This window comes from Sceloporus occidentalis, unplaced genomic scaffold (genome assembly GCF_023333645.1).
Source record: "Sceloporus occidentalis isolate IW3139 unplaced genomic scaffold, rSceOcc1.0.p SCAF_158, whole genome shotgun sequence".
Taxonomy (NCBI): domain Eukaryota; kingdom Metazoa; phylum Chordata; class Lepidosauria; order Squamata; family Phrynosomatidae; genus Sceloporus; species Sceloporus occidentalis.
In genome coordinates this window covers 1,698,265-1,770,353 of record NW_028317138.1, presented here as the reverse complement: position 1 = coordinate 1,770,353, position 72,089 = coordinate 1,698,265, and the positions used below count along the sequence as shown (strand labels likewise).

Here is a 72,089-nt window from a genome sequence, read left to right as displayed (position 1 = left end):
TGTATAGCGTCTTTATTTAGGACACCGTGACCTTTTGTGTCCTTGCCGGAGAATGTCGTAGGGATTTTCTTGGCGTTCCAGGGTTCCCTGGGGATGGAAAATACTCTTCTGGATTCCTCTTAGGCACGTGATAAAATATTTAGTACGCTAGCTACCCCTATGGAGATCTATGCTTTTAATATACTTTAACCCCACTTGGGAGCTGTAACTGGACTCTGGTGGGAAAAGAAATGCAAGAATGCAGTTGTTTTTTTTTTGTTTTTTTTTTTTTAAAGGCAATAATCAAATTTGTTTATCTGATGAATATTGTATTACGCCCATAAAGCAAAAATTGTGCGCTGGCAAGTGCTACATTGCTGGTTCCATCCCCTAATGTAGGACAACTGGCATTGGGACAAACGTTACAATTCAATTATAAATGCAAATTTTCATTTCATCTTCCCGTCACACTATAATAAAAAAAAAAAAATTGGGCAATTCGTAGCTGGTTCATCTTCTCCATTGTTTTTTTCCCCCCCAAGGCTCTGGTGGTTGAAGCTTTCCTTGTTTTGTGGCTGCTAAACAGAAACTTACGCCATATTTAATATATATTTTTTGTAATGAAAGGAAATATATAATTATACTCGCCTACCCACGGCTGCTGCCGTTTGTGAAGCCGGTCCCTGCAACCTGCAAGCCTTGGAGATCATGTAAATATTGATGCCGCGAATGGCGTCCAGCGTCCCTGCGCAAGCCGTGTATCGTCTAAAACATGCAAAATGCCGCTTTAGTTTTGATAGCACGTGGCTTCGTTTACGGGATGCTGGACGACTCTTTGTAGTAGTGGATCGGGGGATGATCCTCTGCGGTAGCCGACACTGTATGTAGTATTAGTAATTTGAGGCTCCGCGTGTGTTTCTACCTGCTAGGATTCCTGCAAACACGCTAAATATCCCGCAAATGGTAAAAAGAAAACGGGAGTTTCCTTAAAGGATTGCGTTGTGCCAATTTAGGTTGGGGCTTATTAATAATCCTGTAAGCAGGGTCAAGGGTTGCCATTTGTATCAATTTAAAATCTGAATTCCGGGGGCTAAGGAGATCTGGCAAATGCTTGCTTTTATTGACTTGATTCCAAAATGGTAACTTTTCTAATCAGGATTATATGAATGCAATCTCCTTGGCGCGAGTCTAAAACGTTTGAAGCTGAATATTGTGTGTGTTTAATATTTGAAGTGATAGAATAATAGAATATTTTATAAACAAAAGTATCCGGACGTTATGATGTCATCGCCGTAGCTGCGCATGTAGTGATGTACCTTTTGATCTGCGCAGTATTGGGAAGAGACTATAAAGGTTTGCGAAACCCTTTAGCAACCATAAAGGGGCAGCGACATGCGTAAAAAGAGGGGGTGCAAAGGGGGTGATATTACGCCGTGTGGATGGAGTTAACACTGAGCCCCTCCCCTTGACCCAATGCCTTTCACATTGCATATTTGCATGAAATTTTTAATTCCGAGCAGGATCGTTCCTATTACCGTAACTCTACTCGGCTTTTGCTGGTTACATTGTAACATCTCCTTCAGGGTAAGGGATCTCTGGACGCCTATGGAGAGATTCCATTAAAAAAATCAGCCGTTTCCAGCTACAATAGTCACTTACAACATTAACCCCGTCTGCGCTGGATTTCTGATCCATTTCATGTTGTTTTAACGGACAAAATTTTCTTTTCCTCACGAAAGGGAATTTCTTAGTGACCCCAAACTTTTGCACAGTAGCGTAGTTTTAAATATAGTAACTGTTTTTATCATGTGTTATAGGAAAGCGTGTCTTGTTCTTTCTGCCTCGCTAACCTCTCTTCTTTTCTGTTAACAGACAGATCCAGGAACTTTGGTCATTTTGTGGTTTTGCGCCCCGGCGTTTAATTCAGCGCTCTGCGAATCCCAGGCTGATCTCCTCGATAAATGCAGAACATTTCATAACCTGTCCTTTTAATTGTATGATAAAGATAGTATCGATCCCTATACATAACACGGGCCCCTCTAGGCGCGCTTACAGATTTTTACTCTGGGGCCATGGGCTCCCAGAGGACTTATCTCAGGGGTGTCCAGCCTGCGGCCCTCCAGCTGCTGCAGGACTACATCTCCCATAATGCTCTTTCAGCTAAGAAGCTGGCTGAGGGGGATGGTAGATGTAGTCCTGCAACAGCTGGAGGGCCGCAGGTTGGACGCCCCTGACTTAGCTGATCAATGCTGGCTAATGTATCCGGAGTCTCCCGATGGGTCAGTAGCCCGATAACAGCCGTTCGTCGTTTCTCCGATTACAGACCGTACAGAAAACAATACATTCAGTTTAAAGTCCGAGACGACAATCGCTGATTAAATAGCAGCTCTTCAACATTACAACATTTAGAACATTAACCCCGTCTGCACTGCATTTCTGACCCATTTCATGTTAGTTTCATGGACAAGGACGCTTCTAAGTGACCCCAAACCTTTGCACACGCATTCTGATGCGTATCACGCGCACTCGTTATGCACCTGATCTATTCATATGTTTATTTAGTTTATTTACTTGATGTTCGGGGATTTACCTTTCATCATTTCTAAGAAACTCGCCCATAAAACATGAGACTGCCTTCCCAATGAACTATTTTTTTACTGCCGTCTTTTGTAATCTGAAATGTACGAAGAGACAAAAAAAAACCCCCACATTATTATTAATATAAAACAAATGTAGATGTTTAATATTTTAGATGCATGATCCAATCTGATTTCCTTTTGGAGCCGAGAAGGAATTGTAGCTTAATTGTTTTTTTTATTATTATTATTACTATTACTGTTTTTTATTATTTTTTTTGCCTTCTTTTGGATCGAAAGCAGGAAGGATATGTAGAAGGGTTGAACTTGATGGACATTTTTCAACCTAAATTATGTCACTATTGGTTTAAATGGTGTAGATATATAAAAAAATAAAAATAAAATGCTTTGAAAAAAAGAGATAATGATTTTTATTGTTTGATGACAAGCCAGTTGTGTGATCATTAACCCCTTCATGACAGCCCATACACAATGCATTGTTTTTAATGGGTTTAAGGACCCAAGGGGTTAACGTGTTGAAATGGTTACTGCTTTGCCATGTGAAATTGGCAATTAAACAGTAAATCCGTAGTGTGATTACCCTTTTTTTGTCAAATGAAACATTCTTCAAAAACATATAATTTTGTGTGGACGTTTTTTGCATTTAAACCTTTTAGGGACAAAAATAGCTAATTTTACTTAGAATTTCTGGCATATCTTTTTTTTTTTTTTTTTTATTTCCCCATTCTCCTTTTGTTTTGTTCTGATAAAATGTTTTGGATGATTTATTTTGTTCATATTCTAATCCACAGAGGAATTTATTTCGGTATCTCCAATTGGATAATTCCTTTTTTTTATTTTTTTATTTTATTTTCTAAAGAATTTAATTATAGGTTGTTGATTGTGTATGCAAAATTCCTGGGTATATCTTTGAAATAATTTGCAGAAAATCTTCAAAGTGTGTCAATAGCAAATGTCCCCCCCAAAATTGTGTTTGAATAGAATATACAAATAAATGTTAAAAATAAAGACCCAGAAAATATCAGTATATATTTTTTTGCTGATATTTAGGATGCATCGAGGAAATTAAACTTCTTCTTTTTTTTTTTTTTTTTTTAATCTCATTTTGCTCCAATAAACTCCGTTTTATCTGGAGGCCGCCATTGTTATTGGTCATGTGAAATTTTGGGTGACTTTTCCGGCCCAAACACCACACTGAGCTGATCCTTTATGGCAGTGCTAATGAAGTCCGTTCCTCCATACACTTTAATTAGTTAGAGAGTCCGACCGGGCGATTAAGAATTCAACCAGGGTGACGGGAGAAGAAAATAGTAATAATATTCCTGCCATTTGGTCAAGATAGGGATTTCGGATAAAACCAGATTGGCTTCAAGGTTCCACACCTACTTGTTGACCTACAACCATGATGTTGACCTTGGCGATAGAAGAACTGTACAAAAATTGTATACTGAGCAATGATGCTATCAGTGCTACTTTACCAAATCTTGGAGTATTCATTTAGTCTCGGTATCTGTTCTCCAAACCCTTCATTCCTGAGGGCACCTTTCAGTGCTGAGTACTTCCACCGAGATCGCTGGTATAAATCGGCAGTTTGTTTAAACCTAGACTCTTTATTAACTTTTTGGGAATGCTAGCTGCTTGTCTTCCATGTATGGTTGAGTGAGATCTTCTGTCCTGCAGGTGGAGGAAGGAAGCAAGAACATACGACTCGGGTCACTGATTGCACTTTTGGTTGAAGAAGGTCAAGACTGGAAGCAGGCTGAGGTTCCCAAAGTTACAACCCCTGCACCCCCAAGCCCTGCACCTGCCACCACCCCTGCTCAGGTGTCCGAGCTGAAGGCTCACCCGGTGTCATCAAAACTTGGGTATGTCTGGTCATAAAGCAACGCCGAGAGCCACCAGTTGTGTTTGTAAGGTTAATGAAGATGGGGGAATGTGTTGTACTCATTGAACATTTCCAGTTGGTAATGCTGGCTTCCTTGTTTCGGTAAACAAGGTTTATAGATTGATGTATATGTCTCCTGTTTGATCCATACACTGTATAGGACACACAGTTCTAACCGAACTCAAAGATTTCCTGCCTCGTGACAAAGTAACGCTCTCCCTCCTCTTAAACAGACAGATATGCCCTCAATGCGCGTATTGTCATATTCCAGTTCGTGATGGCAGTTAATTACTAGAGGCAGGAAAGTGTAAACTTGTGGCTAATTAACTATTTCGGTCATTTTTAAGCTTGTTGGAAAGCCTGTGGCATTTCAAACAGTTTAACTGATCTTAGCCTACGGAGGTAATTGTAGAAAATATTATGTCAGCTGTTATAGTTTATTAGATGAATAACAAAGTTCGGGCCAGGCACATCACTTACAATAAGGGAGTCTAAAACCCGACTTATAGGATACCGTTATCTAACAATGATCCTTATAAGTATCAGAGGCCGTGGGTTCCAGCAGATGTTGTACCATAATCCTGGGTGAGGGAATGAGAACACAGTTTATTTTAATTAGGACCTTGAGCCAAATGCATCAAATCGAGTCTCTAACGACATACGCAGAGCTGTCTGGTAGTTTGTAGAGAGAGAGATTCATTAATGGTGGCAGGCTAATATAAACAAAGCTGTAAAACATTTTACCGTTTTTATTTTGATATTTTTCTCAAGAAAGGATTCAGAGAGCATCATCCACTTTACACATTTTACACATGTTGACCCAATAGAAGGTATCGGCTTCCGCTGAAGACGTTTACCGTATCGTCCTGATTATAGGCAGCGTCCTTATAGTTTGGTGCCATTATAAAGAAAATGTACACAGTAGAAGGATAAGACCGGTATTTTCTTACTCGCACTCACTCTTGCTCTCACCCTCAGTCACTAACTCTCTCACAATGTCTCCCTATCCTTCTCCACCACCCGCTTCCGTGTCCATGTCTTCTTTTCTACAGCTCTGCTTGTTCTCTCGCCTCTTCTTGTTCTTCTATCTTCTTTCTTTATCTCCTTCTCCTACTCCATTGACCAGGCCTCCCGGAGCGCTTCCTCAAAAGGGGCGGAGCCTCACCGCACGCCCTCTCTCCGATTGGAGGAACATGGGAGAGGCTGTCTCCGTGGTGTGCACAATGTCTCCGGCCTTTTGCGGAAGTTCTCCAAGAGGCCAGACTATTGCAGATAGATTTACAGAGAAAGATGCAGAAATCCTAGGGTTTTTGCGAATGATGAATATCTATTTTCTAGGCAGAGCCGACCCTCTTCTCCATGACACGTTCGAAAGATCTATTGACCGGTCGCTATTGTCTCTGCGTAATCATTTTTGTAAAATATGGCTGTACTTAATGTGATCTTGGAAGAACTCCCATGGTTGTCAGTTGTTATGCTTCCACGTTTTTGGGCCCACAAGGACCTTCTGTGAATTAATTAATCATGCATTTCGTCTTAAATGGTAACTGGGTTGGGGGGGTCTGACTTTGCTTCTTTCTGTTGGTCTCTCCCCAGTCTCCGCGTGAGTCCAGCCGCCAGACACATCCTGGACACTCACGGGCTGGATCCCAAAACTATCGTGCCTTCTGGACCTCGAGGGATCATCACCAAAGAGTAGGTGGCAGCTCTCTCTTTTGGGAGTGTTTTTAAATATTTAAAACTGCTGATGTCCCTCAATAAAAGTAGACCCGATACTGGCTTCAGGAAACCTCATGAGCAAGTTTGCTACTTTATTCTCTTTTTCTTTTTTCTTAGGAGGTTTAATTTTAGACTCCTTATTTCAGTGTCTAGTTATCGTTTCGTGGTGTTAATGAAGTGTCCCCAGGAAGGTAATGAGAGAAGTGATAGATTACAAAACACGACTTGAAATATCTTGCAATTATGCCATTTTTGGATCCATATTACACTTTTTTTTTTCCATTCATGTATTAAATTGAAAAAGTAGCACTTCAGACAGCTGGTCTTCCAGGGTGATAGATCTGCGCTGAGCTCACTCGGTGGATATTCTGAGCCTGGCCTCTTGGGATAACACCGCAAAACACAACGTCCGCACTCATGGAGAGGACTCTGTTTCTAGTCGAGGGAGAGTTCTTTATTAGGTCACTGGGATTGAGTGTAACGAAGAGCGATGGTGCGACGCGGGCCATCTGGTGTAAAGCGTTCTTTGAGAACCCCAGGTGTTTCTTGTTATGTCACAGCGTAATCTGGTAGGTATGAACCCAAGGGAGCGTAGAATGTCTTGATATTCATGTTTTGCTCCCTTATGGCGCTCTACCTCCATTCGGTAAAGATGGAGTTGGCGGCCAAGTTGAGTTGCCGAGGCCCCTCTCAACGGAGTTGGTTAAATGTCCAGGTTTCTATTAGAATTCAACTTCAGAAGAAGGTGGGGGAAAGTCTGAAACGGTCGATTTGGCTTTGAAGTGTGTTGTTGAGAATCTGTCGGCGCAGGACGCTCTAAAACAGTCGAGTTCACTTAACAGCGACTGAGTGCAACTCGACTCAACACGACAAGGAACTCAAAGTTTCAAACTCAACAGCTTGTCGACATGATAAGAATGAAGGACTTCAGATATGTTTCTCGACTCTAATTGAATCGACTCGATCCGACCATAAACAACACGTGGCTGTTAGTAGACGTCCTATGTGTAAAAGCAAACGGCCTCGAACAAGTTGACTTATTGTGTCCTGCGATTGCCCGGGGCTGTCATCCAGACCATCGGATCGCGTGTCAGCGGCATTAAAAGCCATCATTGTTACAGATCACGAAGAACGCTTACTGCTTCCAACTGCAGATTTCACAAGCGGAAGCCCTTTACCCTTCAGTGTTCTTTCCGTGTCATACCTGTCAGGGGCTTGGCGGCTTCATGCTGCTCTAGTATGGCTGCCGAGCTGGAGATGAACGGCCCATTAACCCTTTCAGATGTAATGAATCAATGCGCGGTTATTGGTATAAAGAGAAGAGGCTGCTGCCTTACAATCAGACCTGGGAACTCTAAGTGAGCTGACCCTCAGCATTAACCCTTTAATAGCCCATCATAATGATTCTATGAAACGACTCGCTAAATGGCTCTAATACTGATGTGGAAACACTGACTGAAGAAATGCTTAATCGAGTCACCTGCATTCAAGCAGGGATATCAATCATAACATACCGGGAGCTAAAGCACCAATGGGGAGTCTTAAATATGATCACAGTGGGGAGAACAGGATGGAGTCATCTCCAGACTGAAAATCTGCCCCTTCACCCTAAAACCCCGAGATTGGGGCAAAAACCCAGATTAGTGTACGGTACATCCCTACATAATGTGCATGTTGTAGGTTAGACCGCTACGGAAAGACTTTTTATTTTTTACTACTTAAACCTTTGTAGAACTTGGTTACGCCACGACTGCTTTGTAACCCTCTCAGGAGTCCTTTCCAAAAATGTGGGTGCCGTTCTCCGAGCCAGGGCTTATTGTACCCCTATACTTTATCTGTTATGAAGCCGCGACCCCCTGTTTACCCCCAGTAAATAAATAACAGATTACGTGTGTGTAGAAGCTCTTATCACCGTCTACAGTAACGCGTTTCAGGCTCCCTTAGGGTCCACCACCCTTCCACCTCAACAGCGAGCCGTTAATATGGCGTGACCGACCCGGACGCATCGATTTCATGTCACACTTACAAATCTTTTTGCCTCTCCGGTTTGGCAATTACCCCTAATTCTCTTGTCTCCATACCTTGGAGGTTGTCAGCGCCCTCCGCCTCCCCGTGGAACTTAACGCAAAGTAATTGATGTTTTTTGTTGCCACGGAAACACGCTAACAATTTAATTGGAAATCGGTCTTGTGACAAGAGCGAGCCTTTTACATATTTAACGTTAACGCTCGCTTCCTCCCTCGAAAATTGGCTTCTTCGATCCTCCTTTTCATTTGAAGCGGGGGGGGGGGGATAAATCACTTTATTGAGTTTTATTCATGGCTTATATATAGTAGCTGTCACTTTGTATGTCTCTTTAACCTCTTCTCTTCCAGCTGCTTACTGCAAAAGCTGTAGACTGCTCTGCCTTCCAGCATCGAAACGGTTAATTAGGAGAAAAAAGAAATAAACGGGGCTCTGGAATTTTACGACCCCCAGCAGATTCGCTCGCGTTCCTCAGATGGGTGACGGCTTCTGCCGGTGCAAAAAGCTTTCTAATTTGAGAGTCTCGGGGGAGGCCGGCGTTACTTCCGGGCGAATTGCTAATGAGCAAGAAAATGTATTTTTAGAGCCCATTGAATGCTGATTTTTCCCGTCTTGTTTATTCTGTTGTTCTTTCAGCCAGAAAAGATACAGACGCCGCGCATACAAAGCGCACCCAGCGCCGTCACGCGCAGGGGTTTTATTTAAACGTTCAATCGGAATCCGTCAGAATGGGAACATCTGTTTGAACCTGGCATCTTCTGCTAGTGTATATAATAGTTAACAGAGCATGTCAGATTACAGGGGAGGAATATATATATATATATATATATATATATATATATATATATATAATTAGTGGCGTGTGTCTGTATGTATATATAAAAAAAAACCAAAAACCTATAGATTCTATTCAGGAAGGATTCTCTTCCTTTTAACACCATAAAGCATCTAGTCTTCCCGTTTTTTCCTGCTGTAAAGACTCAAACCTTCAGTCGTTGGTCTTGTCTTAGATTCAGGAGCCCTATGCGGATCTGCCCCTACTATTTCTGCTGGGAGTCTGTTCCACTTATCTACCTCCCTCTCAAGCTTCTTTACATCACATCTAAGCCTCTGTTCATTTACGAGCTTTTAATAGACTGTAATAATAATGAGATTTACGTGATCCTCGCTGCGCAGAAGCTTGCTCCTCTGTACTACACGCCGCACTTCCATCCGAAAGCTGCAGGGGGCAGTCTGAACGTGTTACTGAATCAGCCGCCATTGACAAATTGTTGTTCCTCCGCTCCGAGGGCTGGCGTAAGACAATTCTTTATGAATATCCGCATCAATCGACGGCTTGGGGCTGAGCTTGGATAGGCAGACTGATCTTTCAAAGAAAGAATCCTTTAAATACAGAAATTCGGTGTTTCCACCTCTGAACCAAACACGGCTAATGCTGGGGGCCTGTTGGCCTTAAAGCGATGGTTTAATTTATCCCAGGCATCAAAAAAAGAATTTATTTCAAAATAATGTAATTACCTTGGGGAGAAGCTGCAGCTCCACATCTCATCCTTGGTCCAGTGATTCTTAATACTGATAGGCTGCAAGCAGCCAATCAATGGTGAGAAATGTCCAACTATAGAGGAGACATTGGTCTGCAGCTCTGGAGCTGCAGCTTCCCCTAATTTAAATTAGATTAAGGGTTGACCCGGTATTGGATTCGACCCAGTTCTGTTTTCTGCTCTCTTTTTGTTTTGTCCTAAGCACCCAGTAGCTTTTGTTTTGTTTCTCTAGGGATGCCCTGCGAGTCCTGGCCAACAAGAAGGAGCCCGTCGGCACTCCGGCACAAACGGTTCCACGTTCCCAGCCGGTGAAGACAACGCCAGAGCCACAAGTGGCGCCAACACCATCTGCATTTCAACGTCCAGCCATCCCTCCCATGTCTATCCCTGGGAAGCCCCCTGTCGCGGTAAGGACTTTGGCTAATGAGGTGGGCTTCTTCTCTAGGAAGCCACATTTATACATTTTGGCAATGATATTACCCAGATGTGTGAAATCTCTGAAACTTCATCCATTTAGACGTATGATTTCCCCCCATGCGAGCCTTAGCGAGCCGTTGACATGTTGTGGATGAACTTGACACATTTTCCAAGCAGTTGCCGTTGTGTTGCCATCCAGCTCAGATCTTTAACTTTGCAAGAATCAGAACGGTTGCCCTCGGGTGAAAATATGCCAGTTTCGGGCCGAGACGCGTCGGGAATAAAAACCCTTTGGCGTCTTGTCCGGGTTTTAACATTCATCTGTCGCCTGCGGCGCCTTGTCTTTCCAGGGAGCCTTTTCCGAAATACCAACCAGCAGCATTCGAAAGGTCATCGCCAAGAGGTTAACGGAATCGAAGTCCACCATCCCTCACGCCTACGCCAGCGCGGACTGTGACCTTAGGGCAGTTCTCAAGCTGAGGAAGGAGCTGGCCAAAGGTGGGTGAGCAGATTCTGGATGGGGGTGACCCAGAGGGTTAAAAATCTGGGCAAGGAAACACCAGACTATTCCTAAATCCCACCGCCCTGCCTGGAGACCACGGGCTCTTTCATTTTCACTTTATTTATTTATTTTTAATCATAATTACTCTGAAAGTGGTTAATGCCCTGGGAGAACATCACAGAAACATTCATCTGATGGCAGAGAGAACCCATTTAGCACATATCCCAATCCACGGCTTTGAATCCCTTCCGCGCGACTACCCCCGTATTGTGTCTTGGCTTCTCAAATCTTTTAGTCTATGGGGTTTTTTTCCCCTATTTTTGTAATTTCCCAATTTTTTTTTTTTTTTAAAGAGGAGGCTCCCGGACCTAGACGCAACATCGCAGAGTCGCATTATACTACGAAGGTTTTATAGAACCCTTTTAATGTAAAGCAGCATATTTATCACCATTCTCAGAGTATTCAGTTAAAAAAAACATCAGATTAAGGAAAATAGGTTAGGTTTATTTGTGTTTCTGTGTGTAATCCTGCCTGCCCCGGTCTGTCTGCTAATGGAGGGTTTATCTGCTGATGCGCGGTCCATTTGTCCGTCTTCTGGCCTTCGGAGGATACTTGGCCGCCGCGTATGCTTTTAAAGACGGGTTATTGGTTAAAAACGGCCGAGCCGCCTGCCATGTGGGATACTTTAAGTGGCGGTTGATCCTTAAATAAGAAGCTAGGCTGTGACAAGTGATATTTTTATGGTATTTTTATGGAACCTCTATTACATGGCCTTGACGTCCAGAGATGTACGAGACCCTGCTTACCTGTGTCTGGTCACAGATATACTCCCTAAATCCCGAATAATAATAATGGCACCGACAGCATCACAGTCTAAAAAGCATGCTGTCTTTGCTAGTTTTTGTTTAAATATCAGAGGTAAAATTGCGTAAAGCGTCCTTATTCATTAATTCTTCGTGTAGATCTGGGCATGGAAACCCTTCGCCTCCAAGAACCGGGCATCTAGAGGCATTTTGAAACCCATTGGCAGCAATTGCCCCCCCCCCCTTTTTGGGGGGATAAGGGAGCAGAGGTTAAACAATCGGAGAATTTCACATAAAAGAGAGAAAAAAAAAAAGGAACATTCTACAGTACAAAGTGTCTTTCTGTCTGTCTGTCCCTTTCTCACGAGGAGATAGAGAGGAGATAAAATCAGTGGAAATGGGTTTACGGAATTCACCAAAAAGAAACTTCAGACAATGTGAAGGCTCCATCCCCCCCCCCCCAATAATCCAAAGGAGTCCCGCAGCCCCCCAAGCAGTGGGTTTTAACTTGCTAGAATTACTATGTGCTTTGTGTGCCTTTGCCTAGAATTTAATGAATGTTGTGCTTCTAAAAATAAATAAATCCACCTTATCCACATCCAACGGAACCGTCAACGGGCCGAAAACTTAAAACACTCGTCTGCCACTCATGCAACTGACCTCAGAAATGCTTTAACGGGGCAGCCCCAAGTTTATCACTCCTGGGTTCCAATGGCCCTTTATCACTCCCATCACTCCTTTGTTCCAATGGCCCTTTATCACTCCCATCACTCCTGGGTTCCAATGGCCCTTTATCACTCCCATCACTCCTGTGTTCCAATGGCACGTTGTGTTCGCTGATTTAAGTTTAAAAGGCTAATTGATGGTTAGAAAACCCTTTTGTAATTACGTTACAGCCAGAAATTTCCTTGTTTTCCATTAAAACAGCTGAGTGACCCCAAACTTTTGAACACTAGTGTACATTCTTTTCATTAATTTGTAAAATGTTCTGTAAAGCAATGTTGGGAATGTACCCTCTATGTAGCGTCTCACGGGTGCTCAACTGAAAAGTCGATGAATAGTTTGAAAGGAAAGCTGAATTTTTGACCTTTGCTGGGCTTGAATGTGGGCAGAAAATACCCTCTCCCACCCAAGTCACAGCTTTCTCTGGGTGTCATACGTTATGACATCATGAGTGGTCTGTAAGGTGTACGTCTGGACAGGCAGCGAAACTCCGCCATGTAAACAATATATATATATTTTTTTTGTACTGTGAAATTTTCCCCAGAAATCGCCCCCCCCTCTAACAGTTCATGTTTTATTACTTCTTTATCCGCCTTTCTCTTGATAAACCCTTTTTGATGTTGATGATGTCGTGCTCACCGTATTCATTTAATTTTCTATTTCCAACTCCAGATGATATTAAAGTATCCGTGAATGACTTTATCATCAAAGCCACAGCCGTCACTCTCAAAGTAAGGATTGTCTGTCTCTGATTGAACCGCAACCCGGGGAGTCGTTTCATTTCATCAAAGCGACATTAAAAACCAATATATATGTTCAAAGATTTGTATTTTATGTTTGCCTTTGTTTCACCTTTTTGCAGTATTACCACGAGTCTTTATATGCAGGTAGACCCCCCCCTCCCCCCGGACCGTTTCATTGATTGCATATTAGGCCGGGTGGTGATGTCACAAAGTAAAGCTAACCAATCATTTTATCTCAATAGACCATCGGTGAGGGTATTAAACATGCATGGGATAGGCGAATGGTTCCTGAATCTAAGACGAGACCAACGACTGATTAAGGTTTGACAGCAGGAGAAACGGGCGACTAGACGGGGGCCGAATGGGGGCCGATCTGCCGTCAAATTATATGTTTTTGGCAAATCTCAGATTTAAAGAGAAATTCAGACCCACCGACCGTGCAAATGACTCTGGGGTTAAAATCTCTTCTTTCCGCGCCCTTTAACCCCCAGGTGTAAGAAGAATACTTTATAGAGAGAGAATTAAGCGGCCGCCTCCTCGGCGTTTGCGCGCCGGCGCTCTGCAGCTTCTCCTGTGTAGTCGATAGGAAAGTTAATTTTACTGACACGGTGCTTTTCACAGTCTAGAGGAAACAAATGTATTCCTTCTGCCTTTGTTTTAATTTCTAAAAGTTAATCTTCGGGGAGTTCCAGTTCACTTGGTCCTTTGTTCAGATCGCTGGCTCTATGTAAGCAGGATTCTGCCCCTCGCCTGTAACTCTATAACAGACGGTCTGGTCTGGGATCAACCCATATGCCATCATCGCTGCCGGAGGACATTGCGTATTCTCCCACACGCTGCCGGCCCCTGCTAAATATTTCATTGATTTTTTTTTTCTTATTTGGTCACGTTTTGGTTTGTTTTCAGCTGAAACCAAAAATTACTCTGGAGCAAAGTTTAAAAAGCAATCTTATCACCTTAGCGATCAGCACAAAGATTCCACCCTTTGCTACATAGAATCTGCCATCAGATTGGCCCAGGGCCGGACTGGGACTGGAAAGCAGCCCTGGAAACATTTGGATACCAGCCCCATAACGTTTATCTTGCGGTCGAGCTCTCATACCCACACGCACCCCTTATACATACCCGCGTCACACTATTTGCCATACAAATAGCTTTAAAACATTATTTGTATCATATTATTAGTATTAAAATGCCAGAAAGCAAAAGTGTTAAAAGGCCCTAATAAATGAAATACATTACACATAATGAAATCCAAACATTTGCTACTGATGAAAAAGTTCCATTTTATTCAGTGAAACAAAACACGATATTTGTTTTGTTCCACTGAATAATATATTTTCATGATATTCTTGTAAGAAACTTTTGGCTATTAATACCACCACAACTGTTCCAGCGCTGCATCATCCAAAGAATACCTCATCCCAGATACATTATTATTATTATTATTATTTTTTAATGCCAACAGTTCATGGTGCAAAGTGGTCTGATAGTATATTTAAGTAAAAGGTCCTCTCTTAAGGGGGAAGGACTGTGAAACCAAAGGGAATAACAAACTAAATTGGGTTTCACTCTGAAGATCCCAACCACCATTCAAGTTTCTGCGATTGATCCTTTGTGATGAAATATGCAGATTAAAATAAGAGTAATTAACACAATGCCTTTACTTTTCCTCTCACTCATTTCTGGGCCTAGAAAGTTTTGTCCTCTGAAGTGACTACGAATTCAGAAGGGCGTTTTATCCCTGGATAAGTAAACATTAAATAAATCAATTTATTAGTACAGTAAGTACAGTGGAAACCGACACCCAGACATACACACACCAGGACAGCCTCTGCCATACTGAAGCATAAAACACTATGTTCTACACTGCTTTGTCATTAACTCCCCCTGTCATTAATCCCCTTGTGTATTGATGCCCCAGCCAGCTCCCCCTTTAGTATTGATTACTGTCTTCCCCTAAAAACACAACCTTGGGTATTGCCCCCCCCAGCATTGATTTATGTGATTCCCCAGCTAACCCACTCCCTTGATGCCCCTAACACTTTTGTGAAGAACAGTTGTCTATTATTGATGCCCCCCCACTGCCATGTGTATTACCCCCAGCCACCCCCTCCTTTTGTATTATTTAATTTTAAAATTTAATGAAGGCAAACCCCCCCTCCCTTGAATATGGGTCTGCTTTCCCCTTTAACCCCATTACTATATTTTGGTAATACAAATACCAGTACTTACATTTTTGTGTTTTTGTTTTTTTTGTCCTGTTCTCCTCGACGACGTGACAATCCTTTCCCTGTCGCAAGGAACACTTCTGTGAGGCTGAGCCCGCCCCCTTGAGTGTCACCGCGCCGCCCAATGGCCGTGCCGCAGCTCTTCGTCCCACCCCTCAACATGTTCCACACAGCCGCCGTGAGGCTGCAGCGTAAGGCAGCCACTGAGCGGCTGCGAGCAAAATTCAAAGCGGCCACTGCGCGGCCGTCACGCAACGCGCTGCCCAATGGCCTTCGTCCCACCCCTTTTGTGGGGGTGGGATGAAGAGCAGCGGCAAGGCCATTGGGCGTCGCATTGTGTGCACACCAGCCGCTTTAATTTCATTAATGGCCGGTGGAGGCACACTGCCGGCCGCGCAATGGCCGCTTTGAACTTTCCTCGAAGCCGCACAGCGGCTGTGTTGAATGTGTTGCGAGGTGGGACGAAGAGCTGCTGCACCGTCAGCCCGTCCTCCACCGGCCGCTTTGAATGTTGGCCGACCGGGTGGAGCGGCCCACGGACCGGCCGGCCTACCGGGAAATTTCCCGGTATCCCGGTGGGCCAGTCCGGCCCTGGATTGGCCCCATTCGGCCCCCGTCTAGTCGCCTGTTTCTCCTGCTGTAAAGACTCAAACCTTAATCAGTCGTTGGCCTCGTCTTTGATTCAGGAGCCGTGTGTCTATCCCATGCATGTTTAATTTACCTCACTGTATTACCATCTACTACTTCTACTGGGAGGCTATTCCACTTATCTACTACCCTCTCAGTGAAGTAAAATGTCCTAAGATCGAAGCCTCTGACTCTCCTAGTTTTATATCGACTTTTTTTTTTTCTTTACATAACCCGGAACGTTCTGATCAGTGCTCGCTTGTATTACCAAAAGTTTTTAAAATGTGGCTCCGGTTTCCGATGGCGACCATCGTTTAAAAAACTATTTCATGTGTCTGTATACCGGTGCTTCACCCCAGCTGCGCGCGCATGTGCATGATTTATTTTATATGAAGGTGCCCGTTACCGTATATTACATCATGGCGAAAGGTTACTGTGACATGGACCTGCCAGCCTACATCGTACTGTCCGGGATAATCAAACTCAGATGCTTAATTACCGATTAAAATAACAAAGATATGGAATTTAAATCCCCTCCTCCTTACATCACTGAACCCCAACATTCAAACGTGAATCCCTAAAACAAATCAACGACCGGTTAAACACCCCCTGCAAGCTGTAGGTGTTTCTTAATTCATTATTCCCCCCCCCCCGAAATAGTAATATATTTCTTAATTCATATTTTTTTTTCCTCTTAGCAAATGCCCGAAGTGAACGTCGCTTGGAACGGCGAAGGTCCGAGGCTGCTGGACTCTATCGATATCTCCATCGCTGTGGCCACCGAGCGCGGCCTTATAACGCCCATCATAAAACAGGCGGCCGGCAAAGGGATCGCGCAAATCGCCGAGTCTGCAAAGGTGAGCGCAACTTGGCCCGAGAAGCGAGGGGCTTTCTTACAGGGTCGGCGTCCTGAGCCGTCATTAGTCACGGTGTCAGGTTGTCCGCTCGCGACCCAACCGTCCCCGGTTGTTTAGGTGACAGTTCCTTGCAAAATCACTACAATGAACCTTTAACGTGCAACTTTGTTTCACCGTCAACGGTTCATCTGGGCTGGAAGAAATGACGTAACAAAAAATATTAAATGCTATTGAGTATTTAATCAATATTTCCAACATAAATGGAATTAACCCTCTGAAAATAATGTATGCATGGGCTGTGTAGATACAGATGGCTCCGGTAATAAAGTAGAATTTGCTTGTTACGGTCGCCAAGTATAAGGGGGGGGTTAACGGATCTCAGCCCCGGTGCCAGAAAATTCCATGTATCACTCTGGACCCGTCCCTGTTATTATCACACCCTGTTATTATGTCATCGGTGTTAATGATACTCTAAATACCGGAAAGCGGAATCTTTTAGTACATTTTAAGGACTCGTCTGTTCTGGAGTGGAACTGGCGGCTCCTTAAACACCGAGAGGCCGCAGCACAATTGGTTAAACTGATTGGTTTAGGAAAATGTATTGATCTTAGTACTTTGGGGGGGGGGGGGGTCCTCAGGGTTCATTTTGTTAGAGATATGTCGGTTCACACGGTCTGCAGTCTGGATCACCAATGCAGGAGTAGACGGACGCCTCTCGGTCACTACTGATTGTAAGAAGGCGGCAGAACGTGGTACCGAAGGGGAAGACAGAAGGGTGGTCAGATGGTCCAATGTCAGGGCACACAGCTTCACATTTCCAATCGGCAGGCAGGCTTAGGTCAGGGCAGGTGGCAAGAGTCCTAATCCAGGGGCAGTCCAAGGTCACTAATAAGACAAAGGCAAGGGGCCAGGAATACAGCGGTGTGCCCTGGGGATAACCAGGCACCCATGACCCTGTCTTTTATAGAACGTCATCCATAAGTGATAAAGGAGCTAAGATATGATGGTGCTTGTTACAGCGGGCAGTCACAGGAACGGGCGAGCGAGCCCCTTCCCATTCATTGAGTGTGCGTGCAGGAGCTTTTGATAAATAAATAATAATAGATATCCGTGTGCATTTACAATAGAGAGACAATAGATGATGCCGATGGAGATTTGTTTCAATAACTGTAATTGTGTTTTTACAACGGTAATTTTTTATGGCGTCCTGTATGACTCCCCAGTTATGGGAGCAAAACACGCAAACCTTCTCCCATAACACACTGCGTGTTGGTCTCGGGGTAAGTAAATACTCCTCGCTGCGTGTTGGTCTCGGGGTAAGTAAATACTCCTCGCTGCGTGTTGGTCTCGGGGTAAGCAGGATGTTACGGTTCATACGTGAAGGATGCATTCCTGGGATCTGTGTGAAGAATCCCGGCTTTCACCGGATCAAATCAGTCATTCCGTTTTATAGATGACGCGGTTGGGCATCAATCGGTTACCATTCAGCAGAGCAGAGTATTGCTGCTCCCATCTGGGGGTAAATACACAGCAGCCTATGGCAAGGAATTGCACAGCCAAAGCGATATTCCCCATGTGGCATCTTGTTTTATGCATTGAGTGGTGGGTGCGTGCCGCATGCTTCCAGTAGAGGTGAAAGACTAACTCATAATTTGAATATTGGATGAAGTTAGGAGAAGGCTTTTTTTCTTCGTCTTTCTTTTTTCTCTCTCCATCCTTCTTCGCCAGCTATGCTGTGAGGATCCTCAGGTCAGGTCGGGGTAGTGGCATTTGACTCCACCCACAACCTACCATGAATAGCCCCACCCAAAGCAAGCCCCACCCCCTCTATATAAAAGGGGAGCTGCAGAGCTCCAGGCCATCATACCCGGATGTTCTCTGAACAGAGGTTGCCCCTAATGAATGCAGAATGCCATTAAATTTATCTCAACCGACCCGCAACTCGCTATTTAGTGAATATGTCTCGATGGCCGCCTGCTTGGTTATTATATAACGGCAGTTTGTTTTCAGGATGTTATTTTGAATGTTTATCTGTGCCGGGTGATGCGTCGTGGATCTGCGCAGGTCTCCGTGGGACTCTTTCCTCTTCCATTAGTGATTAAGGATGTTTGTTTAATGCGATCAAAGAGCTTCATTATTTCTATTATATTTCCTTTGCGTGGAAGACATGGGCCAAAAGGCATTTAAAGGGAATTAACCCGTTTACTAATTATAATGGCAAAAACATACACCAAGCTTATCATAAACAAACAAAAATGATCATTTTCAGCCCTGGGTCAGTGTCTTTTTATTCAGAGGCTGAGATAGAATGGAAGGACGTTTTACTTTACTGAGAGGGTGGTAGATAGGGGGCACAGCCTCACAGCAAAGGTGGTAGAAGCTAATACAGTGAGGGAATTTAAACATGCATGGGATGTGTTTCCATGATAAACACAGTCTGCATCTCTATGGGAACTGAAGCTCTTATTTAGCGCACAAAGCCCTCATTATATGTAATTTAGATCTCTTTGGATCAAACATGATCTGAAACCTGGGGATTTATAATTCTAATGTCTGTTCTTATGGAAGGTAATCCTGGTTATTAACCGGTGATATACAATGAGCCGTAAAAGTGACCCGAAGGCTTACGCTTTTCTTGTGGGGTGGCTAAACCAACGGAAGCGTGTGTCTTAATCTGACAATGTAAATAAGTATTGGTGCACCAGAAGAATGGAGAAAGAATCTAGATTGTAAGCTTGCGAGCCGAGTCTCTCCACCTAATGTATCGGTTTGTCTTAGTCTGTCAATTCTCGTCTTGTCAGACCCCTTGAATTTATGTATTGTAAGAAGCGCTGAGTAAACTGTTGGCGCTATATAAATAAAAGCTAATAGTAATACCTCTGGAAATCTGTTGCATAGTGTTTTGGCATCTAACGGGTTAACCATACCACGGCCACTCCACCCAAACCGTGTGTCTGATCCGTGAACGTGTTTTTGGGCTCTTTTTAAGGTTCTGCCGCTTGAAATGGGCGTTTTCTCCGAGAAGCCACCACGCAGGGACATGTACAGACAGAATATGCTCATTTACGCGGTTGACGCCCCAAAAACCCTCGCCCTTTTACCTTTCATGTTTTTATTTTACTTTCCCCCCCCCCCCCCCCCCCTTGATTTAGAAAATACATCTTCACCTATCGCAGTATCGGTAATATTTAGCCACGGCTGTGAAACGGTGGCAGTAAATCTTAATTGCATCGGGATTTGCGGAACAGGTGGCACATGTCTTCTAAGCAGTGTTACACCACAATGTTCACACTGGCTCAAAGTATGAAGGCTGTTACCATCCGCAGACTGATATATTCAACCTAAAGGACAAATAATTAAATTTTGGGAGAAAAAAAATAATTTTTGCTTTTTTTTAATTTATTTTTTTATTTTAGACAAAAAGGGAAAAAGTTTTAAAGAATGAAGAATTATACCTTTTTTTAAAAGCGTTATAGATGAGTTGATGTAGGAGTACATGGTTATATTTTTGCCCACATAATGCGGGCACCGTTCTCTTGTGATAAGATTGTTTCTAAAATAATGTAAGACGGGAGAGATCTTATCGTTCTGCTTCTTAGTGCTCCGGAACCAGATACGGAGTCTCGGTATAGATTATTATCTGCGGCTGAACAAAGACTGCTCATGATGGATTAATAAATGCAGGTTATCTAACGACACTCGGACTCGGCTTCTATTCGTTTTCTGAGCGGTGAGTGGCCGTCTCCATTCTTGAACCCCGTTGCTCTTAGTAAATGCATTAGGAGTTCATGAATGTTCTTTGCCGCTGCAAATTTACTGTACACCCTGGTTAAAATACTGCTAGGGTTTGCATTACTGACTGTGGGGGGCATCGTTGACCCTCTGATATGGTCTTCTCCATCTTGGACCTTAAAGAAGATACACGGTTCTTTTTATTAAGACCATCTACAGCAGTCACGGAATAATTAGTTTATTTATTGGTATACACTATTGTTCAAAAGTTTGGGGTCACTGAGCTGGTTTCATGGAAAACAAGGACATCAGTTAGCCTTTTAAACTTGGATCAGCAAACACAAAGTGCCATTGGAACACAGGAGTGATGGGAGTGATAAAGGGCCATTGGAACACAGGAGTGATGGGAGTGATAAAGGGCCATTGGAACACAGGAGTGATGGAAGTGATAAAGGGCCATTGGAACACAGGAGTGATGGGAGTGATAAAGGGCCATTGGAACACAGGAGTGATGGGAGTGATAAAGGGCCATTGGAACACAGGAGTGATGGGAGTGATTAAGGGCCATTGGAACCCAGGAGTGATGGGAGTGATTAAGGGCCATTGGAACACAGGAGTGATGGGAGTGATAAAGGGCCATTGGAACACAGGAGTGATGGGAGTGATAAAGGGCCATTGGAACACAGGAGTGATGGGAGTGATAAAGGGCCATTGGAACACAGGAGTGATGGGAGTGATAAAGGGCCATTGGAACACAGGAGTGATGGGAGTGATAAAGGGCCATTGGAACACAGGAGTGATGGGAGTGATTAAGGGCCATTGGCACACAGGAGTGATGGGAGTGATAAAGGGCCTCTGTACGCCCTTGAAGAGATTCCATTAGAAATCAGCTGTTTCCAGCTACAATAGTCATTTACAACATTAACCCCATCTGTGCTGGATTTCTGATACATTTCATGTTATTTTAATGGACCAAATTTGCTTTCCTTTCAAAAAAAGACTTTTGAACAGTATTGTTAATTGGTTTATTTCCACTCACGCTCTAAGCCGTTGTCTGCTCGACGGCTGCGTCTTATCTGCCTACTTTTACTTGCTTTATTTAAGAGTAATATTTTGTGATGACTCACGGCAAAGACGGTAAATGCACTCCTCAAAAAAAATAGGTGCTGGCAGAGACTCTGTGGATTTCGTAAAAAAATAAATAAATAATGTCTAACTTTTTCTTGGGACATAATTTCTTTTTAATGACCCTGAAGGGTTTGCCTGTCCAGCCCTATACCATAGGGTTGGGTGGAGATGACTGCAAGAATGTGCCTATAAATTATCTGTCGGGTTATTCACGTACAAGTTTGAAGCAAGAGAAAGTAGTTGCTTCTGTGCCGGCCTACCAGCTGCAGAGGGAGCTCTGGAGGCCTCTGGTTCCCCTACCTGCGCATGCAGTAAAAGGCAGCTCTTATAACTGCTGTCTCTTACTGGGATATATTGGAAATAGAGCGGGTCCAGAGAAGGGCCACAAAAATTATTAAAGGAATGTGAAGAAAGGCTGCGCAAATTGGGATTGTCTTCTCTGGAGCGAAGACGTGTTCGTGGGCATTTGATAAGTACGTTCAAGGTCAATGCAGAGATCTTTTTGGGCATCTCTTTTATAAATCGTACCTTCTAGACAACATGGGCGGTCACTTAAGATTGGAAGAAAGGATCTTTCCTCCTAAACCTAGAGAAGGCGGGTAATTTTACTGTTAGGAGGTTAAATTGAGGAATAGAAGCCTTCTGAGGTTGTTTTGGCCGATTGAGAAAAATAATTTTTTTCTTTTTATTTCCTTTTATTATGCACATCTGCCCACAGTTATGCCTTATACCCCTATATGCCACTGCCCCCCCCCCCCCCGACTTACCAATGCATCCCCAGACTTGTCCCCCGTGCTTCAGACTCTTTGGTGTCTAGTGGGGGCAGCCGGTGGACGTCTGCGCGATGCACGTAGACAACCTGCGCTTCTACCTGCTGCTTCTGGCTGGGGCTCCATCATAGAAGCCCTGGCGGAAGTGCCGGCAGCAGCGGAGGTTGTGTACGCGCATCGCACAGAGGTCCACCGGCTGCCAGACTGGAGGATCCGGGTCCCCTGCAGCGCTGCGGAGGATCTGGATCTTGGTCTTATTGTCAGACCTCTGAGGCCTGATTATGAGACAACCTTTGCGCTGAAAAAACCTCATCTTATATTCAAGCAAATACGGTAATTAACTATGTAAATTGGAGGTGTTGAGCTAAATACCCGGGAGCTGTCTGGGACTAACCCTTGTCTTTCCTCCTTGCTACTTTTACAGCGACCTCTAAAGACTGTATTACTTTCCATGCTAGCCAGGGATGGCCGCATCCGGTTTGTTTAATACATTGTCGTGCCGTGAAGAAGGTGCTTGTGAGACATTGTAACAAAAGCACCAACAACACGACACTGAGAGCGATTGTAACTGTGCGGTGCATAAGAGCCTAGTACTATTCTTGAGTCCTCGTTACCGTTCTACCTGCCGTACAGAACCTTCTACCTTTTTTACATACAGCGTTGGAAATCGTTGCATTACAATTTTTTTTTAAAAAACAGCCCACTAACAGTTATTTCATCATGATGAGATACGTTGTGTGATGCAAGCAGAAGGGAAATGACATATTAAAATACTCTGTTGCTATAGCAGCAGAGCTGTGCCTTCATTTTTTCTTTTTTTGTGTTTTTTATTTTTTGCATTTTTTATTTATTTTTTGGCATGTTTAACCCAAAAAGAAAAGTATTCATGGGTTTTCAGTTACTTGTATAACCGGCTATATCACTTAAACTTTGGTGAGCAGGCACTTCAAGAGCATCTTTGTAAATCGGATTTTATTGTGCATGATGTGCGTGAGTCTTGCGAGACGGAGATGTTTATGGATACGTTATTCAGCAGCTTGCCATCACATATGTTAACTTGTTTGGTTAGCGAGCTGACATTTACCTGCTGTTAATCAGACGTCCCGGTTTAACACACACTGCCCTCTGTTCGGCTTCGCAGGTCCTGGCACAGAAGGCTCGAGCTGGAAAACTTTTACCTGAGGAGTATCAAGGAGGATCGTTCAGGTAAATTCAGGAAGCTGAGATACATACTGGTGGCTGAAATGGTATTTAGAGGAAGCTCCAGCTCCCCGCTTGCTCTGGCATGCTAAGCGAGTAATTCTAGGCATCTGCTTTCTCCTGTTTCTTAATGGGGCATCATAAGAATATCAGCCGTAAAGACACTTTGTCAGCACTGAATGGTCTATCTACCTACCAAGCCCCAAAGTAAATTTGACCTTGAGATGGTAAATATGACCCTTAAGGGCCAGAAAACGTTGGTTTTCCCCCTTGGCTAGTAATGCCGAGCTGACCTTTTTAAGTATTTATCTGCTCAGCCCTACGCTTAAAGTGGCAGTCCAGTGACGAGGTTCTTTATGACCGCCATCGTTTCCTTTTCTTGCTCTCCAGTTATACTCGCTTAAAGGTGACAGCAGGTATATATATATATATATATTGATCGTAAAGCAGCTTTGACAGAGGATTTACCTCTAAAAGCTCACTTATCTCTGAAAGTCTGAAGATGTAGGATTAGTGCTTGTATAAGAGAACGTTTCCAGTCGTTTTTCCCTGTAAGACGGCCAGTCCACCATAGAGGCGGGTAAATTGAAGGCTCCATACGAACAGTCTGCAGCATTAATGTAGGTTATAACAAGGCGTCTTGGCAGTCCCATCGCTGTGCATGGTTCTGTCTACAAAGGGTGTGTGTAAATTGTCAAATAATTCATTTTTGCCCCTCTCTCCGAACCCTACCCTTTGTCGTTGTCTTCTTCTCCTCGCTTCCAGTATCTCCAACCTTGGCATGTTTGGCATCACCGGGTTCAGCGCGGTAATAAACCCGCCGCAGTCCTGTATCCTGGCGGTGGGAACATCCCGAGCCGAGCTCGCCCTGGGCGAAGACGAAGAAGGGAATCCTCAGATTGTCCAGAAGCAGCTCTTGAACGTCACTTTGTCCAGCGACGGCCGGCTGGTGAACGATGAACTGGCGTCCAAGTTCCTGGAAAAATTCCGAAGCAACTTGGAAAACCCGATGAATTTGGCTCTGGTTTGAGCTCGAGGAAAGAGGGTTAATATTAATAATGTATAAATATTTAGTGCAAGCGAACAAAGATTGCTCACGGTGGATTAATAAAAGCAGATTAACTTATTACAACCCAGCAGTCTGCATGGAGTTCTTTTTCATTGTAACTCAGGGGTGTAGAATGCATAGCGTTGGATCTCTGGGGACCACAGATGTCCTTCATCAGGCCTAGTTTAGGAATAAACTTTTAAGGAACTGATTGGGGTTCTAGACTCAGACCTAAGTGCTTTATAGGTAGCTTTCAAATAGAAACCCTAAAAATAGCTTTCTGTAGCGGTGAGTAATGCAGCGTTAGTCTCGACTTCTGATACCGAAAGGGTAAATATTCCAATGGTGGCGATCGGTGATCATGTTGCATAGAATTAACTACAGAGCCCACAGACTAATCAATGCCTTTGGTAGAACCTTCCATGAGAGACGGATACATTTGTTGTTACAATGCATATCGGCATCTTTTATTCTGTTTGCTGGAAAGAAACCAGTCCCTCTGGCACGGTTAACTTGGTACACATATGATGGGGGTTTTTTGGGCTCAACTTTCTATGACCTAATTTTACTTACTTTTTGTCCAAAATGTGGCCAGCTGTGGTCTCTGGCAGAGATAGAAGCCATAAATAAGTCTCTTGATGCGATGTAATGTGCAGCCGCGAGAACGGGCCGGTTATTCCCTGAAAGAGGCCGGTCTGTACAGTAGCGCCGCTTCCTTCAGCTACTCGGTATTCAAAGCACCCTGAATCTGCATCCAGACCCGGTCTCTGCCGGGATCAATGGGTCTCTTGTATCGCGCTCAGCTACGCACCATCCACGGCTCCCGGCCAAAGCTTCCCTGTTTTGTCTGTGTGGTATCTTTGTTTATTTAGAAGTATCTTTTGTATCTACTTCGCCAGTTCACCACGTATTTACTGCCTTCCACAGACACTCTCGCTTCCACCACAAGCAAGACATGGATGGATTCTTTGTTAGCCCAGTGAATGCATTGTGTAAAATAAATAAATAAAATATATTTTATACATGAAATATATGTCTGGTTAATTAAATCGTTGAATTGCTTGTTGCTTGCTATGGAAAAAAAAAAAAAGTCTTGGTCACCAAAAGTGACATTGCTAAATCAATAGCTGAACTGTTTTTTTTTTTTCTAACTCCACTTCTGTCTGTCAACTTGACGCCCGTACCCCACAGATTCGTACTAAGCTGTAAATGCTGCTTTCAGTGCTGACCACAGGCACAGAACGCTTTGGGCAGTCTGGTTCGGGCCTACAACGTATTTGGCTGCCTCCTTCCTGCATGCGGTACTGCACGCCGCCTCCTTCCTGCATGCGGTACTGCACGCTGCCTCGTTCCTGCATGCGGTACTGCACGCCGCCTCGTTCCTGCATGCGGTACTGCACGCCGCCTCCTTCCTGCATGCGGTACTGCACGCCGCCTCCTTCCTGCATGCGGTACTGCACGCCGCCTCCTTCCTGCATGCGGTACTGCACGCCGCCTCCTTCCTGCATGCGGTACTGCACGCCGCCTCCTTCCTGCATGCGGTACTGCACGCCGCCTCCTTCCTGCATGCGGTACTGCACGCCGCCTCCTTCCTGCATGCGGTACTGCACGCCGCCTCCTTCCTCTGGGCTGATACAATTTATTTACATCATCCAAAAGTTCTAAACCCCTCTCTCCCGTGGCCTTTATCCATATCTTATTTTAAAAGCTACTCTACTTGTCAGCCCTTCCTCATGTATTCAGTATGGTGAGCTGTCCTCGGTTGATTTAAGCTTCCTGGGTTTAATTCGGACCTTGTGGGCTCTCTGTTGACCACGCTTCTAAAACACACCCTGAGCCGCTGGTGAATGGATCTATCCATGTGGAATACATTTTTAATGTTTGACTTAATACAGATGCTGTCGTTCTCTCATCTGCTATTTTTATCATCTGGATGACATCCTGTTTGAAATAAATTAGCGATTTGGATTGTTGCCTTCACTTAGCGAATGTCATTGTTTGGAATATCACAGCAACATTTCAACAAAGTTGCGTGTTAAGTGCTCAGGTGCCGACGCTAAATCTTCCATGGGGGTGGTGCAACCAGAAAAAATAAAAATATTAAACCAAATATAACATTAAAAGCCGCTTTAGATATAATTTTTTTTTTTTTATTTAAAATAAAATGAGATAAAATAAAGGTTGGCTTTTAAAATGTTATTTTTCTTCTTTGATGACGTTAAGAAAAATACATTTAAAGGAGAACTTTAAGCGTTATATCTATTAAAACTTCCTTTTAGAATGTGCTTTTTGTTCTAAAATCCTTGATCGTACAATTTTTTCAATATTAGTCTTGGATTGTGGCAAAAAGAGGCAAAATTAGCCTAATAGTCTGTTCCCTGCTTGGAAAGTGCCCCCCCCCCCCACCCCACTGCAGACAGCGGCTTGGTATGCTATAAGGTGGGTTTCTGATAGAATTATAACGCTTATTTTAGTTTGCAATCACCATTACGTAGGTTTATTGAGCGGATCACGCAGATGAAGGACTTTAGGACTAAAGTATTTATAAGTCCCGTTGTCTTCATTTGGAACCCCTGGGGCGTTAGTCCCTTTAACTCCCCAAAAATCAACTCCCTTGGAATAATGCATAGAGAGTACAGTAGATATTGCATGCAGAAGAGTTACCCACGGCCTCTACTGACTCAGAGACGTGCAAGCCTGGATCTGTAAGCTTTATGGAAATTGTAGGCGACGGCAGCTGGATTTTAGAACGCGAGAGACCGATGAGTATCGCTGACTTTAGTAACTTAGTATGAGTAAGAGTAGGTGTGGTGGTTGCTGGAAAAGCCCCCGGATCAGCACCGTGGGTGATGAAACGATGAGTTTAAGCTACAGAGGGACTGCACACTTACTATTATAAGGTAGCAGTCGGCTAATAAGTGGCATTCGTAGGAGTTTAGCATTTTTCGGTCAGACTTCCTCTAGTGAGTAATGGAAATTTCAGACCTGTGTAATCCTATTGTTTATCTTTTCCAATACAGCCGGGTTGAGTAAAAAAAATAACTTTTTTTTTGTTTTGTTTTGTTAATTGTCTTGAAGGCTCTTAGTTTTTCTCCTGCCGTATAACTTACAAAAAAGTGCGTGACTCAAATGGAAGAAAACGCTGCGTACCGAAGCCATGTCTAGTTATGGAAGAAATAATACAGAAATAGTTCAGAACAGCCATGGATCATACCATTTTGTCATAAACCATACTTTCCAGTCCTATATTCCACCTGGCAGACATATCAAACAGTTCCAACTGGATAGCTATTTAGGTTAAATTTCCTGCTGTTTCTATACTCATTATTGTTACTTTTAGGGCTGTAGACCCCTCGTACCCAGCAAACATTCTGAGGCATCAGGGGAGGAAAGAGGGGCATCGGGGGAGGAAAGAGGGACTGGTCCTCCTAAAACAAGGACACTTAAGAGCAATGTTATTGGCAAAGTTTTGGGTATTTTTCCATCAGAAGTCAAAATGGTTGTGGCAGTTGCTGTCAAACTGGCCAAAATTACAAAATTAACTTTGTCTGGACCTTACTTTTCGTGTCCCAGAGGCATGTCCTTCCTCATTATGTGAGTTACGCAAGAAATTTGTCGACTTTTTCCAAGACGTATATTTATTCTTATGATGATTTGTTGATGCCAACGTCCTCGTTGAGTCATCTGGATTTGTAGCGTTAATCATGTTCTAAATAGCCTTTATAGGATTTATGGTCAATATTTACCGGGAGCGACCAGATACCTTGTTCTGTACCGTGTTCTAATTGTACAGGTGGTAACATTATTTAATGTTCTATCTTATTCAATTAAACGAGTATTTTTCCATCAGAAGTGGGGTTTTTTTTTTTTGGTTTTTTTCTTTTGATCAAACCAGTCTAAATGGTTCTGGCAATGATTTTAATGGCACTGAACCTTAGATTTCCTTTCTTTGGCGTTGCTTTGTGTGCTACTTGAGTATTGGAGATATTTTTACTCGGATTTACTTGGTTGAAACAATGGCTGGGTCTTGTTTTATGTCATGAAATAACTGGTTCTACCACCTCAATTTGTCCTTGTGGATAATTACTGGCAATAAAAAGGTATTACGCATTACTGCATCTGCTCAGGTACAGTCATGTTACGCGACACCATCTTCCTACAGCCTCCAACACAAAGTATTTTTTTACATTAGCAGATTTTTCATTCCGTTCCAGATGACCCCGAGTAACATCATGTCACTGGTTGTAAGCGATCCATATTTTAGACACCGATTTAATATATATATTTTTTTTTTATACAAAGGTATATCCTCAAAGACAATGTAGACTTATCCACACCTTTATCCAGGGGTCTATGCTTTTTGTGTAGGGGGGCAAAAAACACTTGAGAATCAAATCTTACTTATAGGATATCTTGTCCATAATATTATCCTTCCGAATCCTTGAGAATCCCCAGTAATTTATTATAAACTTTATTTCATATCAGGGAGGAATGTTGATCTGTATGTAATGTAAAACATTTCAGGGCTTCTTGGGTTCATTAGATTTGCACATTGCCTACCCAAAGTTTATGTATTAAGTATGCAAAACAAGGAAGCAAAATGGTTCTGTGTTGGCCCAGATGTCTTCTTGGGATCTACAGATCCATTTTTTTATAGGTGAAAGGACCAGGATTGGGAGAGCCCATGAGACACTTGGTTTCTACCAAAGCTTGGAGCCAAATGCAATAATATACACATTGACCCTTCAGCTGGAGAGAACAGAACCGCAGAGGAGGCCATGTGGATGGGCCATTAAGACTTGCATTCCCTATTCTTAGGCCACTGGAAACTGCTACATTGTATCTGGTGTACAGCATTTCAAATCTTGGCCCCACCACAGAGTTCCTAGCTCTCTTGGCTCATGCTCATGGAGGGTGCTTAGCATCCCTAATAGGATATCTTGCCCTAAATTGAACACACTGGCACATCACAACATGCCTAGTAACACAGAACCCTCAGAAAAATCCACCAGACCCAACAGTCTCCAAAAATCTCCCCCCATGGCTTCTTTAGATATGACGCATACAGCAGACATCTGCAGCCAGCTGAGGAGGAAATCCCGCAAGTCATGAGTCTTCATACAGTCCAGCTCATAAGCCTTCGTTGTATCTCAACAAAGTTTAACTCCCCTGGATACAGTTGCCAGTTTCGAAACATTTCAATGGATTATGTGGTTTTTAGACATTATTTCCTCTGTGAAGCAAGACGCTACAGTTTATGCAGTTCCACTCTCGCTGGGGGATGATAGAGATTTAAGTCATTCTCCTGTGGGCCCCATTACCAAATAATCTCTGCGTTTCATAAGTTACGTTTTGGGTGTTATCCAAGTGCTGATGCATCACAGACGTTTATGGCAATGATGTCGATCGTTTCAACCGATGCCAATACAGAAAAAGAAAATAGTGCAATATATTGCAAAGCCCCTTCGATGATTTCTAAAATAGCATTGGCGATATTTTACCTCCTAAAAGGCAGGCGGAAGAAGTTCTTGGGGTATGAGGATCGACAGCCTCTGATGGTTACTAAAGAATATTATCTTCTTTATATTATATTCTTTATATTATATAGATAGAAGCTATACAATGATTTATATTTGTGTTTGAATTATGTGATTGTGACATCCATCCATCAGACCGACCCGATGCCCAAGGTCACGGGCCTTACATTAATAAAAGCCTTCCACAAAGCTGAGTTTATGGCAGGAACAGTATGATGAAGGTGAAGACCACCCGTAGACGGGCAGTTTAGGGCAAAGTCCAGGGCAGGCGGCAAATACAATAAACCAATGAATAATAAGAACAACATTTGGGGAAATACAGGTCAAAAACACTTGGTTTTAGCTTTGTACGGCAGAAAAACATACTTCACCATGTTGACTTGTCAGTGCTCGTGGTGTATTTGACCCATTGGGGTCTCTCTTGTCATAAAAGAAAAAAAGCATTAGGATTGTATTTGAGGCATGCAATTAGAAGGGATGGCATTGATGCACAGGTTCTCTCTTAATGGTTGTGTTGTTCTTTCCATATGTAAACCTAGAAATTATGGGTTAAAACAGAGTCTTTAGGTGGGTGAAAGACTACCGTGTCTCATCATCTCATTAGATGAACACCATCTGTTGGAGTGTCCACGCGCGACTCTCTCATCTTCTCGGAGAAGTGTCTAACCTGAACATTCTTTCATATTTTGCCTTGTACTTTTTTTTTTAAATTAGTCTGCGTTATTTGATGCAAATAAAATAATGAAATCTAACTTTTTTGTGTTAAAAGTGGAATCGATTTGAATTTAGATATTTTCATACTTTGTGTAGTATAAGGTCTGGTTTGAGGCCGCTTTAAGTCTATAATGCCTGATCTTCCACCTCGCTTGTAACACACGCAGGCATTCCTTTGATCACTGAAGATGGGGCTTCCAGTGGCATTTTTACTGACCAAGGAGATCTTTTTTTTAATAAAAGGCCTTAGAAACCTTAGTAATTATTCAGCTGACATTTTGCAGTATTGGATTGTGCAACTGATTTGTAGGTCACCTATAGGTGAAATTACCAGGAAAAGGGGGGAAAAAAATCTATATTTAATATAATGGTAGTCCTGACTGCATGCTTGGAGCTAATGAATTGCTTTTATATATTTTTAGACTATATATTATGTATATATATATGACAGAATGAAGCAGATGAACGACAATCCGTCGGTAAGCCGACCTTTTGAGGGCCATTGGGCTTTGTCTTGGGGACCAGTTTAAAAGTTGCCAACCATGGATACAGTATCAGAGGTGAAATTTAGGGTAATTCCCCAAAAAAGCATACATTCACGACATTATGCAGATTACAGTGTCGTCCTCAACCATGCATAGAAGGGTTTAAGAAGAAGCCACCAAGCGTAGCCATGAAAAAGATGTATCTGTCGCCAAAGGTGCTCCTTAAGACTTCCTCATGACGTCTCCATCACAGAAGTCCTGATTGGGGTCAGACAAGAGGACACTAAAACCTGGATCCTTGGGTCAGCTTGGGCACTGGAGTTCAGGACCACTAATAAGAAGGCCAACAATTTATTAAAAAGTATTTATTGGGGTGTACAAGTAATTTTATCGTTGGTATAACTCTGGTGGATTGAAGTTCAAGAACACCTGGTGGTATTACACATTTTTCGTTGACATTTCCCACTATTCTTAAGGGATTTTGGTTAATTTACTTCAGGGCAAGCCGTGCATTTTCACCTTCGAGGAATAAAGCCGGGGCAGACCCCTCCTGAAATCCAGAGCTAATCCGCAATTTGCTGTGTTGTTATAGAAACAAAAAATACTCCATATAATGGAGATGAGAAGTAGCGTTATTTGCCCTTCTATTGGAGGAGGGGGAAGGGTTCTATAAGAGGAATGTGGAAATATTTCATATGAAATGTATTGCCTTACGGGTTCATTTAGGATGTTTTTTTAAAATTATCAATATCTCAAGAAAAGGGGTTTATCGTTTGATTTGCTGTGAATTTCGATATTCTTTATTAAAGAATAATAAAAAATAAATAATGTTGATAAGTAGGAGACTGCGGTTAATGTCTCATCTATTTTTATAGAATGTGGATGATTAAAATCACGTCAAAAAAGGGAAGTCTATAGGAAGAAGTCTGCGAGTGATTAATACTGGGTTACACCCATGGTAAATTTTCTGAATTTTTTAAATTAATATTAAATGGACTTTCGTTTAGGGAAAGTTAAAATAGAACACTCTATATCACCTGTCATTTCATAAAAACATGTTAAGGGTTATAAACGTACCTGAGAACTTGTGGGCCCCGGCTACCCGGAGCCTACCCTTGCAGGACGAGGTAAGGACTGTCCACTGAGCGATTGTCGATTAGCCAAGCCTTCCAAGACTTGGGTACTTGTCCCAGGAAAATGGTCACAGCCATACTGGTCACAGAGAAGATAGATCCTTTAGCCAAAGGAGGCACCTTTTATTATGCCAAATTAGAGAAAAATAATGAAAATAATGTCAGGACCTCAGAGGTGCCTTCTTCTGAACATGACCGGACTGGCATATCCAGCCAATGGCCGCACATTGTAGGACCTGGCAGGTCGGGCAAGTATGACGTGATGTTGGCCACTGGGCGTGTGCCCTGTGTGCCAGATGGTCAGTCCTGGCCTAGAATCGAAGACAAAGATCTTAAATGGGTAGATGGTAAGACAGATGCAGTGGGTGGGTCGGGTGTGTGTGTGTGGGGGCTAATTTATAATCCATAGACATTGTAGATCCACGGGAAAGTTGGAGACACTGAAGACTATTTGACTCAAGATGATTCATAACATCACCACCATCCTGTTTTAATAATTATATATTAATTCCTAATGTTTAAGGTTCATCATGGGAATCATTGTTGGATTAAGCAATCCAAGTGGCTAGAAAAATATATCATCAACATTATCACATAGCATTTCTCTTTGGTGTCCTGTAGTGACTGCCATTATCATTAGATCCATCCAATACTTATTCGCCATCACAGGCTTTGCTTATCTCTCTCTTTCTCTCATTCTTTCTCTTTGTCCCTCTTCTCGGTTACATTCCCTGGCAGATAAAGTAGGATTTTCCGTGACCCGGCTGCCTGTTTTTGAGGAACACCATAACAGAAGTATAATGACGTGAGAATTACTAAGCGATTCCTTTGAAGAGTATACTTCCCTTTAAATAATCTCCAATAACATTTCCACCGAGCAGACAATTCTAACAAAACACGAGAAATAGGTGTGTGGAATACCACGGGCTGAACAAAAAAAAAAAAAAAAAGTATGATTCATGCACCTAACGTGAATTAAGAACATTCCGTGTAATTGTCCTCAGATGACACTGAGAATTATAATAAATATCATGGAAGCCTTACCTACAATAGTAATAATTCATCCATAATATGAAAACACTTAAGAGCTAAATGCTATGTTTGTCCATATTTATTCATATTATATATATATATATAGTGCTGGTAACTATCCATAGACTGCGTGTGTATATATATATATAATTTAAATATTGATTTAAAGGAGCTGGAATGTTCACCTACTCTGCAAACCCCATATACACGCTTGAAGCTCTAAATTTTTTTTTTGTTTTTTATCTAAGTCCATATTTCTTAAAGCAACAATTTACTGAAAGCGAAACGCGTTGAGATCTTGAAAATGTGTTTTGGCTGTTTATATAACAGAGAGAGCTTTATGATTTACTTTAATTACGGGAAATCTCACAGCTTTCTTCTGATGCCGGAATTTACAGGCCATATCGTTTAATGGGTTCTCATGGCAATTTATGAATCTTTTCTGATTTTTAAAAATAACATAATTTACTTAATATAATACTGTTCTGTTTAGAAGCTGGTACTGTACATGTTTCTCTCCCTCGGTGTGGATTTTATTGGTCTATGTTTAATAAGTGATTATAATACATAACATAAGACATAACAAGCAGGGTATAACATAGTAATTTGGACTTGCTCAAAGAGCTTACAATCTACAATACCATATTTATGGTTTACACCATGAGTTATAAGCCTGTTTTTGCTTTGTATATGTTCTCATAGACCATTTTGGAGGCAGAATTTCAGGAATAAATGCATGGATTCTGTAAATCCAACTCATAAATATATAAAACATTCCCGTGTGTTAGTTCACGGGAAATAAAAAAGTCTTCTGGAGTAAAAACTTTTCAGTGTTGAACAACTTATTGCACCTTTTCCTGAGATCTGTGACCCGGTGACCCTGTTGCCCAATGCAATAAAGCGTTATTGGAGAACAAATAAATAGAAGTTACCAACTGTCTCAAGTAAAGAGAACCGTCTGGACATCTATCTCTCATCTCTCCCATATACAGCAAGTCAATGTGACTAATGAATCACGGAGCGACGAAAGATTCCTTCCAGGGACCCGGGTTCTTGGGTGGCCACAAAAGTCGATTTCCAGTTGTTAAATATAACACCAGGAGACTAAGCCTGCATCTTTATTGGGGCTATTTTTACCCGTTTTACCAACAGAGTTGGGTTTATTCACTAAACAGAAAGTGGCGGCTAGATGAAAATTCTAGATCCGACCGATTGTTTTGAGCAAATTTCTTTGATTTCAGTGGGGTTTTTTTCATTTGAAAACAAAATTTGGTCAGTCAGTCAGTCTCTCTCCTTCTGTCTCTTCTCTATAAACAGTCAATGAATTTCTAACGAATATTCTGAGGTTTCTCATTGGTTTTTGTTTATTTTGTTGGGGGTCCCTCTCCTGTTTTTCGAGATTTGTACGAATGCACAAATTGGGAAAAATATGTTTAATTAAAATTCGCATGAACCCCGAATGCACAAGTCTACAAAACACTCTCTATGCTTTTCAATGGAGCTACTCTGAGGTTTTACCTGCAAGAAGGACCTTCGGCATGCCAAATATCAGATGTTTTAGAGTAATGCAACAGGAGAAACGTGAAGCAGATGACCTGTGGGTAATTTAATAGGTCAGGGGCGTCCAAAACTGCATCTTTCATAATGCTCTTTCAGCTCAGGGGCTGGCTGAGGAGGATGGGAGATGTAGTCCTGCAGCAGCTGGAGGGCCGCAGGTTGGACGCCCCTGTAATAGGTCATTTATGGCTGAGAGGGGTTATACGTACTATGAAAGCCTGTTGAGTTGAGAATAATGACCTTAATCATCAAACATCACGTAGCCCCAATAACCCATAAATCATAGAACATTTCGATGTGTTATGGCTTTTAAACTGTTAAAAACTTTAATATATCATGATCAAGTGTGGTTTTAAGCAGTTGTGTAGGAATGCAGTAGGTTTTATGCAGGTGTGCAGGAATGCATAGATTGGTCTTCCAAGAAAGGCTAGATCATCAACTTATTCCACCCTGAAGCTTAACCTAAAGGATGGCTCTTTTGTGGACAGAATGCAAGATCTCAAACATTAAGTTCTTCCGGGTGGATTAAGAGTTTCATGTCATTACACATAAAGAGAACAAACATAGTCCAGAATGAATATCTCCTCCAATTGTGCTCAAGCCGAGGTCACTTCAATCCATGGATCATCAGTGGTTCCAGAAGACTACCTTGACCACCATAGCTTGATGTATTATTATTATTATTATTATTCTTTTTTACTTCCAATGGTTCTAAAATGTTTTATGTCCACATTGTTTTAGACAGGTCTTTACACATTTTTTTTACATATTTTTAATGTTAACTTTTGATGCCATTTAAAGTTTTTTTAAAATATAATAAAGATTTTGGATTGAAAATTAAAAAATAAATCGTATCTTTCCGAGAGTGTCAAAAGGATCTCTAACCTGTAAAAAATCACAAACGTTCTAGAGACAAGATACAATATTAGCTAAACTATATAAAATATAGAAGCAATTTTTACGATCTGTTGATTAATGTTTTATTGGGTTGCAAATCATTCTTTTAACCAATCAGGCTTATCCTATTGGCTCAAAGGTCCTTATTCATGAAATGGCACAATCTTTCATCCAGATGTGGAAGTAGCATACTTTTGTGTTTTATTGGAACAGAACATTGTACGTGTTTTTTTACTCTAGAAAAAGGAACAGAACGTTAAAAATATTTTTCTCACCCTCTGTATCGTTTCGTTGCATCTGGACCAAAAATTCTTATTTGTAAACCAAACCAACAACATGACTCTTCCGTAACTAGGGAAGTTGGTTGGAGACGTAAGAATATTTGTGCTTTTTGTTGTTGCAACAATAACAACATTTTACACCGTTTGGGGAAAGCCCTGTTTAGCAGAATTTCAGCTTCCCCTCCTTATAAATATCTCTAGTTTGGAAAAAAAATTCAAGAGCATGAAGTCTACTAACGTCATCAATCATTGTTAGGTAATAATTAATCACAAGTGAACCGAGACGGCTGAATGCTTGTGGGTTAATGCAAGTTCGGCTCTGTGAAAGAATGGTGTAAAAGAATGAACGGCTCGGGGAAGAATGGGGTAAACGAATGAACGGTGGTCTAAGGTGAAAAAAACGTAGAAGGGAAGAAACTGGGGGCAAAAGCCTTGAGAGAGAAATGGGTAAAAGACTGGACGGGGGGGGGGGGGTGTGATATGTAGAAAATTAGCAGAATGGAAAGTGGGGAACAAGAAAGGCTGGAGGGGGGGTTAGGGTGGTTGTGTCAAGAAGAAACGGAGGAGAAAGTGGGACTAGGTTACAGATAATGGTTTGGGGTCAAATTCTAGCTTTGCCGACAGACGCCACTCGAGGCTTTCTTTATAGAAGAGCCCTTCCTCTTCGTCCATTCTGGCCTTCGTCCGTTTTAATTCGAAGCGATGGGTGATTATACTGGTGGAAATATTTTGTCACATAACGTAGGAAGCTTTCATTGGTTTATAACATGATGATGAGTGGCAGAAACGGGCAGTTATTGGGGGTGGAATGGTAGGGCTTCACATTTAGTCATTCCTACTCAATTCTGACCTTCAAACAGTGTCGTAACTCCTTGAGAGTAACGAGCAACGCAAGTACAGGGAGGGTTTAGAGAAATGACTGTATTGCGGGACGCCCTGAAAACCCTTCTGAATCACGGATCGTTGAATTCATTTCAGAGGAGGAGAAACGAGATGGCTTGATCTAAAACGAGAGAGTTCCTATAATGAGAGGGTAGTAGATGAGTGGAGCAGCCTCCCAGCAGAAGGTAGAGGCAAAAACAGCATGGGATAGGCAAATGGCTCCTGAATCTGAGCCGAGACCAAAATCTTTATCTTTAGTTTATATGGCAACAACCTATTAGTGCTTGCTTTTGTGTCACATGACAATTCGGTGTCACCTGGAAAAAAATACTTATTAGACCAAATTTTACGGGATTAAAGATTCTTTTCTTTGGAAAGGCTTGGGAATTCAGGGGGCTAGGAATGATATTTCTAATGCTGCATTTAGTTCTAAAAGTGTTAATTTATGTCTCTTGTTATAGTAAAAGATACAAACAGTCAAAGGAAATACCGTATTTGCTCGATTATAAGACGACCCTGATTATAAGACGACCCCCCAAAATCTGAATATTAACTTATGAAAAAAAGAAAATATATAAGACTACCCTATAGTAAAAAAGTTTTACCAGTAAATGTTAGTTCATGTAAACTATGTGAACAATTGTTTGTTAAAAAAAGCTATGACTGAGAAAAATATTTTGTTTTTATTTCCTTTTTTTTTTCCAACCTGCCCCCCCAGTTATGCACATCTGCCCCCAGGCTTGCCACTCTGTCCCAGAAATGCCTTATACCCCATGTATGCCACTGTGCCCCATGATATGCCTTTTAACCCTCTAAATGCCACGGTGCCCCATGATACGCCTTTTAACCCTCTATATGCCACTGTGCCCCATGATATGCCTTTTGACCCCCTATGTGCCACTCTGCCTCCAGAAATGCCTTATACCCCTATACGCCACTCTGGCATTTAGAGGGTTAAAAGGCATATTATGAGGCAGAGTGGCATATAGGGAGGTAAAAGGCATTTCTGGAGGCAGAGTGGCATTAAAGGGGTTAAAAGGCATTTCACAGAGCACTCTGCCTCCAGAAATGCCTTACACCCCCCATTTAACACTCCCTCCCCCTCCCTCCTCCAAACTTACCGGTGCTTCTGAGTTGGGGGGGGCGCTTAACACAGGAGGATCCAGGTCCCCTGCATCTGAGTCCCCAGTGCTTAGTCCGGGAAGCGTGTAGAGCTCTACGCGATTGTATAGTGTAGAGCTCTACTCGATTATATCGCGTAGAGCTCTACACGCAGCCCGGACTAAGCACCGGGGACTCAGAAGCACCGGTAAGTTGGGGGGGGCATAACACAGGAGGATCCAGGTCCCCTGCATCGCTGCGGGGGATCTGGATCTTAGTCTCATAATCAGACCTATTTGAGGTCTGATTATAAGACCACCCTGATTATAAGACGAGGGTTATTTTTCAGAGCATTTGCTCTGGAAAAAACCTCGTCTTATAATCGAGCAAATACGGTACGTAAATATCCTTGTCCGTGGAGTACAGACACATGACAGCTACCGTCGATTGAATTGTTGACTGTTAAAAGATCAATGGCTATGATTTCATTATATTTCTCAGCACAGAACTGGCATTTTCCCCCCAGAAATCCCCAAAAGTCTGGCAGATATCCAACATCTCTTAATATATCTCTTATTATTATTTTGGCCTGAGATGCATGCAGGGACCTGGCAGCCGTGAGCGCGAATGTTTCAAGTACCCAGAAGACTTGCTTTTATATTGGTTTAAAAGGCATGAAATTTGGATCTGGACTTTATTAAACTTTTTTTTTTTTTTTTTTTTTTTTAGCTCTTGCCAGGACATTGACTATAAACAAAGAACGTGTTTCGATTCCTGAATGGAGCTGCACATTTTCATTTGTGGCATACATTTGCGGCGCTTAACATGTGTATATATATATATATATATATATATATATCATATATATTATATAGGGCTGGGGCAGCTGGATACATAGTTACAAGTTCACAGAACAAATACATGGCCTTAGGAAATGGGAGATGGATGAGGATCCTTCCTATGATGGTCCCTTTCGCAGATAGGGGGGGGCACCATTTTTTTCTGGCGGAAAGCAGGGATCTGTGCTTGTGGATCGTGCAGAACCAATTAGAAAGTGAGCTCCCGGTCCCAAGCCCCCGTGGGCCACACTGTCCAAGGGAAGATGGTGCGGCTTTGGTACGGTTCATGTCTTTGGTATCTCTCTCTGGTAAACCAATAATAGTACAGTTCCAGGATATTAATATATTCAGCTATTATCAAAATTTGCTACCAGCATATACCAAGTCCAGCATGTATGAGACCTCAGTGGACCTCTGCCTACCAATTCCTGCAATCTTACCCCTTACCACTTTTCTGAGACCCCCAAACCCCCGGTTTGATGGATCATGCAACTTGGACCCTTATACAAGCACAGGGCCAGATCTGTACCTGGAATACATGTATCAAGACGCTCCTATGGCCCAGTTCCTAATTCTATGGTCTGTAGCCCGGAGAAGTCCAGTAGGGAGGTCTAAGGCACGAGGCCAACAGTGGCATCTGGAAGAAGGAACCTTGGCATCTACAGTATTGCTATTTAATGGAACAAATGTATCAATTTGTACGATTTTAACACATCGATTAAATCACATGTGGTTTTGTAGTTATTTGCTCCCGAAGACATTATTCTGCTGCACAAAAAGCACGATTCCGACAGCAGATTGTCACAGACACTGTATCAAGTGCGCTCAGCCGGGGAACTGAATTACAATGACGTGTGTTTGTGTCTGTTCTGCGGTGTTTGATTCGGATAAACGAGCGGGCTGGGGACTCGATCCATGGCAGCAGACGGTATCTGTAGCAATCAGCGCTTCTCTTCCCAATTACCCAATACCACTAATTACTCCCATCTATCACATTAAATGCCTGCTTTCTGCAGTTGAAGAACGCTTCTCAGTTGACCCCGAACATGTGACAAGAGGCGCAGTCTGGAAGCTATAATTTGTGCTCTAAAAGCTGTTATTTTTCTCTTCTAGTCACCTCCTGTAATTATGTCTTGAGAAATGTATCAATGTATATCAGCGGTTTATCTCGTGCACAGACACTGCACCTAGACTACATTCTCTTTGGTCAAGATCCAACCATGTACTGGGCATGCTAAAAATAGGGTAAAATATAAAAAAAAAAGTTTAAATAACATTTTTTTAAACATTTAAAATATTGATTGGCCAATAGCAAAAAAATAATGCTCTTTAATTATTTATTCTTTTCTGTTGGCTACAATGACATCACTGGGGCACATTCATTAACCCATGCTCTGCCAGAGAATTGCAGTATCAGCTCATTGACTTCAATTATCATGTAAGGGCAGCCCCAGCGTGTGTCTGAGCCCTGTATAAAGCATAATTGGGCCGATAGGTAGGGGTTGCCCTATGTAATGCACACATAGCTCAGCGAGCTGATAAACTCATGCATTAGCGAATAACTCCCTTTGCTACCATCATCATTATTTGATTACATTCATTTCTTCTGCATATGACATAGGACATATCTGCCGGCATATAGCAAATGTTATTTCAGAGGAGGCGAAACGTTAGAACAAGAGGTCATGATAAAAAACTAGAGGATCAGAGGCGACTACAGCGGTCGCAGAGGTCGCAGCTGCGAGGGGGCTGTGCCTCTAGAGGGCCGGGGTGACCCCTGCGACCCCTTGTACGTGTCTCCTCATACCGGTTTAAAATAGTTTAGAAAGGGTCCTCCAGGTCGGAAGGGCCCTTTCTAAACTATTTTGAACCGGCACGGGGAGACAGAAATGTATAGGGTCAAGTTACGTCACCCGACACCGCGGGGAAACCGAGGCTGCCCGCACAGTGTGCCAGCAGCCGGGCTGCAAACTGCCGGAGCGGTGAACGGTAAGTGGGGGTAGGGGTTGTTTGTATGTATGTATGTATGTATGAATGTGAGCATGGCTGTATAATTGTGTGTATGTGTGAGCATGGATGTGTAATTGCGTGTGTGAGCATAGATGTGTAATGGTGTAATTAGTGTGTGTGAGTGAGAAGGAGTATGTGTTAGAATGAATGAATGTGTACGTGTGTGTTAATGAGTATGAGTAAGTGTGTGTTTACATATGTGTGCCAGAGTGTATGTTGGAAGGGGAGAAGGGGCACAGAAGGCACAGACAAGTTGTTTGGGGGCAATAATGGCAAAGACGAGCTGTTGGGGGCCCCAGGGCAATTTTCACTCCAGGGTGGTGTGTGGTTTCCCGTTACACCCCTGATCAGAGGATGTAGATAAGCTGACCAGCAGAGATGGTAGAGGACAATACAGTGAGGCAATATAAACATGTATCGGGAATATGGCTGCTGAATCTAAGACGAGACGAAGGACTAAGGTTTGAGTCTTTACTATGGGTGACTACATGGGCCGGCAAGTTTTTCATATGGGATTTAAACATGGCTGGCAAGAATGGGCTGCCCTGTAACTCTCTCTGAATATAATAACTGAACTGTTGCTCTAATATCCCCATGATGACCAAACCCTCCGACAGACTTTGTTGCTTCAAAGTTGTGCTGAGTTTCCTAAAAGTTACACATGACATCATAATTTAAGCAGGGATGCTGACACATTGAATCTGTTGCTGGGTGTGTATACAGCTTATTATCACTCAGCCTTGTGTCAGACAGTTATATGATCAGGATATTAAACTCTGCAAGGAAATCATCGTGGCTTTGGGGTCTCCCAGGGAAATATCACAGGCGCTTCATACAGACATCGCTCTGTACAGGGTCAGCTATCTATTCCCAGCATAGGGGCTGCTTCTTCCAGTGCTAGATTAGCCTAGAGACCACCACTAAAGGAGGACCCCCCACTAACATGTTACTATGTACCATACGTGTTTGATATAGTTACTATGTTACTATGACAGATGTACAGGCTTGATTTTGGGTTTATGCCAGAGGTTTGTAGGGATTATTTTTGTGTTGAATAGCAATTGTGTGTCCAGTTTCATAAATTAACAGAAAGACTGGAAATATTCAATAAAAAGCTAAAAACACATATTGTGTGTCATGTTTGATACAGAAAAACACAGAAATAAGTTGTTCATTCTACTGTATATAATGTCAAGTGGCAGTGACCCTGAATGCTTTCTTAAGACAAATACATATTCTGTACCTATATAAATCTATATAAACCTATATAAATGTTTTATATAAATGCAATATGAAGGAGGCCTTCATATAACATAAATACACAGTTAAGGGCAATCCTTCAATCCTTCCCAGAGGCTTCCCCCATAGGGTTTTTTTCTCTCTTGGGTGCTAAAGGTTAAATCTTTAGCACCCCAGAGGTAGCTGTTGCCATGGTCAGCTCTGAGGCCCAATTAGTTGGACTATCCAGCTTTTATGTTATGATTAATATTAAATAAAATGTACTCATAAAAATAATGAGTTGATCAGAGGAATGGATGGCACCCAAATAGCATGAGCTCTAAAGAACTGCAGGACACACCTGGGACACACCATGCTGCCTTCTCCCTAAAACGTGGGTAGTCAGCTATCAAGGTACAATACAGGGGCTGCGGGACATTACTGAGGGTGGTGGGGATAATATAGGGGCTGAGGCATACATATCATGGGCTGAGGTGTACATTACTGTGGCTAGGGGTACATTACGGAGGCTGGGGGGATACAGGGGCTATTAAAGAAGCAGAGAATCTGTGAGAATTTCAAAACTGAGGCTGAGCTGGGAAAATAAAATATCTGATCCAGCAGTTATTCTGCTATCTTGGCCTCAATTCTGCAATTCTCTTGCACGCCCATTGAAATTCTCTTCCATTTTGTGCTGGGTGAATAGACCCTAGAATGTTATATTGTTTTTCTAATTATGTTAATTTTGTGAAATAATTGGTGGGGGGGGGTAAAGGTTTTCTTTCACCAGGAACCTTAGCTCACTTGTTCTGCCACTGGTAGGAAAAATGGTCATGAAGCCAGCTTATGAAATACCCAAGCCTCCTGAGTCTTACACAATACATACACCAGCAGGTGTGTTCTCTGGTGCTTGGAAGACCAACAAGGGTTTTGTCATCTTATACAGCCACTTATAAAGATTAATGGAAGGTCTGTGGAACACAACGGGCTGGTTACAAGGCATACCTTTGATCTCCCCAACTGGTCTATTTACGCAGTGCCGGCTCAGCACAGCCTGCATAAACTCCACTAAAAGGCCTTTAAAAAGACAATGTGGCGGGATATGACATCATATTCTTCATATTTTGTTGTATGAGAGACTCTGACTATGGGCAGCCCCAAAAGTAAATACAGTACTGGATAAACCAAGGGTTTATGCAAACAAATGACTTTTTGGGACAATAGAACAACTGTTGAAGATTGACAAGATACAAGTGTCTTTTGTCGATAACTTAGAAGTAAATGTATCATTATAGTATATATACTCTTTGTTCATCTTGTTATAAGTAGTGTGTGATGCATTATCTGCTATTACAAAGTTTACTTGTGTAGTTGTAGGTTACTTTAACTTGAAATGATAACTTGAAATTAGTATTTTCTTCTTTTTCCTAAATTTCCTAAACTTCCTTTCCTCTTGTCCTTAAATACAAATACGATAGCTGTTCCTTCCCATTCAGCATATTTAGGTCTCTGGAGAGCTCATTGTTGAAAGAAAAGGGTCCCAGCTGACAATTTGATTTCACTCTTCGATGGAAGCCACACGGCATTCAAATCACATTCACACGACAGCTGGGGATTCATTCATTCATGGGGCAACGAGAACGCTCTGACGCGGGGCTGAATGGTAAAAATCTAATGTTTCAAAAAATATGACAGTTATAAACTATTTATTTACCAGTGTGCTACCAGGAAAAAAGAATGAGACTCAAATTATAATGGGATAATAAACTGGATAATAATGCAAATAAATGAAGTCTAAGAACACTGAGTTACTGATATGGTATATTTAGATTAGTGTTATTATCATTATTTAATGATATAATAAATATATCTAAAAGGAAAGGTCTCTTGTCGGTTTTGATAAATAAAGGAGTGATGAGTCTAGGGCTGTGATACCAAACTGAATTAGTATGTTTCTGAATAGTTTGATTACATCAGGAATACATTAGACATTTGTACATTGTTTAAAATCTGCATTATCGTCATGAACTATGACAAACTTTAAGGTGATCCATAAATTAACCCAATTCACACCCGAGGAGATATCTCAGTTACCATTTGACTGTTATTACATTGGGTAATTAATAAATCCTATGTGTAACTTGGTGGGATTTGTCAACATCTGGAACCTTCCTAAATTCTTTAGAATGCCTACTTAGAATGTCCGAGTTCATCACAGACTGGCTTTGATGTTCCTACAAGGTTTATCTTCAAAGCCATTTTTTGGAAGCCTTCAAAGTTCAGTAGAAGGTCCACTACTATCTGCCTGGTTTAGGTAAATCTGCAGGTTTTTGGTTTCTAGAGTTCTATAGGACATAATACGACCTGAAGTGTATCAGGAGATCATCAGGGTTAGAGGCTCCAATTATTATTAAAGGAACTCAAAAAGGTAAACTAAAAGAGTTTATTAAGTAGACCCTCAACACCTTCCAAAACTAGTGGAGAATATGGGGCTTTATAGCCCCAATGGGCATTGGTTAGCAATATGTTCAAGTTGCTATATTTTTTGATCTCGACACAATGTATACAATTATAAACAATTGATTTACAATGTACGTTAAGGGAGTCCCAATAATAATTCCATGTAGCCCCTCTTCTTGGTTGGCATTTTGCTGGACGGTGGGTCTCTGTAATATTAGACCATCGAGCTGATGCAGCACGTGCTCAGATGAATTTCCTCCCAATTTAGGGTTTCCCAAAAATAGCCACAAAAGCCTGTTTACACAAAACGAATTCTATTATAGAAACCGGACAGGTGGAGAAAAGGAGTGTCTATAATTAAAGATACTTTATTTAGATGAGATTGACCTGGCTAAATAGCTATACGTATATGGCATTTGCCACTTTAAATCACCTAAATGCGGCACTGCATGCAAATTAACTATAGTTAATTAATTTGCAAATGGTGCAAACTTTAAACACAATGGGGGGGGCAATTAATGGGAAGGATTAACCATAAAGATTCTATCGACATGGCTGCTCTCGCTGGGGCGCACAAAATGTATGTTTCTAATGCAAATTTGTAGGTTATTACAACAGAGGGTTATATGGAGTATATCTGGAGATTTTTTTTACTTTTTTTTCATTAAAGATCTATTTTAAAAAACAGTTTTTTTTGTTTTTTTTTACTTTGTTGTGATATAATCAGCATCAATAATAGAATTAATGGATGCAATAACATTAACAGAATGAGATATATGAATAGCGAGTCTGGCAAATGACTCGGTGCCTCTGTAATGATCCGTTATCGATCCTTGAGATGCCTTCCTAATTACAAAAGTGTGAGATCACAGTATTTTATAATGTTTCATCTCGATATTGTTACACTGTATTCCTTGTTATGAGTATAACAAATAATAGCCACCCTTGTGGATATCTAATTGAATTAAATCTCCTCGAATGCACCTTAACCCACGTTGGACGTCTGTGATGTAGCTAAGATTTTGCTTATCCGTTTAACGCCAGCCAAGACTAGAAGCAATGAATTGATCTGTCCGTTAAGTAACGGGATTCGCTGGTGGTACAAAGATCTATTTGTCAATCTGCGTCCTCAATTAAACCCCAAAACACTGCTAGGATTGTGTGAAAGTCCGATGGTCGTAGCTTGTAGGACCTCGCACAGACACCGAGAGCTTTCAACCTCGGAGTGCTGCTTTATCCATAAAGTCATGCAACCAAAATACTCATGAAAAACATTTTTTTTACAAAAATTCAAAGCCAAACCAAGAGAATGGTTGTAAGCTAAGATTGTCTTATCTCCTTTCTTCTTCCACCAATATAATGCATGTCATTAAAACGAATGAGCGTCACTCATCAAAAGCAGTGTCAACCATCAAAATCTGACATGATAACTTGGGCCAAGGAGGGATCCTGGGGAAAATGTCCAGGTTTGAAGTAATCACCATAGAAACGGATTGAAATGTCTAGTTTTGATAAAGACATGTATCTGTAAAAGATGAAAATGGCCCTACGGAAGTATGAGTGGTTATCTAACACATGACATGGAATCCACGGATTGGTACATCCCATCAAATTTCTATATAGAAAATGTAATACATTTCAAAAATATCACAGTGAAGTGATACAGTATCACGTAATACACGACTATTTTGTTAATGAAGTCATTCCATTTGGCCAATACCAGTACTATTCATTGACGGGATGTGCAATAGATTGTAAGCTCTTAAAAGCAGGACCCTCTCCTTGTGCACCAATATGTTTTACATTTATTGTCAATTTTATATTTTCTTTGTTAAATACATTTACATTCCCCTATAGTAACAGCGCTATAGTATCCGCTGGCACCGGTAGTGTTTTTAACTTTGATGCAGCCCTACGCCTGACCTGGGGCAGCACTGCCAGCCACCTTTCCTCCGGCCACCATCTTTACTACAGCGAGCCGGGTATGATGTCATATACCAGCACTCCGTGTCTTCAGCGTACACGTCTATGTAAATGTGTAAACGGGCTGGTTGGGGAGATGAGAGATCTCTCCTATAACCGGCTTACTGAAGAGCAGCAGACTGGGCGGCCTGATCACCCAAGAGGACCATTTGCCCCCTGGTTTTGCAGCAGGAGGACTACTGCCCCCATGGACCTGCTGCCTTACCTCTAGGTCTAGTTGGCCTGGGCTAGGATATGCCATTGCCTGGCATTAATGTAACTTAATGTAATGGAGAACAGCTTCTAATGCATTTCTGGCAGTAAAACAAATTCATTTTTGACATTTAAGGGAAATAATTTTGATCTTCGGTAAAATTATAGTTCAGATTTAGAATATTAATGCTTATTTTAATAGAAGCAACTTATCTTATCCGTACAAGTTGGGAGCTGATAAACATTCTGGATTTTGTTCCATTAAACCTGAATAATAACAATAATAATAATAATAATAAAAAAAATATATTATTATTTTATAATGCTGTCCATAAAAATAATTTTCTGCGGTTTGCAGCACTGGGATCGAGAGGGCTTTGAATATTTCCCCCTTTTTGTTATAGACACCATATATAACCTCCCTTACGAAGTTGCTTTTTCACTTGGAATCAGAAGGGAGGATGCTATACGTTGTTAATGATATAGAATGCGCTCCTACCCAAGAGGCAAAGCACCATTCATAGCAAGGAACGTTATATTACTCACGGCTAACGCCTTTTATTACTCCTGACGCCCTCGATATACGTTACATAATCTATAATTACAGAACGCTCACATGCTGGTAGAAAGCAGGGCAGTTTCTCCTTTACGTTCTACATGAGGGGAGTTTAGAGCTTGATCGACTCATTGTCCACAGCAAAAATGCCTAAAAACAATTAGTTCAGTTGAATTGGCGCTTGTTACAATTAAATCAGCTGTCATTCTTGGAACCTCGGGACAGTTGTCAGGTGTTGTCATGTTACCTAGTAGTGCAGCTCCCCGTGTTCTGGATTTTGGGGTTTCTGATGGATTTAAGATTACAAAAGACCCTGAGAAGCTCCCTCGTTATACTGATTTCTGATCCACGGGGCCCATGTTACTTGTACCCCATGGGGTACTCCTGAAGGGGCCAAGAATATTTCACACCTCACCGATTTCCCCAAATTATTAAATTATATAATAAGAAATAGGTACTATCAAGGGTACTTATTGGTCATTTTGGGGGTTATTTGGTTAAACAGATAGCCAGTTGCATATGATCAATGCAACAATTGGCAGGACCATTCCATTGGTTGCTATGGCGATTTCACCCCTTTTATCACTTCTTTTGGTACGTTACCCCCTTAGCTTATTTTCGCTGTCCCTACAATAAATAGGTTTTGGTAACTACCCCCCCGAATCACTTTATAAATCCCGGTTGCTTTATTCATTTATCTTCCATTTACTTTATTTATCAAGCATTGGTTAAAAAGCTCCTCGCTTAACATGTGATTTTTTTTGCCGTATTGTCCTAAACAATAATTAGCGCTGATCCAAGTACAATGGAGCTGAAGTCATCTTGCCAACTAGATCCTGCTACTGATCGAGAAACCTTTCCGTGTCGGTTCCGCCAGGTGTTAAAGGGAATTCTGCTGCCCTTTAAATGTCACTCGTTAGTTAACCCCTTTTGTAGCTGCCTGCGCAGAGTAGCTTTTTTTTTTTTTTCTTCGTTGGCACAGAAAGGGTCACAGGGGTTAAAAAAATTTCATGGTACATCTCATTGATGGAGCGGATTGTCGGCGGCGGCGGCTTCCTGTGTCAGATTACCCCGCATGAAACTCCTCCAAGTTTACACTAAAGGGACTCCCCTTCACCAAAACTCAGCCTCTGTGCTGCTCACATGCCACAAGTTTGGGTTCTTCCTCCAAGCCTGCTTTTTTTTTTCCCTCTCCCTCTCTGGGTGTGACTTTTTATTCCCTCCCAGTTATGACAAAACTTCAGCTCCTTTGATTCGTAATATTAAGTCCAGTAAAAGTCCCAAGCCTCCTTGTCTGCTGTACTCACTGGTTTTTTACTTTCTTCAATCTCTCTCTGCCTCCCCTTTGGATTTTGAAAACCAAGACGTTTGACCAGAAGATGGCCAAGATGCTGTGGATTTTTACAATCGGACTATGTAGCTTCATCGGCTTTAGCCAGGCAAAAATAGGTAATTAAAAATATATACATATATATATATATATGATTCAAGAACATATGTTAGTTTCCTGGGGAGAATGAAATTCACTATTCAGAATCACCCCAAGGAAACATTTAACCATAATAGAATGTTGTTCGTTTGTTTGTTTTAGATTTCTTGATACAAAGTTGCATTTTGAGACCGATACACTTCCAGATCCCATTCTTTTATGCTAAAGCATTGTGGTATATGCAGAATAGAGCTTTTACATGGCATGAAGACCAGACTTCATATTCTCATTGATGAAGGAGCTCTTTTGTAGTCTAAAAGCTCTTTTTTTTAAAGAATTAGATCATTATATCTTATATTTCTTATCTTTTGGCCGATCACTGAAGGATAAGCTCAAACCCATCATCTGTCAGACAGAATGAACGTCCCGCTTAGTGTCCCCCGGCTGTACAATGTTTGCAATTTAAAAAAAAACTAAATTCTCGATTCCATTCCTTTTTTGGGGATTTTCTTAGCCAGTTCTTATTGGATTCGTAACGCTTTGTCTTTGGACTTGGGTAATTGTTGAGTTTATTGACCCTTTGGCTGCTGGAGAAAGTGTGTAGTTTTTTTGGGGGGGGTTTACATTGCAGGGAACACTTGATCTCGGCACGTGTTTGTGAAAGCTCGCATGCTGCATTGTATAACAGTGCAGAGCATCTGCGGTGTTTGCAGATTGGATCACATTGTAGAAACTGAGCTTTAAGCCGTAGATCAGCGTATGAGACATTATAATATAATAATACTGGTGAGTGGGGAACGTAGGAAGATAAAAGTAATGAGAAAAAGTGGTCTACGGTAGTAAAAGTGTAACAGAGACAACACTCCAATGGTTGCCATGGCGATTGCATAATCTTTACCACTTTTCACAAGAATTGCTCTTTTTTTACATAATCCCCTCAGTCTGTTCTCTGGAGACCACGGTGCTATAACTCTTTGTATCAAGGGAAAAAAAGTGAAAAAGGGGAAATTCTTGGAATAGAATCCTTTAACTAAAAGACCCTGTGTTGGGGGGGGGGGCTGTGAAATACAATGAAGAGTTACTTGGGTTTTGAAAAAGGAGTGGATGCATGGAATGGATTTACAGCAGACGTTATGTAAATTAAAAACTACTAATTAGGAGATACCAGAGATGAGATAATCCTGCAGTTAGGGTATTATGATATGTGTATTTAGTAAACACCTGGCATCAAATTTCTGTTCATATATTCCCATCTCCAAGTGGCATTTATAAGAGCGGGGTATAATTTCGCTCCCCCTACATACTGCCACACATCATGTTCTACTACACACACCATGGGTATTTGTACAGTACATTATACATTGCTTAGGGCCAAAGGGACCCCCACGTACCCCACTTCTATCCATATTCTGCCCCTCCTGTGCCACACCCTGCTCTGTGATGCCTCTGTCCCCCTTGCAGAGCACGATGCCATCACTTATACTAAACTGCCCTGTTTTAGGGGGAAAAAAGGCAGATTATTTAAATTAATTGCAAAATATACTTATTTTGCTTGTGTGAAATATAATACTTTAGGTGCAGTAGAAAAACTACTTTACCATTTTTTTTCTTTGTAATAAAATCTAGAATTACTCTTTTTTTTTTTTTCTTTTTTTACAATTTTACATTTAACCCTCCCAGCATTAAAAAGGCTGTTCAGGTCCCATACATGATAGGGAATCAAGGGGTTAAACGTTAAGTAAAAACATAAGGACCTTTTTAAACATATCGTCGCAAGAGACTTATCACAAGCTCCGGCAGGGCATGGGTTAAAATAAAATGGTTCTTTCCTGTTTACACACGCAGCCCCTGTATATTGTGCGCCGCACACGTGTTTTCTGACTATGGGGGCCGGGGTGGGCAGGAACAATGCCCCATTGTAAAGCTGGATGCCTTGAGGTGCGTTTCAGGAATCAATTATACCGGCCTCACCCCCAGCGTTTCCTTGTATCAATTCCTTGGAAAATAAATCACGCAACATTCCACAGAGAGGCAACCTTTGGAACCATGGCTTCTGTGGCCTCCAACTCCCATCATGCCCAGCCATTTTCGGTCCTATCAGAGCCAAGCATGAGGGATGCAAACCTGCATTCTATTATAGAGTGATCATGTTTCTCCTTTGAGTAGGGGGGCCGCTTTTGGAAGGCATATTCTTCAGGACTCTATTCAAAATATGTAATACTCCGGTGGAAGCCTAAGCATCTCCCAGTGAATCCCAGTCGCCTTCGGTTGGCTGGGTCTCTGGTTTAGGAGTTTCTGACCTTGACTTGTTTTTTAAGGTTTACCACCAATACTTGTAGTCAGGTGGTGGTAAAAACCACTTGGAGTGGCAGGGTGTGAATCACTCAGAGACGGGCAATTGCAAACCTGCCTGACGCCCTACACCGCCCTGCCGGTTTAACATGCTTTATACAACGGAGGGGGTAGCTAAATAAAGCCACATTTTAACTTAAAAGAGATTTAAAGGATAACTAGCATTTCTAAAAAGACCATTCAAACTAAAAAACCTCCCCAGTGTTGGTTCCTTCCAATGCATAGTTGAGGAAGCGAAAGATTATATTTTATTTTTACCAAAACTCACTGTTTGGAGAATAAATCCCTACATAGACATACAGTCCACTTGTGGTTTTCACACCCATTTTGCCAGGATGGTATGGTCCAGTGGTGCACCTCATACGCAAGGCATGTAGACCACACAATTTAACTGTCTCAAGTCAATAGTGAATAAATCCCTTTATAGCCATAGAAGGAACTGCTCATTCCATGTCTGGTTTTCTCACCCATTATCCTGCAATGGTATGGTCCAGTGGGGCACCTCATACACAAGCCATGTAGACATTATGGTTTAGCTCAATGGTCAAGAGTGAATAAATCCCTTTATAGACATAGAGGGAACTGCTCATTCCATGTCTGGTTTTCTCATCCATTATCCCGCAATGGTATGGTCCAGTGGTGCACCTCATACACAAGCCACGTTGACCACACAATTTTACCATCTCCAGTCAATGGCCACAGGGTAGTCCTGTCTGCCTTGGATAGGAACAACAATTCATGCGTTGGATAATAATACCTAATGATCAAAACCTCTGGCTTCTCGAGGAATTCAAAGCATTTCTTGGTGGACAGCATTGTGTTGGGATATATGAAGTGAATGGCTAATATTAGTATTAATTATTATTCAATTATTTATGTAGAAAGGCAGCTGTCTAGTGATAAAACCTCCATCCATCGAAAGCTGAACCACCTTCCTGAACCTTACTTTTGCAAATGGGGACAGGCAGGGCCACCATTGTTTTTTTTTTAATGTTAATAAAACAAGAGGTCATAAGCTAAAACTAGAGGGTCAGAGGATTAGATGCAATTTGAGGACGTTTTACTTTACTAAGTGGCTAAGTGGAACAGCCTCCCGGCAGAAGTGGTAGAGGCTTATACAGTGAGGGGGTTTAAACATGCATGGGATAGACATACGGCTCCTGAATCTAAGACGAGACCAACGACTGATCAAGGTTTGAGTCTTTACAGCAGTCTCAACTTGGATAACAATGATAAATACTTCCTATTACACTTGATTACACTGTAATACAGCAATATACCATGTTTTAACCATTCTAAGAGATTATTCACCAACAGATGTCTTTGCGTTTGTCTGTTAACCACATTCCTGAGCTGGAAACCCAGATAATTTATATGATTGTGGTCTAGAGATTGCACTGAACCATTAGGTTTTGCTCAGATGCCTTTGGATTCCGAGTGGCCGGCTCTGGATGTTTATCATATAGGAATTTTCTTCTTTTAACCCCAGTGGAGGACTCAATCTTTACATCTCTCAATGAAGAACATCTTGATCAGCTTTAATCTAGATCTAGATCCCTCTTCAGGAAATTTGAGAGCCACAATAAGATCAGATTGAGATGTTCCTCTAAGTCAGTTAGCTGCCTGGGGTGCATAGGCCATGGGGGGTGCCAAAGGTTTTTAAAAACTACCCCCAACGCGTGGAGAACATATCTATTGCTACATTGGCCATCTAAAAGCCTCTTGCCTGGGCGTTATTTGGTCTAGCACGGGTCCTGATTGCCAAGCCGACCTTGCTGGCCTCTCTCTTGGGCAAGTTGTCTTCTCTGTATCCTCCACAGACATTCAGAGACATTCGGTTATTAATAAAAGCATGCTGTCTCTTTGATGAAACAATCTTATTTTAACATAAACTACCTCTCTGACGATAAAACTATTTAAATATGAAGACCAGAGAGAAAACACCCAGTCATGGGATTTTTCTGCCTTTCCCCGGAACGTTCTCACTTCACCATGTGACTCAAAATCTAATCTGATTTTTCTGCCATAAAAGCCTCCCATTCTTGTAAAGAGAGAAGAAAAGGCAGGTAAAGCGTGAGGCACAATAAAACACAATTTACAAGTTTAGAAAATAGCTAATCCCGCCATAAAGGAACTCAGTCATAAAATAGTGTTTTATGTCGTTTTGAAGGGGAGAAGGTTCAAATGATGTCATAACCCATCTCTCTTCATTACCGACTGGAAGGGGACTAAGAGACATGAGACAATCAAGAGTCTATATGCCCCCTACCCACTAGACCACCGAATATTTAGGTAACAGGGGCTTCCTGGTCTCGAAGGTATTTTGAAGTAATAATGACTCCCGGAATGTTTCATCACCCAAAGTCCCCTTGTGATAAAAATAAAAATTTTAGCAATTGGCAAAATAGTTTCCTGTTGTGCGATCGTCAGAAGATCCGTTGAGAAGACAGTAGCTGGAATGGAAAGATTTCAACATTTGTTAGCGTTCTGAATTTTGTAAAACTGTGTCTCCAAAAAGTTTTTTTCTGTTTTGTTTACTGTAGGTCATCTTCTATCTTGGGCCATACCATGTATGCTCCCCCCCCCACACACCAGGAGGACTCTCCCACTTGATCTGGAGTGGTTTCCTTGTAAAAATCGACATTTAATAACACGGCTCCTAGGCTGCGCCGGTGGCAGCATCTGGAATTAATTGCAGACTCCTGTCTTTACGCCACACCCTGCGTTTTAATGTTAAGCTTCTCTGTTAAGCCTTTTAGACTAATGAGAAGTGGCGCTTCCTTCCTTCCGTCCTTCTGTTTGATCAGTCCACAAATCCAAATGTATAAAATAATAGATCTATAGTTCCCTGGTTATTTTTGTTTTAGGTGGGTGCTCATGGGTTAAATTGTGTATCCATAAAAAAGTTTTATTAAGTAACAGGTGGGCAAAATCTGCGGTAAATTCTAGGAAAATAGCCGGGGTATTAGGATCTACACAGGGGGGCAACTCAACAGTGGATTGTAGGCAAGTTGAGTCCAAAGGTATCTCAGTTGACTTCATTTTGGGGTATTAAAGACCCAAACAGAGGGGCAGGATATTTTTGAATAAACTCCAGAACTTTTTGGAATTTATTTACAAGTTTAGAAACGTTAAGTTAATTCCGTCTTAAAGGGATAACGCCATGAATAAAATATGTTTGAAGAAGGATATTGATGTCATGGAAGGAGGTCAGGAGACACAGGACAATCAATGATCTCCAACCCCCCCCCCCAACCCCTTAGACTACAACATTTTTAGGATATGGTAACGACCATGGCTCCTGGAACTCAGGACTTGGTTGCGGACCTCATATTTCAATAGGCTTTAGTACAATGAACTAGTCCGGGGCTAGCTCGGCCCTTCATGACGATCAGGCATGAGTCAGGAATGTATTGGGAATAATTGAATCAATGAAATGTTAAATCCTACTTTAAATCCAGGTTTAGCACCCAAAAAAATAAAAATGGCACATGAAAATTTAGAATGTTCCATAATTTAGCTAGTTTTGGGTACTTTCAGAGATGCTCTCCCCAAACCAGTTATCCATTTTAAATTTACATCACATGACCTCAGAACTTCAAAACAAAGTTTCGGGGGTAAAAATGTAAAGAATACAATATTTTTATTACGTTATTGGAAAAAGCTGTGTTTTTTCTTTTTAAAATTCTAATTCTGTGGCTTAATATATTTATTAGATGTTTTTGGCTTGTTTTTTTCATATTGTTAAAGAGCGTGGGGTACATTCTACCCTCTCTGTAATATTTGGCATCGATCCCCTGATTTTTTTTTTTTTCTTATTAATTTGCAAATAGACTGTAAAAAAAAAAAAAAAAAAGTAGAGGAAGTTAAAGCCTCGTGCGGCTCGGCTTGCTAGGGGTTAAGTTCCGCTTTGTGGTATGTGGCTGGCAGCTCTTATAACCGTTACCTCTGCCGGAGAGTCCTGTTTCAGGCGCTCACAACAGTCTCTTTTTCCAATACAGAGCTCTGGTTTTTATTTAAATGCGCCAGTAATATCAGAGCGAGAGGGCAGGCATCTCTCTGATTTACCCTAATAGGGGGCATATCATCCCCCCCTCGTATTTACACTTAAAATATACGGAGATTCTCGTACAGAACACATTAAATTAGCATATATATATATATATATATGATCTGACTTTATGGGAGATTTATTAATCATTTTCACCCATTTTTTTATCCTATATTTCTATAAAATGTATATATTTACAAGCGCTAGATTTTTTTTTAACTTACACTATACAGATAAGAATAAAACACAGAGATTAGTTTAAATATTCTATAAGATTTTTTGGAAGCTGTATTATACGTGCATTGATGGTCCACCTTTTAACCCTTCGTGGACTGCTATAGGTGGCTTCTGTAAATGGCTGCTGGTAACCCCTAATCATCCTTATTTATTTCGGATATCTTGCTGCTTTGCATACACACGCGCACTCACACACTCTGTCTCTCGCTCTCTGTAAATATGTATATCTATATATATATATATATATATATATGTATATTTAAATATTATATATATATATATATTTGCACTAGGGTTATTAAGAGCATAGGGGTCCAAGAGGTTATGCAGCAGCTGTAGCCCTTATATAATTGAATGGGGTAACAGATATATGAGCTTCTGGGGCAACATAATAACAAGGCAAACTTCCAGCTGTTTAATCGGGGTATTTGCTGACACCTTTGTATGCGTCTCCAAGTTGCATGTAAATTCCCTTTGGGGGTCACCATACGCTCACCCTTCTGGCTGGGGCTGCAAAGACTCCGGAGCCATATGCCTATCCCATGTATGATTAAATCATCCCCTCACTGTCTTATCCTCTACCACTTCTTCTGGGAGGCTGCTCCACTTATCCACTACCCTCTCTTTAAAGTAACACTTCCATGTAATATATATATATATATATCATATAAATATTATTCCTAGGACGTTTGGGCAAAGAGTGTAAATGCATTGATACATTTTGTATTCAGTTTTAGTAAACCAGGCGTCTGTGTTTTTTCCTGTTTATGAATCCGCACAATGGATATGCATCGTCGGATAAGCGGTAATGATTTCGTGGGCTTGGCTGAGAAATGCCGTTGGATTCTCACGCAGGTGTGGCGGGCCCCGGGATTGTGCAAGGCAGAGGTTGGTGGCGAAATGCATGTGCGTGTGCCAGAAATCAGGAGACACGGCACACACCTGTTTGTGAACCGAGCTGAAGTCACGTTCTGCGCCGCGAGATGCGACTCTAATGCTGTAGGACACGGTGGAACTTTACAGGAGAGCTAGCTTTAGATAGGTGCGTCGAAGGGTTAATAGAGAAAATAGCCAGGATGGAAGATTTATTCACTAAAAAGTGAGTTTGCGGGAGAGATGGACGTTTTAAGTCCTTGTTGTTGCAATCCATTATGTAGGACTGGCCCCGGTGAACGTCTCCTGCTGGCCCTGCATAATGAATAGTTAAAAGGACACAAAAGCCATCACATGCACTTTAATGCATATGACATCGTGGTGATGCCCCCCATATACATGCCCACCCTAAGCTATATGCCATGCAGGAGATGGATTTGGGCCAAACTGATCTCCTGGGAAACTTTCCAGCAGTCAACTCCAGCGCTGGCCCGATGAGTCCTCCTCCTGGAAAGTGCTCACACTGATGTTAATGGGAGCCCTTCCCAGTCACTGATTGGCTCAGAGGTGTGAATTGTCGGATCAGGAAGCAGGAATGAAGCTGAAGCTTCTACCCACGCTAAGTGATTTAATTTTTTTTTTTAAATTGTTCAATAATTAATTTTAAGTACTTTGAAAGTATTTTAACCCCTTCACGACATGTTACGTGCTCACAATGCATTGTCATTAATGGGTTTAAGGACAACTCGTTGTCATTAAGGGGTTAATATGCCTTATTCTTTGAAAGAGCTGCTCGTGACATTAAACTGCCCCCTTTAAAGGAGCCTGCGGGATTTAAGACCCACTATACATTGTATGTGGTCGGAGAACTAATACCCTCTGGTACATGTTGCCCCTTAACCCCTGCAGTTCTGGTCTGGGTAGTTTCAGGATGTAATTCTAACTCCACAGTTTTTTCATTCCTCGTTCATCTCGATCAGAATCTGGAGAGATGGAAGTTCTAGGTTTATCTCATCGCCTCGTCAGCTGCAGCCAAGACATCTGGTCCGAGGCCCAGGAAGAGTTTGATGTTTGTTTTATTCTTCTGGGACTCACACAGATAAAAATAACATTTCATTTACAAAAGCTTCCAGAGAGCAGCGCATAACCCGCAATTAATAACCTGACACTGTGCTGTGTCTCGGGGTAGGAAGCATAGCAACCGTCTCCAAGCAGATGGGGCCGAGGAAGAGTTCTCGAGATGCGGATTTCATCGAAATGACCAAAAGGCGCAGATATCAGGTTTTAAGCCGAGATACAGGAAAAATAGAGCAACGGCGAGTACATCCGATAAATCGGAGCTTTAAACACGGGTTCGCGCTCTGTTTGTCGGCATAGAATGAAAAAAGGAACAGGCGGCCAATCAGAGGATGTAGCTGCTGAAATCTGCGACCCAGCACCGACTTAAGAACTAGACCCCCATGCTCCTCCCACCAGCCGGCCCCATACCATCCCATTGCTCCGCCCATGTCCCACCCATCACCCTGCCTTATGATCCTCCCACGAGCACACATGTCTAAGTACCCCTCTGTTGGCGGCTCTGGCTGCTGCTGATCTGTTGATGGGATCTTTAGCTAGGTTCCCGTACGTAGAAGGCAAATGATAAACATGGCAGATCTGTTGCTACAATAAGATTTTCTCCCATACCAACATTTAAATGTAGAAACAGGGAATCTGCCTGCAGATCGGCCCCCGGCGGCCCCCGTCTAGTCGCCCTTTTCTCCTGCTGTAAAGACTCAAACTTTAATCAGTCGTTGGTCTCGTCTCAGATTCAGGAGCCGTATGCCTATCCCGTGCATGTTTAATACCCTCACTCTGTAAGCCTCTACCACTTCTGCTGGAAGGCTATACCACTTATCAACAATTCTTTTGCAAAATCATGCAGTGGGGGGACTTCATTAAAATTAATAGGGATCAAATAAAAAAAGCTTTGGAATGGAATTCTCTTTTGCGTTTCCAAAAAGCACATTTCTAGATGGTGATCGGTAAATAAAATGTAACAATGTAATATCTAGATATAGAGTATCGTGTAGAACATTGATAACAGTCTAGAATGTCACTGCTTGTGGTTCTCGCGGTGCGTGCGTTATTATAAATTAATAAGTAATCCGCATTACATTTTACCGATACTAATTAATTTCACAATCCAGAATATTTTGCATAACGAGACGCGTTAAACTGGTTATTTAATTGCTCTGCTTCTTAATCAGCAAAGGATATCAAACAGTTTATGTTTACGTGACGTCGATAGATAACTCATTAAGTCAGATTTAAATTCTTTGATAAACACAGCCATTCAAACGTTTGGGGTCACAAATTTTCTCCATTAAAATAACATGAAATAGATCAGAAATCCAGCGCAGACGGCGTTAATGTTGTTTCTATTGTAGCTATAAATGGCTGTTTTTTTTATAGAATATCTTCATAGGCGTACAGAGGCCCTTTATCACTCCCATCACTTCTGTGTTCCAGTGGCCCTTTATCACTCCCATCACTCCTGTGTTCCAGTGGCCCTTTATCACTCCCATCACTCCTTTGTTCCAGTGGCCCTTTATCACTCCCATCACTCCTGTGTTCCAGTGGCCCTTTATCACTCCCATCACTCCTGTGTTCCAATGGCCCTTTATCACTCCCATCACTTCTGTGTTCCAATGGCCCTTTATCACTCCCATCACTCCTGTGTTCCAGTGGCCCTTTATCACTCCCATCACTCTGTGTTCCAGTGGCCCTTTATCACTCCCATCACTCCTGTGTTCCAATGGTCCTTTATCACTCCCATCACTCCTGTGTTCCAATGGCCCTTTATCACTCCCATCACTCCTGTGTTCCAATGGCCCTTTATCACTCCCATCACTCCTGTGTTCCAATGGCCCTTTATCACTCCCATCACTCCTGTGTTCCAATGGCCCTTTATCACTCCCATCACTCCTGTGTTCCAGTGGCCCTTTATCACTCCCATCACTCCTGGGTTCCAATGGGCCTTTATCACTCCCATCACTTCTGTGTTCCAATGGCCCTTTATCACTCCCATCACTCCTGGGTTCCAATGGCCCTTTATCACTCCCATCACTTCTGTGTTCCAATGGCCCTTTATCACTCCCATCACTCCTGTGTTCCAATGGCCCTTTATCACTCCCATCACTCCTGGGTTCCAATGGTCCTTTATCACTCCCATCACTCCTGTGTTCCAATGGCCGTTTATCACTCCCATCACTCCTGTGTTCCAGTGGCCCTTTATCAATCTCATCACTCCTGGGTTCCAATGGCCCTTTATCACTCCCATCACTCCTGGGTTCCAGTGGCCCTTTATCACTCCCATCACTCCTGTGTTCCAGTGGCCCTTTATCAATCCCATCACTCCTGGGTTCCAATGGCCCTTTATCACTCCCATCACTCCTGGGTTCCAATGGCCCTTTATCATTTCCATCACTCCTGTGTTCCAGTGGCCCTTTATCACTCCCATCACTCCTGTGTTCCAATGGCCCTTTATCACTCCCATCACTCCTGGGTTCCAATGGCCCTTTATCACTCCCATCACTCCTGTGTTCCAATGGCACATTGTATTCACTGATCCAGGTTTAATTATTATTATTTAATTATATTATTATTATTATTATTATTGTATTGTTTACATTTATATTCAATATTTTTTATTTATATTTCATCAATAATTAATTATTGTTGTATTATTTATTTTTATATTTTATAAATATTTATTTAATTATTATTGTTACAGCTAGAAATGTTCTTGTTTTCCATGAAAAATCCCCAAACCTTTGAACAATAGTGTGTATATAAAAATAAAGCGATGGTGAGAGGAATCAGAGCTTTCTCACGTATCTCGCAGTATAGAATGACATCATCACATATAAGCATGTCATATACTCATCGTGGTGGTTTTTAACTCACCCAGGATATCGGTTACCCTAAACATCGCTTCATTCTAGAAAATACGTGGGTTAGAGTCAGGTCAGGAGTTTTGCCTGAATATAGAACTTTTACGCTCAATTTCTTCGGTTCAATAAAAAAATGTATTATATTTTATTTGCTTCCTGTGTTAACCTATTACGGCACAGGGTTGGTGACACGTTTTATCGGTTTACTGACTTCTCTATAATAATATATAGGGAGTTTTTTTCTCCAAACTCATAGTTCTAGGTACCAAATTTGCCTGGTTTGTGAAAAACAAATTGCCAGATTTGTAAAACAAAATGTTTAATTCTGGTGGCCGGGGCAAGTCTGGACTGGGCCATTGGGGAAATCAGGCAAATGCCCAGTAGTATGTTTATATATTATGTAAAAACGTATAGAAGCCCCAAGGCCCCCTTCATGACCCTCTTCGACTTTATGAAGAACCGTCTAACCTTACAACTTTTTAATGTACGGATTTCCCGTTGATTTCAGCGATCAGCTGCCGCTTCAAAGGAGTTTTCCACGCCGAAAAAGAAGGTCGATACATGCTCAGTCGTGAAGAGGCCACGGAACTCTGCGTTTTCCTCAACAGCACCTTGGCCAACTTTGAGCAACTGAGCATCGCTTACGGCGTCGGCTTTGAAACCTGCAGGTGAATTTATTTTTACAAAAATACAATGAATCTTTTTTTTTTATAAACAGAACTCAACATTTCTTTCTTTTATGACTTATTTTTCAACCTTTAGAACTAGGATGCCCTCAACAATTTGAGCAGATAGTCCTGGTGGAGGTAAACCCGGTCAATGAGTAGATTTTTTAGGAGTGTAACTAAGCTCAGATTGGCATAGTTCTAAGTGTATAATAAGTATATATATATATATTTTAGAGTATATTAGAGTATTTTATGGGCAAAAACAAGGTTACGCATCTGTCCTGTCCCGGCCCAAAGTAGCCCAGAACATACAATCTGTTGAGAAATCGCAGTTGACCAAAGTTTTGGGGCTATAAGGAGGCCGATGGGCTCCCCACTTATTATTATTACGGAAGTAAACACTGGATTTTGAGATGAAGGGCAAAAGGAAACTCTCTACCCCAAAAAGCCATACGTAACCCGTCACTCACTAAATGCATCTATATGATGGGTCCATTCATGATGGCGATATCTCTGTAGAACATGGATATCGTCCCTTTGAATGTAACATTATCTGTTTGAAGTTGGACTTACTAGAATTTGATTACTGCTGAATTCCTACTTTAAACCCCAAATATCATGTTCTACAAGAATCCAGATGATTCTTTTTTAAAACGTCCTCCTTTATTGCGAGCAGTGACGGGGTAAGATCCTCTGCGTAGTCCTGACCGTTGTTCCATACGTTAGACTCTTGTTCTCGTCTCCCTTCATCTTAACGTTTCTATGAAAAGTTTCCCGACGGGTTTCCATTAGCGCCTCCCTGTGAATGGGGGAAGCACGCGGCCAAGCTTTCCTTTAATCTTCATAACATGAAAGTGGAAGAGTTATTTCAGTTGAGTCCACGCTAGAATTAACTGTGATGCGTGAAACGCGTACGTAAAGGTATTAACCCATTGGGTGCTGCGTCACTGCAAGGAGCCGCATGCCCTCTAAGCAAAATTTTAGGCACTGGCCCCTTCTACAGACAAGACATTCAATTATACACAAACTCAGATCATGCAATGCATGATGCCTTAATATGTTTCAAGTGTTTAGAGCGATGTAACATTGTGACAGGCGTACCTAACGCTTTGGATTGCTAATTTCATTGTACAGCTCTGCGGAATATGACGGCGCTATATAAAACGATAAATAATAATAATTGCGTCCCTGTGTAGCTTCTCAGGTTAACTGTTGGTAGCTACACCCTGGTATTCAACGTAAGACTTCTTCGAAGTGTCCCTTTTATAAATACATCTCATGCCGCCCCGTTTGAACGCGGTGTTTTGTTGTTACAGGTACGGCTACGTAGAGGAACACGTTGTGATTCCCAGAATCACTCCAAACCCTATCTGCGCAGCCAACTACACGGGGGTGTATATCCTCACGTCCAACATCTCCACGACGTACGATGCCTACTGCTACAATGCCACCGGTGAGTGAGAAACGCAGCCATCTTTAAAAGGTTGGGGGGGGTCGCATTCCAGAATATTCCGAGTAATCATATATCCAACATATGAATCATATACATGATCTGGCGGCTATATCACATGCTTTATATAGCCGTCTACTGTATGTCATACTAACTTTACAGAGGGGCACATGCGCTCCTACGGGACCTGGAACGTATGCATTTCAATAACATAAAAACAAATCATGAGAAATGATATCGCAGCCGGTGTCCGGCGTCGGCCGTTGATTTTATCTCAGATGTCTTTTAGAGGCACTCAGTACCACTATACAGAGCTGTATCCTCTTTGCCAGACGGAAGCTCGAAATAATTCAGCCCGTCAAGGAGAAGGTGCACGTGAGCTCAGTGCTTTGTTCTGTGGCTTCCTACTGTTTTTCACGCCTACTTAGCTTTTAATTGTTTTGGAACAGACTATTACTTAACTCACATGTGAATGAGATGTTCTGCGGGTCACGGCAATGGCAGGCCAGCTGGATAACAGAGCATCCTAGGACTTAGTAGACCATAATGTTCTTGACTAAAATCAGAGTCCGGGGGGGGGGGAGAGGAGAGCCGATCATCCATTAGAACCTGATCTGGACAACCAATCAGCTGTTTTAGAATCTGTTGCTCTTTCTGATGTCAACACGGAATAAATACATAGATATCACCTAGTTATGACATCAGACTTGTACTGGGGACCGGGGGCACGTTAAGTGCGGAGGTTATAAAAATTGACAATTGGGGGTCAAAACAGAAGATGATTACATTAAGACATTCATCAATTACAAAATAAATGTTTTAATACCACTAATGTGCAATATTAACATATTCTTGTCTGCCTATGACATCATACATATGCAATCAAATATAGAGGCATGTTTTTTATATCACAACTGTAATTTTATCTGGTACGCTAATGTTTATGCTTAAATTCTTATTTTTTTATGCAGAAACAAGAGACAAGGACTGTGACCCTGTTCACCTTCCGAATGACGTCGTTTTCCCCTCCTATGACCCCACCTTACTAGGTTCGTTATAGAGGATATTAGTGACGAGTGTGCGCCGATATTAGTAACGATGGCCGGCATTGTTGAGACTTGGGAACTGTTATTTATTATATAGCGCTATCATATTCTGCAGAGTAGTACAAAGGGTGCATGTTACTAGTAGTGTATCACATGCCAGTCTAGTAGGTGATGAGGCCCCTGCTCAAATGAGCTTACAATCTAGAAGGAGGTAGAGGTATATCACACAATGGTACGCATTAATCAACCTGACAGTCATTAGCTCTTTCCTTAGTACAGTTTTGCGTTTCTAGACATATGTAATATTAGTGAATACTCTCTGTGGCTTCCAGATACTAATATTTTAGAAGAAATTTGCTTTATTATATTTCTTTGCCATTTATTTTTAATATTGTAATTTCAGTTTTTAGGCTGCAATTTTTAATTTTTCTATAATACCTAATGAACAGAATTTCGAATGAACAGAGGAGCAACTGATTGCAGAACTTTATTTTATTTATTATTTACTGTTTAGTACAGCCAGAACTTCATTCCCATTGATTCAGAAGAATAAAAAAAACTCAAAATAAATGAATAAATCTTACCTGCATAAATGTTTAAATGTGTTTATATTCTATTCTCCAGTTACCATGAATCCTGATGTCGGAGCAGAGGAAACGACTCCAACTGAGCCATGGGATGTCATGCATTTTCCTCTCCCCGAAAACCCAACTGGTGACAATTATTTGGAAGAGACCACAGACACACAAGATGCTACTGATCATGATGGGTATTCTTTGTCAACGGAACAACCCGATGAATATCCCAGTTACCAGTCTGGAGACCATGAAAGTCAAACACCCCATGGAGATCATATACCCAACCAAGGCTTTGATGTTGTAGATGAGACAGTCTCACCTTTAGATGACCTTTTAAGCCTAAAAACCACAGAGAGTCCACATAGTGGCGATGGATATCATGGTGGCCATGGACATCATGATCACCATGGACATCATGATCACCATGGGCATCATGACCAAAATCACAAAGATACTACTGATAATGACATTAACCCACAGGACAACGATGATGAAAACAAAGTCCAAACCGATTATGATTATAGGGATCCAGAAGATCACATTCCAAAGGCTACAGATTCCACCATTAATGAGGAACATGACCATGATCATGGAACACACCATGATCCTAATGAATCTGGTAGGATATTATCACTATTTTTGGGACTACATTAATTCTGCTGATAACACCAGGGGAACCAACACTAGATGTATAAGTTATCTCCAGTCTCAGAGGGTACCTAATTTATTAGACAAAATAATGCCAGTGGGTTAGGACTATTTGCCAGTAAGGGTTGTAAAATATTTAGAAAATAATAGAAGAAGGTTCATAGGAGACTCTGATCCAACTGAAAGTCCAACCCAAGGGCCTTAGATAAGGATGAACATTTTATTTTAAAAGTATTGTTTTGACTTTCTTGGCTTTGCTTTTATGAAAAGTTTTTTTTTATGGGTTACATTCAAACTGTAAGCAGCATTTACGTGGAAGTCTCCTTTTACCGTTCTCAGGATAGCCCTGTACATAGCCGCAGACAGGGGAAATTCCCAGGCTGAAAGCATGTTAAAGATTTAAGAGAAGGGGGGGGGATTGTTTTGGTATGCATGTCCCATGAGGATTTACAGAACAATCCTAAAGACTTTACCAGTTATAACATCTGTTGGGAAAACAGGCTGAACTTAGGAAGGGGTAGCGAGACATTCAGGGGGACGCGTCATGTTTCTGTAACACATTCATAGAATGCGGCCATTTCTGGCCACCAAGTCTTCTGTATTTTGCATCTGTAACATCAGAGGGTGTTTTATGAATATTCCTGATGCCCATTATGGGAATACATTCTAGAAGAAAGACTAGGATCAAGCAGAGAAACCCTGTGTTTTAAATGTTTCGAGGATTCTGTTGATTATTAGTTCTGCCCACTTCCAGTTACTTTGTTTCTCAGAAGTGAAGGCTGTTATCCCTGGTGTTATAATCAAGGAGCAGGGAGACGGGTCTCTTCTGCTTATACCCTAACAAAGGGGATAGGGTAACATGACTCCTCACCCACTGAGAAACATAGTTTGTCAGGTCCATTTACTAAATTGCAAGTGTGCAAAAAATAGAAGTCCAACTGTCAAATTCGCTAGACCGTCGTGCACTAATGCTCGAAAAAAAAGTGTAAACACAAAAAAACTTGCATGCCCTCATCTGTTACTATAAATATTTAAAGTCATAAGGACTAACAAGTGTTACAGGCGAGGGCATGCAAGTTAAGTTGAATCTGGTCAGTTGAGTTAAGCCTCCTTAGTGAATAGACCCAATTCCATTGGTGATTGTGTATGTTTCCCCCCAAAATGAGTACCATCTTGACACATTAAACATTGCTTCATTGCAATAATTATGTATATAAATTGTTTCTATGGGTGATCATTCTGCAGGTGACGCATCTCAAGGAGACAGCGATACGAAGAAAGGAGGACGACGTGTTAACCCTTCCAACGTGGAATCTTCTGATTCACAGCCCACCACTCCTCAGCCTAAACAAAGAAGAGGCGCGAGGGTGCCAGGTGAATTTTTTTTTTATTTTCTTGGTGTTGCACCAACTTGCACCTGTCTAAAAAAAACTACAGCATGTCCTCTTTAAAAACACACGAGATCTATACATCTGCAATTAAATGCATAGGTAAAAGGACGCTTAAATGTAAAACTTTCTGCATTGCAGTGCTCTGTACGTGGACTCTGCGCATGTGCATTTAAAGTAAAGGAATTAGTTATTCTATGCAAGGGGCAGTTATCACCCCTTTGAGGTATGAAACATCCAGTCCCCAGGGGCAAAAAGAGGTACTAAATAAGATTATTACAAAGCATTAACATTTCCAAATCACATCCAGGCTTGTACAAGTTTGAGAAATCACAGACTGTCTAATTAGTACCAAGTCAACAATCTAAACGCTTCGTTCCACAACAGTACAAAGCGAACTGAAAGATGATCTCTTTTCTATGATCTAAGACAATGCGATGGAACCTGGTAACAGAACAAACCTTCTCTTCCTGGAATGAGGATAACACACTCCTTATTCAAAGCACGTTTGAAGAGGAACGCATGATACTTTATTACCACCCATAAAACGTCTTCGTTATCTGGGAAAATGTAAAAAATCAGGACACTCTACATGCTGGGGTTCTTTAGGATCAAAAGGGGATATCTTTTGCTACATGTTTGGAATTTCACATCAATGGAAACATAATGGGAATGGTTGGGAATTTTTAGATGATTGGGTTTGGGGTAGGTCATAAAAGGAGAGGAGTTTAAGAAGCTGGAAAGTCTGAAATGAACAGAATGAACCATTGGAAAATAAAATTATGGGGTGAATAATGGAAAAAAAAATGAATTTAAGGCAGAAAGATGAAATAAGGAATGCAAAAAAAGTATAGGAGAGTATCTGCTTGTCTAATAAATTGTTGAACAGTCCTGTCCTCCTCCTCTGGGATCTTTTTTTTGTGGTTAGCTATGGGATTTAGAACCCCCACTGACATTCTGAGAAACTGTATTTCATTTTATTCTATATATTTCTTTATTTTTTTCAGATTGGTTAATTGTGGTCGTGGCGCTGGTATCCTTGGGTCTGATATTCTCCGTCTGCATCGCACTCAACACTCGTAGGCTGTAAGGACCATTTTTTTTTAATATAATTTAATTACACCCTGTTATGAAGGTGTCATGTGATTGGTTATTTAATAGATACTATATATGCTCTCAATGGCTACCTGTCAATAACTCTTAGCCAATGGAAGAGCATGGCCTACAAGACAACAGCCATGCTGGTTTATTAAAGTGTGATATTGGTGGAAATATTTCTCACCATTTAGAGCAAACATGCTGTTCCACATTCTTTGTAAATGCCTATATTCTCCATATAATTGCACATCCAAGCCATAAACAAAGGTCACATTTTAGATCTGCCCTTTTGCCCCACATGCTTATTTAACTTGCGCAGCTGGACCCCCCTCGCCATTTTACTACTTCTCTGAAAAGGAACCAAGGCTCAAACCACATCTGGAATCCGTACGGCGTACATTTCATGCTTCTGATTGGAAACATATCCCCCTCCTGAAAGCACAAAGAAGGTTCTCTAGCCTGGGCTGGCGCTCTGAGCCTGTAATCAGACCGGGGGTGATTATTTCTCGCCGAGGCTGCCAGCTCTGCTGCCGATTTGTCAGCAATTCAGAAGGTTCTATAACTCTTTAGAATTCCGTGACATAAACTGAGAAACAGAGCAGCTGAGATATACTAAACACGCAGAAGAAGACAACCAAAATAGTCGATGCATCAGTAGTGATGGGAAGAGGAAGAGACAAGGCTGGGCTGGCCAGCTGCCATAACGGGCCAATAGCTCTTGGGCCACTGGCCAAAGGCACCTGACGCTTATAAAAATGTAAGGAGCAGCCACATGTATGCCATTTGGCTCTGGGTGATATTGTCTTGGAGAATACTATCTAGTAGTTTAGCAAAAACCAAGAACTTGTACAGGTAGACGCATGAAGATGTTGCCATCACTATATGGAACTAATATGTGGAACTAAGGGATCCAATGAATTCATGACCTGTTTGATCTTGTTGACTTATGTCCTCTTTATCATGATAATTGTTAATTATAATTAATGATAATTATCATAAAGAAATTACCCAACATCCAGATTGAAGGACGAATTAGCGAGAGCCTTTTCAGAGGCTGACGTTTGGTGCGCCGCCCCATCTAGTGCTGAAAGGGTTATGGGGGAGGCCTGACCGTCTCATTTTAGAGAGGCAAAAACAGGAAAAAAAAAACTTCTGGTATTACATGGCATTCAGACAAAGATCCTGCAAAGTTAAACATCTGGCTTCCATTTGCACGTGATCCGAGAACCCAAAGACAAGCTGCTTCTATGTCCGAGACAGGAGTTACAAACAATGCTAGTTCCAGCCCCCATTCTCATTCCTTCACAATCATGAATTTGACTTTTTTCTTTCGGTTTTCCCGTTGCCCCATGGTACATTTGCTAATTAGAAGACAAAGAAAACCTGTTATGACTTTTAGTAAATATTTTCCTACTCGGGTTTCCTTTGAAGCACCAGAATGAGTCACTAAGCTCCAATTTCTGGACTGGCATTACATATCATTTAAATCGGAAGGATAATTGCTTTTAATAAGGTTATTTTTTTTAAATGGAGTACCCTTTCTCATGTTGCCACCAGGTCTTGACAAAGACGTCAGGCTTGTGACTAGTCCCTGCTTATGAGTATATTTTCCACAACAGTATTTTATATATTTTTTTTATCATACTTTGGGTGAATATCCCAGTTCACATTTCTATCAGCTACAGCTGAACAAAAAAAAATATATGTATTGGATTAAATTGCTGATGCTTAACCACAAGGATCCCTTCGCAATAATGCATCACGCTCATACAATAATAAAAACAATAATAATAATGATAATAATAATAATAATTATAATAATACAGGGCAGTTGAGATGAAGAATTCACTTACCAAATAAAGTTGTTTAGATGGATATCTTAAAAAAAAGGTTTCAATCATTTATTTTTTTTATTACCTAAAAGAAACATATTTTGTTAATGTCAAATACATTTTTTTTTTCTTGAAAAGATCCAACTGCCATTTTTGATAGGTCAAAAAAGTTGCATGTCAGTCTCTAGAGATTCTTGTGTAATTCTTTACAACATTCCATAGGTACTTATAAAGAAATATCGCTGTCCAAATAAATAACTCTTTGGTCTTTCCGCAGATGTGGCCAAAAGAAGAAATTGGTGATAAATGGCAAGGGGTCCTTAGAGGACGGGGGCATCATAGAGCAGAATGGAGATACGGCAAAGTCCCAGGAGATGGTCCAACTAGTGTCCAGGGACCCGTCGGATCCCAGCGCAGTTATGGACCAAGAAGATATAAGGAACGCACAGGATGTGGACATGAAAATTGGAGTCTAGAAGCTATCGTTCTCTTGAAAACCAATCTGAGGGAGACTCCCTGTTAAAAAACCAAGGACTGGGACTAAAAATGGAGATTTAAAAAAAAAAAAAAGCTACAAACTGTTTGATAAGACCCTGCGTTGCTTCTACTTGTTATTTTGCATGTCAGGCCAACAAACCAAATAATTGTCCGGTATTCCTTTGAACACGGGGGGCTTTTGAGTGCTTATATCTTATATGGAGAGACGTTTCGGGTGACGTGATGGGAGCAGAGGGGGGGGGATCCACGGCAGGGATGTGCAAACCAGCAGAACCTCCATTTTTGAGAATAATTTTCCCAAATCAATGGTGTGCAGGTTACCTTTTGAAAAAAAATTTGCATTGCATAGTTTCTTACAAACCTTTCTCAGGAAGACAGGGATTTCAAGACATTTGGAAATCGCTTGGCCATGAACATCGCAGCATTTTCATCCAGCTTAAAATGTGGTAAAATGACCAAAACTATATCTTGGTGGTTCTTTGCTTTGTAGGCATGAAGCACAAGCTGGGGAATTATAAAATAAGCTTCCTGTGATGTGCAAATACTAGTTAAATGAACGTAGGGGTCGTAGGTTGGCGCCATATGGACTTTTATTGCCTATAAACGCTCTGTGCCTTTTTAGATGGGCCAACCATGATAACAAAGTGATTTTCATGCTTCTCTGATTTGCTCCTGTGGAGTTTTTTTTCCCTTTTTCTTACATTCTGCGGGGGGTTAACATATCGTCCTCCTTAAGAGTCTTTAGAAGAATGTTTTGTATATGTACACACACACGCACGCACACCCGCACACACAAACACTGCATACACTGCAAAGAACATACACTACAACTGATCATGATTTCCATTGCCCAAGAAAATAATGAGGTTACTGCCCCCATTTCCATGGTGTAAATGAGCCATATATTCTGTTTATGGTGACCATGAGTTAACTTTTTCTTTTTTTTAAAGCATTTCATGATACTAATGCTAACATTTTCCAAAAGTTTTTTTTTTCTTTTTTTTTTTTAGTAAATTCAATACATATTTTTCACGTGAACGCCGAGCTTTGATTTTCTTGCAGGCGTCTGGACCAGTTTGCACATCTCTGCTGGGGAGAGGGAGGAAAGGAGCTAGTACGGGGTTAGCTATATTATTAAACAGCTCAATTAACCATTAACTGGTTAGTTTTGATAAAAATATGAAATCCCTCAGGAATAAAAAAAAAAAGCCAAATATATATATATATATATAAAAAAAAAAGTCCATGCACTCACAGAAACGCTTTGAGTGACAAAGGAATGTACTACGCGTTCAGCACCACTAGATCATGTATAATAGAATTGTTCCCAATGCATTGTGGGTGATGCATAAGTAAGCATGGGTGGGAGAAACCTTTAGCCACACCCACTTCTTTATGTGGGCTCCCAGAAAAATGTGTTCCTAGCGTACTTTGCTACGGGGAACCTTACCCTGCCCTCCGACACCCAAAACATTTATTGCCCATCAGCTGGGCATTGCCTAGGAGACTAATTAATTAATAACTGTGTCTGTATTCTAATTAATAAATAGAAACGTAGAACTTGCCGGCAGATTAGTCCCATTCTGCCCCATCTAGTATGCCTTTTTTTTTCCTTCTGAAAAAAAACCTTAACCCTTATTTCCGTGCATCGAGTGCCTTCGCAGTTAAGGATGGAGAAAAAAAGGCCTTCGTTTTGAATGTATTGTAATTAAACCATTAATCCAATAATAATGATAATAATAATTCACTGGGATGCCGTAGCAATGCTTTTTTGGGGGGGGCTGTAACATGTAGAGCTTAAAGGCAAAAAAAATTATATGTCAAAATTTGGAATATTTCAAGCCATTGTTTGCAAATTTGAATGTAATGTTAACCCTCTAACTCTCAGTGGGGACCTCAGGAATATTACCTTGGCCCTTCTGGTAAGAAAGGGGTTCCAGTGGCATACACAACACATTTATGTTGTTGTTGTTGTAAAACAGCATGACTTGTAAAGGGTTAAAGTAGAAAGCAGAATATTTTGTACAGAGTCTGTTAATTTCTTGTTGTATATAAATCGTTTCTGGAGAGAATACTGAAAATGTAGGGCTTCATTTAAAGAAAAAAAAAACTAAATCAATAATTAGTGAGCTACTGGAACTGATAGGGGCACGGGCTTTAATTTTGGATTAAAAAGGTAGCTGCCATTTGACATTGTTGCCTTGTCTTCGTGGTGATGGGAATAGCCAATTATCTGGTAAAGAGACCATATTACCCTGAACTGACAGGGAAAGGGTTAAACTCAGTTTAACATGTTATTTATAAAACAGGATTTGGTACCGTGGCGACACATGGACCAAAAAAACTACAATATTGTGAAAAAATGCTAAATAAAATGTTCCCAAATAAAGAATCACATTTTCTGCACTATATGATGGTACTGCTTTTCCACATTTTTAGGTTTTTTTTGTTTTTTTACCAAAATAACAATTTTTTTTACCAAAATTACAAAACATGAATGCAATACAACCACTGCCCGTAGTTTTCTAAAATATAAAGAATATGATTGTTATTTAAGAGCCATTGTACATCGCTGCAGACTATGATGATGCTGTATAAACCA

General features: G+C 41.5%; 2 protein-coding genes across 2 annotated transcripts in view; both read left to right on the top strand.

The window, feature by feature from the left end:
• LOC149280184 (pyruvate dehydrogenase protein X component, mitochondrial-like) overlaps positions 1 to 24,509 on the top strand; it is a 32,445-nt gene extending 7,936 nt beyond the window's left edge. Inside the window, exons 4-11 of the mRNA XM_089500753.1 lie at positions 4,257 to 4,441; positions 6,058 to 6,156; positions 9,979 to 10,153; positions 10,514 to 10,661; positions 12,864 to 12,922; positions 16,491 to 16,649; positions 23,421 to 23,485; positions 24,245 to 24,509. Coding sequence (XP_089356879.1) covers positions 4,257 to 4,441; positions 6,058 to 6,156; positions 9,979 to 10,153; positions 10,514 to 10,661; positions 12,864 to 12,922; positions 16,491 to 16,649; positions 23,421 to 23,485; positions 24,245 to 24,509 — 1,155 coding nt within the window. The remainder of the gene's footprint in view (positions 1 to 4,256; positions 4,442 to 6,057; positions 6,157 to 9,978; positions 10,154 to 10,513; positions 10,662 to 12,863; positions 12,923 to 16,490; positions 16,650 to 23,420; positions 23,486 to 24,244) is intronic.
• A 7,951-nt stretch (positions 24,510 to 32,460) lies between these two features.
• LOC149280183 (CD44 antigen-like) lies at positions 32,461 to 69,465 on the top strand. Its single transcript, XM_089500752.1, has 8 exons — positions 32,461 to 32,743; positions 60,790 to 60,949; positions 62,266 to 62,402; positions 63,371 to 63,448; positions 64,070 to 64,642; positions 65,917 to 66,045; positions 67,067 to 67,145; positions 69,267 to 69,465. The coding sequence occupies exons 1-8, from the start codon at positions 32,461 to 32,463 to the stop codon at positions 69,463 to 69,465; spliced, it is 1,638 nt and encodes a 545-aa protein (XP_089356878.1).
• Positions 69,466 to 72,089: the final 2,624 nt, after the last annotated feature.

Bases quoted from the DNA above. Each gene is read 5' to 3' on its own strand.
- LOC149280183 (XM_089500752.1), top strand. From the start codon at position 32,461: ATGGTCACAGCCATACTGGTCACAGAGAAGATAGATCCTTTAGCCAAA. The intron at 66,046-67,066 runs GTGAATTTTTTT...TATTTTTTTCAG, and splicing joins AAGAGGCGCGAGGGTGCCAG to ATTGGTTAATTGTGGTCGTG. The intron at 67,146-69,266 runs GTAAGGACCATT...GTCTTTCCGCAG, and splicing joins GCACTCAACACTCGTAGGCT to ATGTGGCCAAAAGAAGAAAT.